Source organism: Eubalaena glacialis, chromosome 4, assembly GCF_028564815.1.
Source record: "Eubalaena glacialis isolate mEubGla1 chromosome 4, mEubGla1.1.hap2.+ XY, whole genome shotgun sequence".
Lineage (NCBI taxonomy): Eukaryota > Metazoa > Chordata > Mammalia > Artiodactyla > Balaenidae > Eubalaena > Eubalaena glacialis.
The window spans coordinates 186,688,850-186,756,080 of record NC_083719.1 but is presented as its reverse complement, the minus strand read 5'-3'; the positions used below and the strand labels follow the sequence as shown (position 1 = coordinate 186,756,080).

The window sequence follows — 67,231 nt, the reverse complement described above, 5'->3', positions numbered from 1 at the left end:
CCTCTGGGCCTTGGTTTGCCCACCTGTATAGTGGGCTGTGTGAACCCTGAGGGGGAGGCCACCCCAGTCTGGGAGCAGGAGAGTGAGTCCTCACCTTCATAGTGCCCCCCAACATGCTGGATGACCCAGTCTCTGCTCTTTCCCCCCATGAGCAGCCCTGCCAGATTCGGAGCTGGGGGCCCATTGGATGGAAGAAGAGACTGAGGTTCAGAGGGGTCCCACAGTCAGCCAAGGGGCAGGTCAGGACAGAGCCCTAGCCCGGGGAACGGAAGCCCCATCCACTGTGTCCCTTCCCCCATAGACTGACCACTGTGCCCAGTGGCCTGACTTTCCCGCAGACACTGGGCTCCCATGGCTCTGGCAGGTCCTCTGCACCTCGACCAAGAATCAGTGAGGACAGCCGAGCACCTGGGACACCCACCACCCTTCTCGAGCCTCCATGCCTCCCTCTGTCAGTGGGGCCCGGGCCCTGCCCATCCCAACGCTTTCTGGCGCCTTTATGTCCTCATTTGGCCCTTCATGTAGAAGTGGGCTGGGGGCATCTCCCAGCCCTGTGATGTCCCATTTCCCAGAGGAGGAAACAGAGGCTCAGAGTGGTTAAGGGGGATTTGAACCCAGGCCCAGCTGAACCCCCCCAGAGACTAGGAAGCTGGGCTGGTCCCAGAAAGGAGCTCTCTGGGGAAATGGCCCGAAAGGGTGGGTTAAGCCAGGTGGCACAGTGGGGGTTTGGACTTGAACCCCCCCCCCGAGAAACAGCAGCTGGTTCGTGGACCAGCCATGTGACCCCGGGCAAGGGACAGCCCCTCTCTGAGCTACACTGAGAGGTGATGGGAAAGCCAGACGGCAGTTGGAAGGTTTCTGGATGAGTTCTGGCTGCAACTTTGTGGGCTGGGGGCCCCTGGGGGCCGAGGGGCTGTGCACCGTGGGCGTGGCGCCTGCCCTCTACTCTGTGGTGTCGTCTTTCTCCTCCTCCTCTGGACTTTGTTTCTTGAGCCCAGGTGGGGCCTGGGAGGAGGGGGTGCACCTGCTTCACGGGGCGGGGCTCTGTCCCCTGGCAACCTGGGGCAGGGCGGGGCTGGGAGGCCCCTGTGCCGTCCACAGAGTCAGAGCCAGGCTTGGAGGCTGCTGGGGCTGAGAGCCGAGAGGTGAGTCTGGGGAAATGGGGGGGCCGGATGGACGCAAGGCTTGGGCGGGCGGGGGTCCTGAGTGGGGTGGGCTCTGCTTTTGGCATGGGGGTTTGTGTGCCAGCGGCACCATCTGCTCACCGGCGGGGCCTTCAGGGTACAGGGAGGGAGCCCCCAGCCCCACCCTCAGCCCCCTCCGGACTCAGTGGGGTCCCAGGGGCTGGCGGGGGCCTCCCCTCGCTCTGTACCCGCTGGCTGGCTCTGAGGCCAGGTCTGTGCCCTTCCCACGCTGCACCCGCCCAGGAGAGCAGAGGCCCATCCCTGAACCTTGCCAGGTCCCCAGTCTCCACCCCGGGCTTCAGGACCCCAAATCCAAGGGGCCTTGAGCCCTGACCCTCTAAGTGAGGGGCCTGATCGGCACCCCCAGGGCCAGAGGCACAGGGCCCCCCACTGGTTCTGAGAATTATGGAGGTTTCTGGGGAGACGCTTAGCACCAGCCAGAGCCCTGCTTGGGGAGGACTTGAGCAGCCTACAACCCTCCTGTGGGATCGGAGGGCTCATAGGAGGGGGCTCATAGGACGGGGGTGGGGCAGTCAGCGTGGGGAGGTGTCCAGCCTCTGAGAGGGCAGCTGGGATCCTGTGGGGCCGGTTCAGAGACTTGGCCCAGTGTCCAGGTGTGTCCAGGGGTTGGGGCTCTGCCAGCCAGGGTCCCGGAGACTGTAGCCCCGAGTGACGGAAGAAGAAGTCCAGGAGCCCATCCCTGCTGTGTGGCCTGCCCTGTCTGAGCCCCAGGCCCCTCCAGCAGGCCTTTGCCCAAGGGCGGGAGGCCAGTTGCGGTAATGAGGAAGCAGGTGTGTGGCACCAGGGACCATAAACCCAGTTTCAGTTTTGGTATCAACAGGGTACAGAGTTGGGGCTGGGGAGGAGCCATCCAGGGGGGCTTCCTGGAGGGAAGTCGGTGGCGACTACCTGACTTCAGAACCTGTTGCTCTGTCACTCCCTGGTGTGACCCCTCTCTGGGCCTCGGTTTCCTCTGCTATATGTTGGGGACAAGAATGGTCCCCTCGTCACAGGCTCTTGTGAGAGGCAAAAAAGCTGCCGGTGTGAGATGCCCAATTACGAGGAGCCCCACCAGGAGCTGGGAGGCTCTGAGCTCTATTACTTCTCATTTGCACAGAGTCCACGAGGCCTCCAAGAGGGCGTTTCTCCCCGAGGGCTTCTCTGCGCCAGGCACCCACTCAGGCCTCCTTGCTCCTCCCCACACCCGGCGGAGGGGTCAGCAACATCCCACTTTACAGACAGGGAGACTGAGGCTTTTTGAGAGGGAATGCCTGCCCCAAGGTCACTTTGAGATCAGTGGTGGATCCAGGGTATAAATAATAACATCAGCCACTGCCGTGAAAGCATTTATCGAGTGCCTACTGTATACCAGGGACAGGGTGCCGAGTCTGCATGGCAGCCCTTCGTGGTGGCAGCTGCGTGCTCTGGACTCTACCTACTGCCCAGGTGTGGACACTGAGGTCGGAAGGGAGACTTGCCCAAGGATGCAGGCGAGGGGGACCCCACCCCACTGACCTCAGTGAATCACCCAGAAGGAATGGGCTGAGGAAGGTGCAGTCCCCCACACTGCCCCACCCACCGGGAGACTTGACACCCTCTGGGCGTGTGGTTCTTTTTCCCGGAATGTGGCTTATAAATCCTACTGGGTCAGCCTCTGGCCACGCACTAGGCAAATGGTTCTGCGTCAGTCCTGCCACATCTGCCCTCCGAGGGGAGCTGCAAGGTGCGGGGACCAGACCTGCTGTCCAGGGTGGGCTGGGGCTGGAGGGGTGGCCTGGAGGGGCAGCCGGGTCTGGGCTAGAATGAGCCCAAACCCTGGGCCCTGAGCACCCAGAGTGAGAGTCAGCCACTGTGTACCTGCTGTGTACCAGACTCCGGGCTGCGGGAGGGGATGCTCACCTCTGGGCACCTCTGGACCACTGGGAGGGAGAGAGGGTCCTGGCTGATGGCTTCAGGTGGGAGGTGACAGGCCTTAAATATAACCTTCTCCCTTCAAAGACATGTGCACCCCCAGCCACTTTCGTCATTGGGACAGAGGCTCAGCCCGCTTGGCTGGGATTTATTACCCAAGCCTGCTTGTTTTTTAATATTGTTTTCTTAATTATAGTTTCAATATTTGAAAGATTGCGTGATACTGCGTTAGGTGTAACATGGTTCCCCAAGATCAATTTTATGTGCTTGATGCCCCTTTTCCAGTTCAGGGAGGGTCTGCATTTTTCTTTTTAAAACCATGTTTAGCTTTTACAAGCAAGTTGGTGTAAAAATGCAGCGATGGACCCAATAGCTCTGGTGGCACCAGGGGGCCAAGGCCAGGGGCCATGGTTGCTTGAGGAGTTGAGGACAGCCTGTCTTCCTTTCCTCAGTTGTAAAAAGGTGGCGCCACACTGTGCCGGGCTGGGTACACAAAGGATGATCAGGCCACAGGTTCTGAGGGTGGGGACAATCTGGGGGGGCTCCCTGGAGGAGGTGTCCTGTAGGCTGTAGCTAAGGAGGCTGTGGAGGAGCAGAAATAAGGGTCCTTCTGGCAGAGGGAGGAGGAAGAGGGTCGACCTTGGGGTCTGGTGCCTGCAGAGTTTGGGGGTTTGGCCTGAGGCCGGATGGCGGTCTTGAGAGCCCTGGGAAGGGTGTGAGGATGCCAGGAGTCACAGAGGTGTGAGAGCAGGTGCCGGGTCTTCACGACGGCTCCTGGAGCTGTGCTCAGAGGGAGCTGGGACTCTTGGGAGGGGGGCTGGGCCCCCTGGAGCACTGGGTCAGGGTGTTGCCCAGCCCAGCAGGACAAGGTCCAAGGCGCTCCTTAGCCCAGCCTGGCTTTATGGTGCTGAGGAGGAGGATTGTCTGGGATGGGACAAGGTGTCCTGCTGGACAGGTGCAGGGGAGAGAACCAAGATGTGGGAGTCTGCCCATCACCACCCCTCTCTGGGTCTCAGTTTCCCCACTTGACATACCCCAGAGAGGGGCAGGCCCACTGGGCTCATCTGTAAATGTCAGATGGAAAAAATCACAGAAGGAACCTCAGGGTGTGTGTGCCCTGGGAGAGAGGCTGTTCAGGGGTGGCCCTGGGTCTGGAAGCGGTGAACTGGGTGGGAGGCTCACCCGGCAGGGTGTGCAGTGTCCGGCAGAGGAGGTGGGAGGGGTGCCTGCAAATGTTAGACACACAGGGGCTGAGTTGTTGGGTCAGTACAGGGGCACCCAGAGATTCAGGTGTGGCTGGATCCAGGAGCTCAATGTTTTTAGGATGCTGTGTTGGGATTGGGGGTGCTCTTAAGCAAGGTGCATACACAAGAGGACACATATGGCCCCCCCACAGCTCTCAGCCTCATCCAACCAGCCTAATAAGCCCAGCAGGAAGAGGGTCCAATTTTCCACATTAATTGCAAAGTCCCAGGATTTCACATCATTGGCCAGGTTGGGTCACATGTCCATCCCTGAAGCAATCACAGAGGCCAAAGGGTGGAATGTTCTGATTGGCAGGGCTGGGTCACCTACCCTTCCCTGAACCAGTCACAGAGGCCACTTGGCCAGGACTTTGCCCTTGAAGGGAGTGGGATTGCACTTCCCCCCAAGTGCTCTGACCTGGTGACTGACATGTCTTTCTCTTCCCTCAGTGAGCCCAGATCGTCTACACCCTGGGATCCTCTGCTGGGCAGAGACCCCCCAGAACATGGACCGAGTGACCAGATACCCCATCTTCAGCATCCCCCACTCACCCCGTGTGGCCGGCATGGCCTTCAAAGGCGACACCAGTTACACGTTTGAGCTGGTGGGCGTGGGGTCCGTGGCCAGCGACTGGGGCCAGGATGAGCCACTGGCATGGCCTGCTGACCACGAGGCCTCTCTGGAAACGGTGCAGACGGGGACATCCCTCAGCCTGCGTGTCTTCCCCGGCCAGCTGGCCCCATGGCTGCCCTGCCCGGAGGACGATGAGGAGGAGGGAGTGAAGGCCTACCATCTGGAGGCCAGGGACACCCCACCCTGGTGGCCACGTGACCTGGAGTGGGAGCGCCGGGCGGTCATTCAGGACCAGGCGGTCAGGAAGAGCGGCACGGTGGCCATGCTCCATGGCACCCCTGACCACGGGGAGCCCAGGAGCCCCGGCCAACCACAGTCCACGCCCCTGGAGGAGAACATGATCGACACAGAGCAGATCGACTTCCTGGCAGCCAGGCGGCAGTTCATGAGCCTGGAGCAGAGAAACCCTCCACCCGGGGTGGTCCACGCCCGTGCGGGGGTTCCTCGGGACCCCTCACCCGGGGTGACCCACGCCCGTGCGGGGGTTCCTCGGGACCCCTCACCCGGGGTGACCCACGCCCGTGCGGGGGTTCCTCGGAACCCCCCACCTGGGGCCAGCCAGGCCTCCAAGGCCCTGAACGGGCCACCCCTGGTCAATGGGTATGTCGTCCCAGTCAAGCCTCAGGCGAAGGAAGTGGTCACGGAAGAGAAGACAGTCCACGGTTTGCCCGCCAGGTCTGGTGCCCGAGCCTTGGACGACCCTGGTTCCTGGTCCCAAGAGGGGTCCCCGGAACCCGCCAAGGAGACACCCATTGAGCGGGAGATCCGGCTAGCCCAGAAGCGGGAGGCAGAGCTCCGGGAGCAGAGGGGGCTGCAACGGGCGGCCAGCTACCAGGAGCTGCTGGAGATCCCAGCCAGGCCGCTGCTGAGCAAGGTGAGCCTGGCCGCAGCCCCGCGGCCGCACAGGGGGCGCCCATCGCTCTATGTGCAGCGGGACATTGCTCAGGAGTCGCAGCGTGAGGAGGACCACCGGCGGGAGTGCCTGCAGGTGGGCCGGGCGTCCACATCCGATTGGTTCTCCGAAGACCCCCAGCCCATTCTCAGGAGAGTCCACAGCTCAGACTCCATCCTCAGCCCGACCCCAGATGCCAGCGCAGCCAGCCCCACACCAGAGGTGAGGAAGGTGAACCGCATCCCACCTGATGCCTACCAGCCATACCTGAGCCCCCGGATGCCCCCGGGAGAATCCCCAGCCTTCCACACCTACCGCAAGCCCAGCGGTCTCTCTGCAGATGAGGCCAGGCCTGTGGGCTCTCCAAAGGCCACAGGGTCTCAGAGGCATCCCTCGGGATCCTCTGCAAAACCTTCAAGCACAAAGCAGGAGCCTCCCCGGGGACCCCTGTGTGCCAACAGGGGTGTCGTGCGATGGGAGTACTTCCGCCTGCGTCCCCTGAGGTTCAGGGTCCCGGAAGAGCCTGAGAAAGCTGAGGCCCCCCGAGTTTGGGGCTGGGAGGTGGCTGGGGCCCCGGCACTGAGGCTACAGAAGTCCCAGTCATCGGAGTTGCTGGAGAGGGAGGTGGAGAGCGTCCTGCGGCGGGAGCGGGAGGTGGCTGAGGAGCGGCGGAGTGCTCTGTACCCTGAGGTCTTCTCCCCGCCTCCGGACGAGTGCTGTGACCAAGATTCCAGGAGCTCCTCCCGCGCATCTGGTGAGGCAGGGTCCTGGGAAGGGCTTGCTTTGCTCAGAGTCTCAAAGGTTAGAGCAGAGGAGGGTGGCATGAGGGGTATGAGGATGCCAGGAGAGGCTAGGGGTGGGGGGACATCTGGGGGACTTTGTCTACTACCCCGGTTGGCTGGTCTGTCTGCTTAAGCAGTAGCTTTTGGAGAAATAACTTTGCCTTGGGTTCTTTGCTTTATGCGTTTGGACACTTTGTTGTTAGGTGCATAAAGGTTTACAGATGTCCTAGCCTCTTGGTCAATTGCTCCTTTTTGTCAATGCAAAATATTCCCCATGTGACTTTTAATGTTTTTCTCCTTGTATGGTCAGCTCATCTGTGGATCCAGTTTCTCCTGACTGGCTATTTTGGTCAATCTGTCTATCAGTTTTTGCAACCTGCTGTCTGCTCTGTCTGTCCATTCACACATCTCCTTAACTGGTCCAGCCTCTTAGCCAGACTCTGTGTCTCTTGGTCTGGGGTCTGACAAATTTTCTGCCCTCAGGAGACTCTGGGATCCTCCCTGATGCCCTTTCCTTCCTCCCCCACCCCAGGCATCACGGGCAGCTACTCGGTGTCTGAGTCACAGTTTTTCACCCCCATCCACCTGCACTCGGGCCTGGTGTGGACAGCAGAGGCCTCAGCTGAGGATGCTCCCAGGCAGAGAAAGAAAAATGAGCAGTGGGTGAGTCTCGAGCCCTGCCATGCACTTGGAGGCCTGGCCAAGGTCTGACACTCCCCATTAGGGCCAGGGAAGGTCAGGCAAGGCTCAGGTGTGACCTGGGTTTGACACCTGCCTCCCTCACTGCCCTGCCAGTGACTGTGCCCCTGTGTCCCCCACACGTGTGGTGCACAATGGGTAAACTGGGCCTCTCTTCATGTCTGGGCCACATAAGCAGGGTCCCCACCATGAGGTTGTCCCCCTGAGCCAAAGGCTGAGAGCCAGCTCTGCTTGGAGGAGGAGAGCTGTGGCAATCTATCAAAATCATCCTTATTATTTTCATGCGTTTATTACCATCATTGTTATTTCTGATTATTATCCACACCTCATGAGGGATGTCTCAGAGCTCTGCACACTCTGTGCTTTTAACACCCTGGAGGGATGTTTTGTGGCCCATTTTTTGGAGAAAGCTGTAGTCGCCTATGCCCAGGGTCATACGGTCTGAGCTCCCAAGCCAGGACTTGAACCCAAGCCTGACTCCAAACCCCACATTCATAACCATGAGGCCCTCTCATCCCTGGGCAGGTATTGTTGACACCATGGAGAATAACACCAACTCCAGCCTCGCCAATCTGGTGCTCACAGACTGGCCTGGAGGTTTGGGGCAGAGTAGAGCCCAGGGACCTGGGTTCAAGTCCCAGCCCTGCTGCTTGCCAGCTGTGTGATGGGCAAGACCCTACTCCTCTCTGACTCTCAGTCTCCTCCTCTGTAAAATGAGCATGGTAATAAGAACAGCCCCCTTCCAACCTCAGAGCAGGGCCTGGCCATGGCAAGAGCTCCATAAATGTCAACTGTCCTTATTACGATGACATTTACAAAGAGAAAACAGTTGCAAATGATGGACCAAGGCTTCACTGAGGAGAACAGCATGAGGGAAAGCATGGTGGATGGCTTTGAGTTTGGGGTGATTGAGGGGCACTTGGGGGGACCACGGTGGGCAGAGAAGACCTTCCCTTCTGCCCCAAGTGGTGACTGAGGGGGCTGTGCATTGAGTCCAGGGGTGCTCTGGGGTGGGCAGAGCTAGAGGGCCCTGGGAGCTGACATATGTTCCTTTCTTGTAGTATGCCGGCATCAACCCCTCGGACCATGTCAACTCGGAGGTGAGTGTGCTCCTGGGGGCGAGGACCTGAGCCTTTCCCTCCCACATTTGTGCCCCCTGCCCTATTGTATCAGGGCCGTCAGAAGCCTTTCTTCTGGGTGTGGGGACTTCCCTGGATATCTTCTTGATCGATAGTGTCTGCCTGAGGTGGATTTTTCTGTGAGCTGCTTTTGATGCCTGTCATGGGCATAGATTGTGGAAAGAGGTTCCATGTGCCGCCTCTTTACCATATGGTTTTGGGGCTGACTTGGCCCGAGACAGGGGCATTTTCTTTGAGGGAGGGGTTCATCTGAGATGTGTAGAAGGCCGGCTACCTCAGTGGATTTGTGGAATACATTTGTGACCCTCTTTGAGCTGAGTCCGAAATGCCAGACCCGGGCATTTCCCTACTGTGGAGCTCAGCATGTGTTAACACATTTCTTGGCACTATTACTAGGAGTAGAGGGTCTGGAACAGAGGAGGGGATGGTCCTGCTTTACCCCTGCTCTAGGCCTCTCCTATGGGTTAGCAGTGAGGGGAGCTGTTTTGGGGGCATTAGGACCCTGATGGGTACTTCGTGCCTCCTCTTGCAGGTCTTGGAGTCCACACGGGTAACCCGCCACAAGAACGCCATGGCGGAGCGCTGGGAGGCCCGGATCTACACCAGCGAGGATGAGGATTGAGCCTGGGGCCAGGCGCCCACCCCCTGCCCTGCCCTGCCATGGCCCCGTGGGAACAGCGGACCGTCCTGAGCCCTCATCTTAGGACATAGGTTCCTGTTTAAATCCAGATCTGAGAACCACAAATCTCATGCTGCCAAGCCCAAGGGTGGATGCACTTTTGGGCTTGAGGGTTTTCTTTTCTGCTTTTATTTTCCTGCAGAAATCGTTGTGCTTTCTGGGTCTAAAGCTGGGGATGTCTCCTTCTGCCCCTATGATGTTGCCAAACGCTCTTGGGTCCAGGGAGGAAGGAGACCAGCTCCCCCACCTCCAGATGTAATTGTTCCCGCTAGTCTGAGAGGGGAGACGCTTGGCTCCTTCCTCTGGGACATCCCAATCTAACAGGGGAGACCTGCCCTGCTCCAGCCCTGGGAAACCTCCAGTCTGAGGGCCAGCCCCGGGCAGAGAAAAGGGCTCGATTTGGGTTCTGAAGGGGGTCCTTCTGTCCCCCCATGAAATAAAGCAGCTGCGGGCCCGTCCTCCGCCTGGTGTGGGCGGCCACCCTGAACCTCTTCCTCCCCCTCTGCCTGCTTCACTTCTCTGGGTGACGTCACTGCCCCCAGGGCTGTTGCTTCCTGCCTCTGCCCCTGCCCCACCCAGGCTGTCCCCCACATCCCTGAGTGTGGCATACAGAAGGTGCTCAAGCAGTGCTTGTTCAGTGAGCGAGTGACCATCTCAGTTCTCCCATGTGGCCCCATCAGTCATGCTCAGAGCACTTATTAAGCTCTTGCTGAGTCCCCAGCCCTTCTGGCTTCAGGGGCAGTTGGAGGGGTCTTTAGTTAGGCTCCGCGTGTGTACCAGGGGCACAACCCCCGCAGAGAAGATCATTCTGGGCAAGGCCATGGGCAGCGGACTCAAACCTGGCTCTGCTGCCCCTCTGTGCGGCCAAGGGGCCCCTACACCTGCCCTGCCTCTGTTTCCACCCATGGGGATGGTGATGGGACCCCTGGCCTTGACCCCAGAATGACCCCGACGGCAGCCCCCTCCTCCCACCAGCCTGGGCCTCCAGAGGCTAGGAGCAACTGGTGACACCCAGCCGGCAGGGCCTGTCCCCTCCTGCTCCCCCGGCCCCTTCCCTCCTTACAGCTCCTTCCCCTGCAGTCGCCGCAGGGAAAACAGCCACAGCTATTCTAAGAGCTGCATCTTGAAAGCGGCCCATGTGGGCCAGGGAGGCTGTGTGGCCTGAAATAGCTGAGGCTGCGGGTCTCCAAGGGCACCCGGGGCAGGGGTAGCTGAGGTCAAGGGGGGCTGCGTCGGGTAGAACAGGCCATCTGAGGAAGGAGGGCATCTGTCCTCAGGGGGAGCGCCTGGGCCCGGCGGCATGCCCCCTCGGTGGCCAAGATCAGCTCTTCTCTGGGGTTCCAGCAGTTCTGTTCCAGCCCCAGGAACCAAATGTGGGCCGCCGCCCTTCAGGAAAGCAGTTTTGGGGCTTTAGATACAACCTGCCTGAGTCTCGCCGGGTCCTCCCCCATGTCCCACCACATCCTCACCCTGGTGTCCATGGGCCGGTCCCCCTGGTCCCCCTGCTCTGAGGATGTGAGTCTCCTGGGGTGGCTGGAACAAGTCATCATGAACAGGGGGCTTAAACCAGCACAGATTGGTTCTCTGACAGTCCTGGAGGTCAGGAGTCCGACTCGGGTCTCACGGGGCTAAGTCCAGGCGTGGGCAGGGCTGGTCCTTCCGGAGGCTCCAGGGGAGCATCGGTTCCCGCCTTTTCCAGCTTCTAGAGGCGCCGCCTCCCTGGCTCACAGCCCCTCCTGCATCCTCACAGCCAGCAGTGCAGCATCTCCCGTCTCTCTCTGCCTCTGACCCTCCCGCCTCCCTCTTATAAGGACCCTGGGATGACACTGGGCCCCTGGGAATCCAGGGTCCTCCCCATCTCAGGGGTCTTAACTCAATCCCACCTGCAAAGTCTCCTCTGCCCCATGACACGTCTGCAGTTCCCGGGACCAGGACGGGGACATCATGGGGCCGTTATTCTGCTGACCAGACACAGAAGGACACACAGTGTGTGGTTCCACTCACAGGGGGGCCCTGGGGGAGTCAAATCCACAGAGACAGGAAGTAGATGGTGGGGGCCAGGGGCCGGGGGAGGGGGTGGGGAGTCAGGGTTTCATGGGGACAGAGCTTCAGTTTGGGAAGATGAGAAAGTTCTGGAGATGATGGTGGGGATGGTTGCCCAACAATGTGAATGTGCTCAATGCCACTGAGCTGTGCGCTTGAAAATGGTTAAGATGGTGAATTTTATGCTCTGTGTATTTTACCACAAGTTTTTGAAAAAAGAGAGAGAAAAATATTCTCTTGCTTGAAGACCTCAAAAGGCCCTTGGGAACAATCCAGGAACTATCCACTTACTGGCTTAAAAACATGAGGAGTGTCCTGAAAAGTGCAGTGTCCTTGAAATTCTTGATTCGATGAGGCTGGTGGGAAGGTCTTGTTTTGATGATTCACTTTTCGTTTAATTCTTCTCACCGGCCTCTGCCCTTAAGGAACGAAGAGAGAATTCTATCCACCTGCCAGGCTGCCGTCCCACAAGGCTCTGGGCAAGAGGTTTAAATGAATTCTTAGCGCAATTCCCAAGGGAGGGAGGGTTTGTCAGGATGGGGGCCGAAGTGGAGACAGAGCCTGGGTCTGCGGGTCCCACGGCCGCTCAGTCTTTCCTGGTTTCCTCCCAGCTTGGGGTATATGATCCGGGGAGGGAGGGAGTTTTCTCGAAGGCCGTTAGAAAGGCTGAAACACAAGCCGAGTTTCCAACTGAAAAGCCAGAACCCTTCCTCGCTCTCAGCGTTTTTCACCTTCTCTGGCAGCATCGCTCTTATTTAATTAACTCCTGCGGGACCACGTGGGGATCAGGATCCAGGAGCCGGGCTGCCACTCCGGGCTCTGGTGCTCACTCCCCGTGCGTATCTGTCAGCTTCTGCTGTGTGACAACCATCCCAGCCCTCACTGCTCCAACAGCAGCTGCTACGAGCTCACGATCCTGTGGTCAGCTATGGAGGTGCTGCCTGGTCTGAGGGAACACGTCTATCGGCCAGGGTGGCAGGGGGAGGGATGGGAGATAACATTCAGACACCCAGTTCCATTTGAAAATCAGGCCAACGATGAATGACTTTTCCAGTATAAGTATATCCCGTGCAATATTTGGGACATATTTATGCGAAATAAAAATCACTCATTGTCTCTTTGAAGGTCAAGTGTAAGTGGACGTCCTGGGTTTGTACTTGCTGAATCTGGCCGCCCTGGACAGGGCGCCATGGCCGGATCTGGGTCAGACTGGCGGGCTCATCCCCAAGGTGCTCACAGGAGCCCCGGGCACAGCAGGAGAGGCAGGTTCCAAAGCACCAGCATTAGCGTGATGCTTGTGTCACACTGGCCGCTGTCCCTCTGGCGACGCCAGGGGTGTGACCAGCCCTGAGTCAGGACAGATGGGGACTGCAAGGCTGGGTGGCAACGGGCACTCCCTCCACCTGGAGGGGCAGGTGGACCTTACGTCAGTCACGCTGCCCCTTGGAGGTGACGGGCTGTATGTACTGGGCTGGAAGATGTGCAGACACCCACTCAGCGGCTACAGGGCCAGCTGTGACGCTTGGGGCCCCACCGGTGCTCCTGGACAAGCAGGCTCGTGTATGAGGGAGAAAGCGGCAGCGCCTCCGTGCCTGACATCCAGAGGAAGTGTCCTCACAGAGTATGGGGCACCCAGTGCCCTCCCGGGAAAGAGGCAGGTCCTGCCCTAGTATAGGGGAAATCCATCTAAGGCCCTGATTGTTGAGGGGACGATGTCCAAGACAAAAGTCAGAGAATCCTACCTACTGTCTTAGGTCACAGATGTGCCCACGTTCATAAAGGCAGGTCAAAAATAGCACACGTGGACTTCTCTGGTGGCACAGTGGTTAAGAATCTGCCTGCCAATGCAGGGGACACGGGTTCGAGCCCTGGTCCGGGAATATCCCACATGCCACGGAGCAACTAAGCCCGTGCGTCACAACTACTGAGCCTGCGCTCTATAGCCTGCGAGCCACAATTACTGAGCCCGCGTGCCACAACTACTGAAGCCCGTGTGCCTAGAGCCCGTGCTCCACAACAAGAGAAGCCACCGCAATGAGAAGCCTGCGCACCGCAACGAAGAGTAGCCCCCGCTCACCGCAACTAGAGAAAGCCTGCGTGCAGCAACGAAGACCCAACGCAGCCAAAAATAAAATAAATTTTTAAAAAAAATAGAACTTAAAAAAAAAAAATAGCACACGTGAGTCAGCACAGCAGTGAGCTGGCATGCAGGGAAGGATGAAGGGGGCTCTTTGGCCTTGCCTGGAAATTTAATTTTCAATCACTAGGATGTGTGAGTGGGTAGCTTAGAGACTGGGTATTGATTACTGCAGAAAAGGAACTTTGGGCAGATTGGCGGTATTACTTAGCATTTGCTGTGGAACAAACGAACCAACTTAGCTGCTTTAAAAACAGTTATGTATTTCCCCACAGTTTCTGAGGGTCAGAAGGCCAGCACAGTGTGGCTGGGTCCTCTGCTCAGGGTCCCACCGGGCTGCAATCAAGGTGTTGGCTGGGTTGCATTCTCGTCTGTAGGCATCTGCTTCCAGGCCCCTTCGGGTGTTGGCAGAATTATTTTCCTACATTTGTAGGACTAAGGTCCAGTTTCTTTGCTGGCCACCCCAGGTCCCTGCCACACGGCCCCCTCCACCAGCAGTTCAGCACATGGCTGTTTGCTGCTCCCCAGACTTTTATGAAAGCCTCACCTGATTAGGCCAGGCCCACCCAGGAAGATCTCTCTTTCAATCAACTCAAATTCAGCTGATTTGGGGACCTTAATTACATCTGAAAAAGCCCTTCACCTTTACCAAATAATGTCTCACCCACACTCAAGGGGGTTACGCACGGTGTGTACACGGGGACAACTCAGAATTCTGGCCATTTTGGGGGGACCTAGCATGGGGTTTAGGGCACGGGCTCTGGTGGGAGAAGTTCGGTCCGAACCTCATCCCCAGCTCCTCATCTTAGCCCTTGACATCTCAGATGGGCAGCAGGGGGCTGGATTCAGAACAGAGGCCTCTCTTGGCCATCAACATTAAAAATTTTTTTTCTCTTTTAAAGAATTTGCGAATATTTAAAAATCAGGAAATTTTAATAAAAATCTGGATTTCTTGCTTTTCTTGAGAAAGCTGTGCATGGCTGTGGATGGGCAGCTACAAGCAGATCCTGTGGGGAGAACCCCTCCCACTGTGTTTCACCACATCTCTCTTCCACAAGAGAAGAAACTATAATTGGAGAAAAATTAGCGAGGGCCTTGCTGAGAGAAGTTTCTTTAAAAATAAATCCTCCTTTACATCTTTTTTAACTTTCCAGTCCCTGCCACGCTCCCCCACTCCATCTGCCTCTCACACAGGGCTATGCCTATACCCAGCGGCAAATTTCCAGGCAGTGCCTTCCAGCGGGACTGAATTTTGGGGTAAAAACGGGGTCTGAGCTCTGAGGCTGTTTGCTGGGCCCCAGCACCCCACAAGGCAGTTGCTGTTGTGGGTTAAATAAGGTCCCCCCCCCCAAAATTCATGTCCAATGAAAGCTCAGAATGTGACCTAACCTGGGGATTGGGTCGATTGACTAAGGGTCTTTGGATTGCAAGAAAAAAAATGCTGAAGCAAAGTCAACTCAAATTGGCTTTGGTAATACTGGGATCTACTGGTTCATGTAACTGAACAGTCAAACAGGACAGCTTCAGGCTCAGTTGGTTCCAGCCCCCAAACAGGGTATTTGGGTCCCTCTTCACTGTTGAGAGCCCCAGATTCAAGTCCCAGCTCTGCTGGCCTCAGTTTCCTCACCTGTAAGGAGAGGTAGTCTCAGTGACCCCAAGGTGGGTGGTTATGAGGGTTACCAGGCTTCTGGCACACAGTCAGGGCTGCATAAATGTTAGCTCTTGTTGCTATTGGCCAAGTAAATAAAGGAATCCTCGCCAGATAATTAGGGACTCAGATGCAACTTCTTGTTATCAAGGCCGAGGGGAGCAAATGCATGCTGCCACCAGAGGGCGGAAAAACACCAACAACGCAGCACCAGCTTTCACCCAGCACGAGAAACCTGCTTCCCACTCCTCTGTAATTGGCTGGCGTTTTCCCAGAACCCCCGAGGGCCCAGACTGGAGAAAACGCAGCCCCCGACCCAGAGAACGCCCTAAGCTGGTGGAGGTAAGAAAGAGGGGCGTGGGCAAAGCAGCACGGAGCCCTATTAGAGGAAAACAGTTGCCTTCTATATGTGTTTCTATGTATTTAAAAATCTTTTATTTATTTTTTTCCTGGAACACTAAAGTAGTTGAAAAAAGTCGAAAAATTGAAAAGTGGGTATATTGAAACGGCGTTATTTTAGGCTTAAATACGTACATTTTATTTATACTCCAAACAGAATTTATGCTTTTGTCCACAGTCCTGTCCCTGCAAACGGTGTTTCCTGCCTTGGTTTCCTGCTTGGGACCAGCTGAGTGTCTGGATAGAAAGTTCATCTGGCAAAGAGCCTCTGGCATCTCGAGAGAATTCTAGAGACGTCGAGGTAATATTTGGGGGGCTCGTTGGCCAGGTCCCCACTATGGGCACGTTGTCAGGTGGGATTCGGAGCGAGGCAGGGTGGGGTGGGGCCCAGGGGCTTCTGAGAGAGACCCCATGCACTCCTCTCTCCCTCCACAACCTGCTGGGGCTCCACGTGGCCGAAGGCCAAAGTCCACAGACAGCACAGTCTCCAAGCCATTCGCTCATTCATTCATTCAAGTCTCCAAGTGCTGGTCAGACCAGCGGCAGGAAATCACAGCAGCCCACCTTTGGATGCACTTAGGGAAACCGTTCTAAATCATTGCGGGCTTTAGGCCTCGGAAACAGAACCCACCCACTGCTCGCCTTCCGGGACCCCCACCCAGGCTGGATTCCAGCACCCTTCCCCCATCCCCCACCGTTTCCCCCACCTTCCCCCCCAAACCTTCCCTCTCCCCATCCCCCATCCCCCCGCCATTCCTCCAACATATACCACACCCCACCCCCCCGCACCCCTCCCGGACCCCCGCAGTCCCCCCCCTTCCCCTCCGTCTCCCGGTGCCGCCCACGGCCTGTTCTCCCCGAAGCCGCCAGAGGGCGCCTGTGAGCAGCGAGCGGGGCGCGTCACTGCTCTGCCCGCGCCCTGGGGGCTCCCGCGTCCCTCCGGGTGAGACCCGAGCCCTCCGCGCCCCAGGGCCCTGCACGGCCTGCCCTGAGCTCCAGCCGCGTGGGCCTCCTTGTGGGTGTGTGCCCAACACACCCGTCCCGGCGCCTTTGCACATGCCGGGACCCCCAGGTACACTCGTCCTCAAATGCCCCTGCACGCGGTTCCTCCCCGCTGCGCGTCTTGCCCCCCGCCACGTGGTATTTGCTCAGTAAATACTGGGTGAACAACTGCGCCCACGGAGGCTGCACCCTGAGCCTGTGAGGCAGGAACAGACGAGGACTCCCAGGTCCAGCGGGAAGCGCCGACAGGACCCGGTCACGCAGCCTGGCTGTCCGAGGCCCCTGGGGGGGCGCCAGGTGGCCACGGGCCGAGGGCTGGGGTGGGGAGGGGAGAGCTCCTCTCTGGGCTCAGGTCCCTTCCTGCGCCGACCTCACGGGGCGAAATGAGGCCACCTGGTCAAATGCCCAGGTCCCGGCACACAGTAGGTGCTGAATAAATGTCTGCTGGCTGATGCCCGGAGGAGGGGGCTCCCTAGGGCTGCCACCTGCCTGGCCTGGGTCTCCCCCTCGTCTGTATACGGGAGTCGGGTTTCCAGCCCGCAGCGGGGGGCTGGGCAGCGGGGGCACCCCAGTGGCGCAGGCCAGCGGTGGCAGGTTCTGATGTGGAGTCCAGGTGACACAACGCTGGTCCCAGGGGCAGACCAAGGGGAGGCCTGGAAGCTGCTGGGAAAGAGAGGCCCTCTCACACCCTGCCCCCAGGCTTGGGTTCCAGCCCAGACGCCCTCCTGCTAAGCTGGTCACTTTGGGCACCTTGCTCACCCCCTCTGTGCCTCAGTCTCCTCATCTGGAAAGTGGGTGGGTGGTCATGAGGTGACAGTGTGCCATAGGCTCCCAGAGCTTTGGTGCTGAAAATGACGCACAGGATGCTGGCAGGTATGGGCCAGCCCTTGGGAAGGACTCACTGTGATCTGGGCACCGTGCTTCTCGGTGTACAAGCCCCAGCTCTCGGTGTCCTCACAATTATCAGCAAAGCGCTTTCACTGTCCCCATTGTTTAAAAATTGAGGTAAAATTCACATAAAACTAACCACTCACCACCTTAAAGTATACAATTCAGTGTTTTTTTAGTGCATTCACAAGGTTGCATAACCACCACCTCTATCTAATTCCAGAACATTCCATCACCCCAAAAGGAGACCCCCGTCCCCATCAGCACTCACCCCAACCCCCTCCGCCAGCCCCTGACAACCCTGAACCCACTCTGTGTCTGTGGATTTGCCTGTTCTGGACGTTTCCCATCAATGGAATCACACACTGTGTCCTTCTCCGTCTGGTTTCTCGCACTGAGCGTCGTGTTCTCAAGGTCCATCCACATTGTAGCGAGTGTCAGTGCTTCTCTCCTTTTCATGGCTGAGTGATGTTCCCGTGTGTGGAGGGACCACATTTGTGTATCCATCATCTGTTGATAGACATTTGGGTTGTTTCCATTCTGACTGTTATGAATCGTTCTCCTGTGAACATGCATGTAGTTCTGTGTGGGTGTGTGTATGTATGTATACATTTGGGCATATACCTAGGAGTGGAATTGCTGGATCATACAGTAATTTTATGTTTAACTTTTTGAGGAACCGCTGCCTATTTTCCACAGCTGTTGCACCATTTTACATCCCACCAGCCATGGACAAGTGTCTGATTTCTCCACTGGGAGCTTCTTCTTCTTCTTTTTTTTAATAGATTTATTCATTTTTGGCCGCGTTGGGTCTTTGTTGTTGCATGTGGGCTTTCTCCAGTTGTGGCGAGCGGGGGCTACCGTTTATTGTGGTGCGTGGGCTTCTCGTTGCCGTGGCTTCTCTTTGTTGCAGAGCACGGGCTTCAGTAGTTGCAGCACACGGGCTCAGTAGTTGTGACGCACGGGCTTAGTTGCTCTGTGACATGTGGGATCTTCCCAGACCAGGGATCGAACCCGTGTCCCCTGCATCGGCTGACAGATTCTTAACCATTGCGCCACCAGGGAAGCCCACTGGGAGCTTCTTATAAAACGAAGCACCCGGCTGGGGAGGTGAGTGGCTCAAGAGGTGGCCTGGAGCTGGTGAGGACTCTTCCTGCCCCACAGGCTGACTGTGGGTCCCCAGGCCTGGTCTCTTCTCTCACCCTCAGGCTCCACATCTGGGCCACGCCATCAGCCTGCCCCATGTCTAGCATCTCGTGGATGAGGCAGGAATTAGTATGGAGAGGAGGAGAGATGGAGAGGGAGGAGTCTGGGGTCCCAGGGTCACCCCGGCTGTGTGGCTTGTAGCTTAGCTTCTCTGAGCTGCAGTTTCCTCATCTGTAAAATGGGACAAGAGGAAAAGAGTCTGGACGTTCTTAAAAAAAATTATCATGTGATCCAGCACTTCCACTCCTGGGTACATGCCCCAAAGAACTGGAACAGGTATGTAGACAAACCCTTGTACACACATGTTCACAGCAGCACGATGCACAACAGAGTGGACACAACTCAGATATCCATCAGCTGATGAATGGATACACACAATGTGGTCCATCTGTACAATGGAATATTATTTGGCCATTGAAAAATTGAAACACTGATTCTTGCTACAGTGTGGGTGAACCTTGAAAACATAACGTTGAGTGAAAGAAACGAGACACAGAAGGACAAATATTATGAGTCAATTTATATGAAGTCCCTAGAAGAGGCAAATTCACAGAGGAAGAAAGTAAATAGCGGTCACCAGGGGCTGCAGGAGGGGGGTGGGGTGACTGCTAATGGGGACGGGGCTTCCTTCTGAGGTGATGAAAGTGCTCAGGACTCAGACCGTGGTGATGGTCGCACAACTCTACAGAATGTACTACACATCCCTGGATGGTCCACTTTAAAATAATGAATTTTATGTTATGTGATTACATCTCAATTAAAAGAAGATGCTTCCAGAGCTTTTTCAAAAGCGGCTGCCCCCTCTCACCTTCCTGTCGGAGGTATCAGGAAGTTCCTATTGCTCTTGGTCCTGGCCAACACTCGGCATTGTCCGTATTTTTGGTTTCAGTGGTTCTCATGGAGTGAGGTGGCCCCTCACTGAGGTCTTACGCTGCAGGCAGGCCACATGGGGTTCAAGCTCATTGGCCATTGGGGTGTCCTTCAGGACCTGACCTTTGAGGTCTTTGGCCCATTTTTCTTCAATTGGGTAGTTTGGTTTTTGTCATTGATTTGCGAGAGTTCTTTACATATTGTAGACCCTAGTTGTTTGCTGGATTATACACTGCAAGCATCTTCCCCCACTCTGCGCTTTGCCTTTTGACTCTCCTAATGGTGTATTTGGACAGACTCACTTGTTTAAAATAAAAGACTAAATGTTTTAATTAGAAATAAATTTTATAGGCAAGGAGGCTCAGCGCATGAGTCACCGGGGAGAGAGTTTACCAACAGTAGCATCAGATTTTCCACGCAGAGGGAAGAGGGAATGAGATTGGCTTCATTCACAGATGAAGAGACGGAGGTTCCCAGAAGCACCCTGACTCGTCCTGGGTCACCTGGGGCAGCAGCCCCAGCTCTCCGCTCCTGCCCTTGCTTTGGGAGGGATGTTTCCAGAAGACACACCTCTTGGCCCACATGAGGGTATTTCTGAGCAGATTTGCAGGTTTGGCATGAAACCCTCAATTTCAAGTTACAAAACCTCATTTCCTGCCAAGGCAAATGGAAAAGGCTGGGGACGGAGGGGCCACTGTTTATGTCTCATCCACTCTGGCTGGCCACCCTCATAGGTCAGTCATGTAACTACATGGTGTGGAGTGAGGACATGGCCACCCGCAGGGGTTGTAGAGGACCTGGGTCACCTGACCTGAGCTGGACGCTGCTGCTGGGGCCCATCCCCCGCATGGGGCCTCCATGTCCACCGCTGGGTCCTCTTTGCTCCTCCCTTGGGGGGGGGGCTGTGCTGGGAGGAGCCAGAGTGGGCAGCCAGGAGCCACTGAGTGATGGGCGCCCTGCCTTTCTGGGCATTAAACATTTGGGGTCTGGAAAGTCTGCTCCTGGATATATATATACCCAAAATAATTGAAAATAGGTATTCAAAGAAAAACTTGTACACATACGTTCACAGCAGCACCATTCACAACAGCCAAAAGGTGGAAACAACCCAAATATCCATCCACAGGTGATGGATAAACACACTGTGGTCCCTCCACACATGGGAACATCACTCAGCCACGAAAAGGTGTGAAGCACTGGCACTCGCTGCCACGTGGGTGGACCTTGAGAACACGATGCTCAGTGAGAGAAGCCGGACACCAAAGGCCACATAGTGTGTGATTCCATTTATGGGAAACGTTCAGAACAGGCAAATCCACAGAGAGAGTGAGAGTGGGTTCATGGTTGTCAGGGGCTGGGGAGGGGGATGGGAAGTGACTGCTGATGAGGATGGGGCTTCTTTTTGGGGTGATGGAATGTTCTGGAATTAGATAGAAGTGACGGTTGTACAACAGTGTGAATGCACTAAATGCCACTGAATAGTACACTTTAAATGTACAATTTTATGTGAATTTTATCTCAATTAGTATTTTTTTAATTTTAATTTTAATTTTATATTGGAGTATAGTTGATTTACAAGGTTGTGTTAATGTCAGGTCAACTCCGCAGGCGTAGAAAGCCTGGGAGGGCAGTCCAGGCCCCACCCCAAGCCTCAGCCTCAGCCCAGGTGCTTCCCAGCCAGACACATCCCCACACCCCCACAGGGCACCGGTTTTTCCTCCTTTTCTTTCCTTTCTTTCTCTCTCTCTTTTTTATTTGGAGTTCTTATATGTATTTTTAAGCTGCTTTGTCGGGTGTGAGTGACTTCAGCTGGGCGCCCACATTGGAAGCGGCCCTGCGATGTTCCCGTGGGCCTGCCCGTGACATCGTGGTCACAATAGCAGAGCAGAATCAGGACTTTTTTTTTTTTTTTTTTGGAAGTTTAGTTGATTGACAATACTGTGTTAGCTTCAGGTGTACAGCAAAGTCATTCAGTTATATATATATATATATTTTTTTTTTTTTTTTCAGATTACTTTGCATTTAGGTTATTACAAGGTATTGAGTATAGGTCCCTGTGCTTAGAATCGGGATTTTGCAATGCGTCATAGGATAAAACTGCCACACACATGGCTTAACCAGCCCAGAATCTGCAGTGTCTCCCACCCTCCCGCCCGCCTCGGGGCCCTCATCCCCAGGACCCACCGCGGACCTCGGGATCCTTCGAGAAGTAATTACGCATCGTACACACGCGAGGGTTTGGATGGATGTAACTATGGATGTGCAGCTATGACCTGCTTTGGTTCTGGTGGCTCCGCTGGCTGCCTTGGGGCTCAGAGCCCTGCTGAAACCGGACCTCCACGTGCCCTTCCCGGGGACGCGCCGGGGAAACCGAGGAGGGGGAGCGGGTGCCTTAGGGCGCTGAAGCCTCAAGAGACTGTCCATGTAGGGAGGTGGGTGACAGTCTGGCCCCTTGGACGGTGGTAGAGTCACCGGTGGGCAAGAGTCGCCGCAGGGCCTCGGTCCCCCTGGCCAGCGGCCGCCGAGCGTTCAATAGGTCCCTGCGAGCGCCCCCGGCCTCGTGGCCTCAATGCCGCCCCCCCACCCCCGAGCACGGGGCATCCACTCCGCATCCCTGCCCTCTTCCCCAGGACTGCCCAGTCGCCCCACAGACCCCGTGGCTGCTGCCTAAGAGTGTTGTGGAAAGGCCAGTCTCTCCGGGGTGGGGGGCGTCCCCCAGTCTGCCTGACCCCTCCCCGCAGACGCAGCCCCCCAGGAGCATCCCGCCCCAACCACCTCCCCGCCCCCACCCCCCCGTGGCCTCAGTGTGTCTGCCTGTGAAATGGACGGGGCGGAGCTGAGCTGAGGTCCCACCTCCGCTGCTGTGAGGAGCCAGGAGGGAAGGGACCAGGTGGGCACAGGGGAATGGAGGTAGCGTCTGACCTGAGAGAACAGACACTCTGACCGTGGTGGTGACCATCATGTTTGTGGGGGAGGGGGGTCTCACCGTGGGCTCTGGTCTTTATAAACCTCCCTGGAAGGCAGACAGGACAGGTTCCCCCAGGCCGGGAGGAGACCCAGGGGGACCCGGATGCCCGCAGCCCCCAGGGGGTCGGGGCTGGGAGGGACAGGGCTGTGCTGGGGGCTCCGGTGAGGGACGCCCTGCCAGGATGGAGGCCCCGCCCTGAGCTTGGGGACGGACGGTTCAGGACAAGGAAAGAGGGAAGAGCAGGACGGAGAGGGGCCTGAAGGGGCGTGGGGGGGTGGGAGCAGGTGGGCAGCATCCCACAGGGCATCTGTCCAGAGGCCGGTGGCTGACCCCGGCCCCTCAGAGGGACTGGTGCTGGGGAGGCTGGGGGCTGGGGACCAAAGTGGCCCTGACCACACCCAGGCAGCTGGTCTGAGCGGGATGCCCGGTTCTGAGCCTCGGGAGAGGGTGGCCGGCTGGCACACCAGCCCTATTTATAATGGGAACCCATGGAAAGTTCTCCTGGCTTCACCGAGCTGCTCTCATCAATAAGTCGTTGCCAGGATGAAGATTGCACCCCAGGGAGCAGCCAGGAGGTGCCGCCTCACCCCCTCCAAGCCCTGAACGGGCCTTGGACGTTAAAACTGCTGGCCAGCTCTTCCTCAAAAGGTCAAATGTGGAATTTCCATGTGACCCGGAAGTCTCCCTCCTGGGTGGAAATAAAGTGAAAACATGAGTCCACACAAATTCACCCACATCCAGAGCAACATCATTCACTACAGGAAGAGGTGGACGCACCCAGATGCCCATCCACCAACGACAGGTGATTGCGACGTGGTCCCTCCACACACGGGAGCATCACTCAGCCATGAAAAGGAGAGAAACACTGACACTCGCTGCAACGTGGATGGACCCTGAGAACACGATGCTCAGTGAGAGAAGCCAGACACAGAAGGACACACAGCGTGTGACTCCATCGATGGGAAACGTCCAGAACAGGCAGATCCACAGACAGAGAGTGGGTTCCTGGTTGTCAGGGGCTGGGGAGGGGGATGGGGTGACTGCTGATGGGTATGGGGCTTCCTTTTAGGGTGATGGAATGTTCTGGAATTGGGTAGAGGTGATGGTCACACAACTCTGAATATACAAGAAAGCATTGAATTGTATAATTAATTTTTCTCTGCATAATTTAAAAATATCTTTACTAGTTTTTTGCACAAATTAATTTATACAATGCAGCAGGGTATAATTTTTTCTAAAAGCCTGTCCCAACTTATCATTTCACGTAATTCCATCAAGCCATTTCTCTAGGAGCAAACACTTTTTTCCCTCAGCTTCACTGAGGTATGATTGGCAAATAAAAACTGTGTACATTTAAGGTGCAGCATGTGATGGTTTGATATATGTTTACATTGTGAAATGATGACCCCAATCAAGCTAATTAACACAGCCATCGCCTCAAGTGGTTACCTATGCTTTTGTGATGAGAACATTTTTACGATCTACTTTCTTAGCAACTGTCAAGTACACAATGCAATATTATTAACTATAATCACCGTGCTGCACTTTAGACCCCCAGGACCTATTCATCTTATAACTGAAAGCTTCTTCCCTTTGACGAGCATCTCCCCACTTCCCACCACCCACACCCCCCAGCCCCTGATAACCACCGTTCTGCTCTCTGCTTCTATGAGCTTGATTTTTTTTAGAGTACACATTTAAGTGAGATCACGCAGTATGTCTTTCCCCATCTGACCTCTGTCTCCTAGTATAATGGCCTCTGTGTCCATCCACGTTGTCACAAATGGCAGGATTTCCTTCTTTTTTAAGGTTGAATAATATTTCATTGTATATATAGGTACCACATCTTCTTTATGCATTCAACCTAAGTGTCGATGGACACTTAGGTTGTTTCCATGTCTTGGCTATTGTAAATAATGCTGCAATGAACATGGGGGTGCAGATATCTTTTTGAATTAGTGTTTTTGTTTTCTTCAGATAAATACCCAGCAGTAGAATTGCAGGATGATATGATAATTCTATTTTTAATTTTTTGAGGAAACTCCATGCTGTTTTCCACAGTAGCTGCACCAGTTTACATTCCCACTGAGAGTGCACAAGGGCTCCCTTTTTTCACATCCTCACCAACACTTATTATTTGTTGTCTTTTTCATGATGGCCATTCTGAGTGGTGTGAAGTGATATCTCACTGTGGTTCTGGTTTGCATTTATCTGATGATTAGCGATGTTGAGCATCTTTTCATGTACCTGTTGGAAAAATGTCTATTCAGATCCTCTGCCCATTTTTAAAAAAAAACAGGTTGTTTATTATTTTGTTGTCGCATCTGGACCTCCCTTGCCCTGCCCTTACAAGCATCCACCCCTTTTTAAAAAATAGATTTCAGTTTTTGAGCAGGTTTAGGTTTACAGAAAAATTGAGCAGAAATTGCAGAGAGTTCCTGCGTACACACCCTCACCCTCGTTTCCCTGCTGTTTCCTCCCTGGCCATGAACGTCTGGTGTTGGTGTGCTACAAGAGTTTCAATCCATGAGCAATATCAATACTTTATTATTAATTAAAGGCCGTAGTGACACTCAGGTTCACTCTTGGTGTTGGATGTTCTGTGGGTTTGGCCAAATGTACACTGACCCGTATCCACCGTTACAGCATCACACAGCGTAGTTTCACTGCCCTAAACCCCTCTGGTCCCCTCCTATCCATCCCTCTTCCCCCCAAGCCCCGTACCACTGATCCTTCTCCCGGCTCCAGAGTCTTGTCTTTTCCAGAATGTCCCAGAGTTGGAATCACAGTGTGTGTGTAGCCTTTTCAGACTGGCTTCTTCCACTTAGTCGTGTGCATTTAAGGTTCCTCCGAGTCTTTTCGTGGCTTCATAGCTCATTTCTTCTTAGCGCCAAGTCACATTCCATTGTCTGGACGTCCAGCGTTTATCCATCCATCCACCTGCTGGACGGCATGTTGGTTGCTTTCTGTCTGGGCAGTTATGGATGAAGCTGCTATAAACACCGGTATGCAAGTTTCTGTGTGGATGGCATCACCTGCTTTTACCTCTTCAGAGCTCAGGCCACGCGATGCTACGGTCTCGTTGAATTCTGGAGCTCTGGACCGATGTCCACCGCCACCAGCAACCGCGTGAGGGCAGGGACGATGGCCTACTGCTCCTGCTGGCCCCGGAGCTGAGCCTGGGGGCGGCTGGAGGCCGGGGCTAGGCAGACTCCGCTCCAAGTCCCGCCAAGCTGAGTGACCTCAGAGGCTGCCCTGAGCCTCAGTCGCCCCAGCTTCATGAGGCCTGGAGGGAGGTCGCCAAGGGGGTTGCCGGCACGGGCCTCCCCTCCCCTCTCCCCTCCCTCTCCCTTCTCCCCCTTCATCTTCCCTGCTCCAGGCAGAAAATACTAGGGAGCAGCCAGCGGGGCAGCCACGGTGGACAGCCAGTGCCCCCCGAATCCTTGCTTCTCGGGGACAGGAGCCTCCAGACTCGGGAAAGTGGGGCACCAAACGTCCCCAGCAGGTTTTTCTGGCCCACGGAGTCCAAGGTGGTAACTCACCGTCGGGCTGCCTGAACTTGTCCAAATTTCCCAATTTCCCTCCTGTGCACACAGCCCTCAAATGATGGAAACACCCATGTGGTCTGACACGTACCTTCCCATGTCCTGACGCCACCCCAGCGCAGCCTCGGAGGCCACTGGGAGAAGCCAGAGTCTGCTGTTTTGAGCCCCAGGGCTCATGTTCTGTCCACAAGATGAAGAATCCTGCTCACTGGTGGGAATGAAGTAAAGCGGGGCAGCCGCTGTGGAAAACAGCACTTCCTCAAGAAGTCAGACAGAGTTACCATCCATTCCAGTAATGCCAGTCCTAGGCCTTTACCCCAAATAACTGAAAACAGGTGTTCCAACAAAGATGTGTTCACAGCAGCCCCAAAGTGGAAACAACCCAAGTGTCCATTGATGGATGAACAGGTACACAAATGTGGTCCCTCCACACACGGGAGCGTCCCTCAGCCATGTAAAGGGGTGAAGCCCTGACACCCCTTACCACGTGGATGGACCTTGAGAACACGATGCTCAGTGAGAGAAGCCAGAGACAGGACACACAGGGTGTGATTCCATTGATGGGAAACGTCCAGAACAGGCCAATCCACAGAGAGTGGGTTGGTGGTTGTCAGGGGCTGGGGAGGGGGTAGAGAGAGACTGCTGATGGGGACCAGGTTCCTTTTGGGGTGATGGAATGTTTTGGAATTAAATAGAGGTAATGATTGTACAGCATTGCAAATGTACTGCCACTGAATTGTGCACTTAAAAATGGTCAATTCTGGGAATTCCCTGGCGGTCCAGTGGTTAGGTTAGCTTTCACTCTCACGGCCTGGGTTTGATCCCTGGTCAGGGAACTAGGATCCTACAAGAAGCACGGAGTGGCAAAAAAAAAGACTAAAAATGCTCAAAACAACTTTACTCCCAGATGGGATCTCCCTGATCATAAACTTGACCTTAAATCTAAAACAACCAGATATCTTAACAGCAAAACGGGTTTATTCGGGAACTGCAAACAGGTACAATTCTGGATACCCGATCCAGGAAGCCACAGGCAAGTCTGGAGAACAAAGCTGAGGAAACTTTTATAGAGAATAGGGAGTTGGGCGGGGCTGTTGTAAACAAAGAGCCCATTGGAGGAAACTCGGAGCTGGGAGTGTGGTGGCTTTTCATTGGCTGAGCTCTGATGGTCTCTCATTGGCTGGGCCGTGAAGTCTCTCATTGGCTGAGCTGTGGTGGTCTCTCATTGGCTGAGTTGTGATGGTCTCTCATTGGCTGGGGTGTGAAGTTTCTGGCTGGCTGGGCTGGGCTGTTGCCGTGCAGGGAGAAACGCTTCCTTCTGCTGGTGAGAAGCAATAACCTTCCTCATGTTTGGAGTCTGCAGGGGTGGGGGTGAGGGGCAGGGGTGGGGGTGAGGGGCAGGGGTGGGGGTGAGGGGCAGGGGTGGGGGTGAGGGGCAGGGGTAGGGAAACCTCCACTGTAAATGAGGTTTCCTTTGTTCAGTGTCAGGGTTCCGTTGGCTGTGTGCCCGTCCTGTGCTGGGCAGAGGTGATAGGCTCGGGGCAATAATAAAGGCCCCAAGCATGGGCACCTGCTGTGCGCGTGAACCTGCCCAGAATTCTCCAATTTCCTGGAAACAATCCCATTTCTACAACAGCAGTCGCTGACTCTGCTGGTGTCCCACTTGAGTGCCGGAGCCCCCTGAGGCCTGACAGGTGTTATCCGGTTTGGTCTTACTGTTCCTTCCAAGAGGAGGTCAAGGTCACACAGGCGGGGCTTCTGCTCACTGCACGGGCCGGGGTCTGCAGACAAGAGCACCGCAGCTCCACGAGGGGCGAACCTTGCCCCCGTTTTAGAGGTGACACCACTGAGGCTCAGGGCAGTGAAACAGCTTCCCAAAGCGTCCGCCGGCCCCACGGCCCCACCGCCGTCAGCCTGGCCCTCTTTAGGTGCCCACTGGGTGCTGGGGACAGAGCCTGGACTCAGTGGAGGGGCTGCAGGGGCCGCCGGACTGAGGGTGGTAACCCCTGCTTCGGTTTTCTCGCAGGCAAGCTGGATGCCAGCTGACTACCTGGCGTCTGAAATTCTGCCCCCTCCCTGTGTCCAGGCCTCGGTGTCCTCCGTGACCCAGCCTGCTCTGCAAGCGGCAGAATCTCCTTGCCACCCTCCTCCCGCCCACGGCCACGTGGGGGGCGCAAGGTGGGGGGGGCGGCAGAGCAGTCCAGGCTGGAGGGCGGAGGTCCTGACGGGGAGGTCGGGGCGGGCGGGGGGGGGGAGGCCGCTTGCTCCGTGGGCCTGAGGTCCTGCGGGCCCCCGCACACACTGAGATGCAGAATAACCCACAGCGTGGGTGTCTCTAGGGGGTGGGCCTGGGAGGGTGCTGGAAGGTTCTGTGGCTCGGCCAGGCGGTGGTTCTAGGACAGCAGAATCCAAAAGGCAAAAGGAGTTCCTGGCGGCGTCTGATTTAAAACAAACAAACAAACAATGTGGGAAGGAGAGAAGGAATGCTAGGAATGCGGCCATTCCCGCTCGCGGGTGGGGCCCTGGGCCTGCAGCCTTCAGTCCAGGACCCGCTGAGGGATAGAGGCCAGCCCCGGCCCACCCCGGCTCCCCCCAGCCTCTGCGCTCCACGAGGCAACAAATACAATTATTAACAACCTTGGAAAAGCAATTAAAACTGCCCCAAACCCTCCCCCTGGTTTTCTTTCATTCTTTGGCTTAATACCTCATTCCTCAGCCGGAAGTAAAAAGGGGAAAATTATCAAAGACAGTGCTGGGGAACCAAAGGACTTTTCCTTCCTTGTCTGGGGTCAAGATCTCTGTGATCCTGCCGGCCTCCCTGTAAAGGGACCTGGGGGTCTGGGCGGGGAGTCCTTGGTGGTTTGAATTCTTCAAGGTCTGGGGCGTAGGAGAACCCCCGTGGAAGGTTCCAGAGACAAATTTTCACAGGGAGAAATAACCGTGAACTTCGCAGGTTGTCAGTGGCATACAGGGATTTGAAAGCTGTGTTTCTATTAGAGCCTTGGCCTGGTCTGTCCCGGCTGTGTCCCCGTGTCTCTGCCGGAACCCTATACAATATCTGGAAATGACACAAGAACATTCCGGAGCCCAGAGGCCGTGCTTTGGAGATAAATACAAGCCTCTCGGTACGTTTGTTTTTATTATTGGGACCTATTTTATCTTCAGCAAAAAGGAAATCGCCAAGAAAACAGGGGTGATGGAAGCTGGTGGGGCTTTCCTTGGCCCAACTGCTTCTAGAATGTTCCTCCAGGATAATGGGCGGGAATTTAAACCCTGTTGGCTCCACAGAGAAGCTTGGGGTGGGGGTGGGTTGCAAAATGTGAATTTCTTTAAAAAAAAAAAAAAAAGCTAAGAATGTTGGATGGTAGGGAAGGAAAGGTGATCACCCCAGGCTTTCTGGGTTTTTCTGGTTGTTTGTCCAGCTCTGATGCTCTGATAGGAAGGCCCAGGGGCAGCGGGCTGGCTGCAGGGTCCTGCTGAGGACCCCGGGGGAGGCAGCAGGTCCCAGGTCAGCAGGGCTGGGGCGGGGCTCCCGGACATCCGGCTGGGGGACTGGGGGGCACAGGGCCAGAGTGTGCAGACCTGGGCGCACCCACAAGTCCCGAGTGAGTTCAGGGTAACCAGCTCAGCCACCCACGTGAAGGGGCCAGGGAAGGACGTGAGGGACGTGGCCTCGGCAGGGGCTCCCACATCGACGGCTGGCCAAGGTCGTGGGGCATCTCAACCATGATCCAGCTCTAGTTAAAGATGATGTTTCCAGGGAATTCCCTGGCAGCCTAGTGGTTAGGATTCGGCACTTTCAGTGCCATGGCCTGGGTTCAATCCCCCGTCGGGGAACTGAGATCCTGCAAGCCACAGGGTGCGGCAAAAAAAAAAAAAAATGATGTTTCCGGAAAGTTCTGGGGATGGATGGTGGGGATGGCTCCCCGACAATGTGAATATGCTTAGTGCCACTGAACTGTGCGCTTAACGATGGTTAAGATGGTGAATTTCATGTTCTGTCTCTTTTACCACCATTAAAACAACAACAAAAACGATGTTTCAGAAGAAATGTTAGTATCATCCGGAAAGTTTCAGGATATCAAATAAGTGGAAAGGAAAACGAAGGGGAACCATCTTAACAAGGAGACATATCTCTCTCCTTGGTTAACAGAATAAAACTACAAAGTAAGAATTTAAAAACCTGCACCATGTAACAACAGTTAACAGTTTTACCTCCGGATTCCTGGGATACTTGTTTCCCTCTCCGCATCAACTCTATTTTTAAATGTTTTCCTGCCTAAGCTTGGGAGACCCCCTCCCCGAGCTGGTTTTTAAATGTATCAATGAAAAATGGATACAAAAGACTTGAGGACCATTTAAAGACCACAGGAGAGAAACTGCCTAACAGCCAGGAACATGGTGCCACCTTATAAAATAGAAAAATGATCGTATGATTCCCCCAGATTCTGGGATGTGGAAAATGCCTGGAAGTGAACAGCGTGAGCTTGGAGCAGCAGGAATCTGCCAGGACCAGGAGAGAAGAAGAGCTTTGCACGCTTATTTTTTATTCTTCCAGGGTTGTGTGAACTTGCTACAATGACACTTATAATTTTTAGGCAAGCTTTGGAAAATATTAGCGTGATCCCAATTTTATATATATATATATATATGCATATACATAAAAATATGTATACAGTGTATATGTATTATATATATACATACATACGTACAGATATGTAAATATATGCACATCTATGTTTACATACGTACACGTTTCCCGTACAGCATAAATAGATCCAGGAAGTATTCTGAAGGGAAAACCTCTGATGTTAAAGGCGATTATTGCTGACTTGGGGGGCGGCGGGTATTACAGACGATTTTTAGTTTTCTTCTGTTTGGTTGTCTAATTCTGTAGAATGAGTATTTAACATACATAAATTTTAAAGTCAGTAAGAAAAAATACATACAAAATGCTCAGGAACAAAAAGAAGCCCCGTGCCCATCAGCAGTCACCACATCCCCTCGCCAGCCCCTGACAACCACTAACTCTTTGTCTCTGTGGACTTGCCTGTTCTGGATGTTTCCCATCAATGGAATCACACCCTGTGTGTCCTTCTGTGTCCGGCTTCTCTCACTGAGCATCGTGTTCTCAGGGTCCATCCACATGGTAGGGAGTGTCAGAGCTTCACCCCTTTTCGTGCATGGCTGAGTGATGCTCCCGTGTGTGGAGGGACACATCTGTCCCATGATGGACACTCGGGTTGGGTCCACCTTTTGTCTGCCGTTCATCTCGTTCCCGTGAACATTTGTGTACGGTATTTATGTGGACTTGTTTTCATTTTCCTGGAGTGGAATTCCTACGATGGGATTGCTGGCCATACAGTAACTCTATTTTTACCCTTTGGAGGAACGGCCACTGTCATCCACAGCAGCTGCACCGTTTCACCTCCCACCAGCTGTGGACAAGGGTTCCAGCCTCCCCACACCCTGGCCCACACTTGTAACTGCCGTGGGGACATAGGCCACCCTCGTGGGCCGGAGGTGACCGCCGTGTGGACAGTGGTCATCCTCGTGGGTGGGTGGTGATTGCCGTGTGGGTGGTGGCCACCCTCGTGGACGGGAGGTGCCGTGTCACTGTGGTCTGACTTGCGTTTCCCTCATGATGTTGAGCATCTTTTCATGTGCTTGTTGGTTGGTTGTCCGTCTTCTTTGCAGAAATGTCCATGCAGAGATGCAGAGGAATTTGGAGCCAGTGCTTTTGCTCCAACCCCTTTGGGTGAGCACCAAGCAGCCCCCACCCCGTGGCCTGTCAAAACGAGAACAAATTGGTGACATAACGTCTCCACTCCAGGAAGGGGAGACTTCTTTGAAAACCATGGCACCAAACGCCAGCTAGTGTGTTCAGACTGAGAAGAGGCCCATCCTGTCCCCCGGGTGGGTCATCAGGGGCCTCCCCGGCAGGCGGCCCTGAGGCACCTGAGCCAGCTGGCCACAACACGGGATCAAGTGTCCGTTTCCCACTATAAACTATTGATGCCAGTGATGTCACTCCCGCGAGGTTCACAGGTCTCATGTGTTACCTACCGTGAAACCCGAGGGCTGCTGCTCCTCTGTCCTGGAGTCCCACGGCCTGCCTGGGGGGGCACAGTCCTTCCCCCCTCCTGGATCCTTCCAGAATTAACTTCTTACCAGAATACCCCCTGCCCCCAGGGAGCAGGACTGCAGAGACCCCAGAGCATTTCGTTTATCTGAGCTGACATCCCTCTGCAGGTCCCCGTTGTCCCAGAAAACATACAAAAGCACCAAAGGGTCTGGGCCAGTCTCCTCGGCTCCGAGCATCCTATGTGGGGTGTCCCAGGCTCTGTGGGGTGTGGAGCAGCCTCCCTGCCCCCACCCACGCGATGCCGGGAGCCCCCCATGGTGATGACCACAGATGTCCCAAAGATGTGGCCCAGTGTCCCCTGGGGCAGAAACTCCCCAGGTGAGAGCGGCTGCTTTCCTGTAGTTAATTCTGGACTTCAACTTGGTTTGGCCTTTTGAGCTGCCTCACACCTGCCCAGGGTCAGAGGCCAAGGTCTGGACAAGGCGGGGACGGACTTTCCCAGAACAGGCTCCGGACGAGGCAGCCCCAGGGGTTGCCAGGCTGGGTCTGGGGTCTCTGGTCCTGGGTGAGCAAGGAGGTGGGTCTGCAGCTCCCCCTGTGCCCGCACCTGGCTGGGACCCCCCGGGCAGCCCTGACCCAACCGGTGCCTGCGGCTCCATGACCCCGAGGACAGGCGGGTAGCGGGTGAAGAGGTGGCCTCGGGATCGCTTACAGCCCGGCTCACGTTCCCTCCGTATCGAGACATCGTCCTTGTCATGAATTTTGCAAGCCTGTGGAAGCCAGCCGCCCTCCCTGCCCGCCCGGCCCCCACCTCCCTGAGGCAGAGTGAGTTTCCTGTGGCTGCCGCCACCAAGAGCCACAGCGGGTGACCTAAAACAGCACACATTTCTTCTCTCGCAGTTTGGGGGCCGGAAGTCTGAGGTCACGGTGCCGGCGGGCCGGCCCCTTCTGCAGGCTCTGACGGACCATCTTCCTGCGGCAGCTGGCCACCTCGGTGACCACGTCACCCCATCTCTGCCCCCATGTCACATGGCCTCGCCCCGTGTCTCTGTGTCCCCTCTTCTTAGAAGGGCACCAGCCCTTGCACGAGGGCCGCCCTACTCTGGGGTGACTCAGCAAATGACATCCGCAAAGACCCTGGTTCCAAATAAGGTCGTGTTCACGGGTGCTGGCGGTCAGGATGTAGACAGCTTTTGGGGACCACGATTCAGCCTCTGATGGGGTCTCTGTGGGTCCCTCCTCCACACTTGGGCCCAGCCCTCATAGTGCCGCCCGCCCTCCCTCCCCCCCCCGGGGTTAGATGTGGCCCCTGAGTGAAGTCCCAGCCCCTTCCTGCCGGCCCCACCCCACCCCCCCCAGTTTCCTGCTGCTGCCCTCAGTCATGGGTTTGTCGTTCACCTTCCCGGAGGCCCAGGCTTTCGGCACACCTGGTGCCCAGCAGTGGTCCTCGGGCCTTTTGGGCTGTGGCTTGTGTCTCCACCACCAATCACTTGATAGAGAGACCCCGGGCCCACCCTGTGTGAGGGCTGCACACAGAGACACTTCCCAGGAGGACAGCATACAGGGGAAAGAACCCCCCCTCCCCTCCATAGAGCAGCCAGGAGGTCAGGTCAAGGTCGGCAGAAGGGACCCCTGGGGTGATGGGTGAGAAGGGCAGCTCCCTTCCGACATCTCCCCCCGGGAACCCCTGGCCCCGGTGCAACCACAAGAAAACACTGAACAAACCCAGACTGGGGACATCCTGCAGGACTCCCAGCCCGGGCTCCCCACGACTGCCCAGGGCCCCCCTCCAGGAGAGCTGGTGAGACCGGCACAGCCCGGGGGGGCCTGGTACCGCGAGGGTCCTGGGCAGAGACGACGTGGAGACAAACTGAGGAAATTCACCGATAAAGACAGACATGGCGAGAACGTGGGAAATCAGAGCCCTGGACACGTAGGCTGGGGCAGCCACTCTGGACAGTCTGATGCTTCCTCCAAAGGTTAAGTTCAGAATCATCATACATACGACCCAGCAACTCCACTCCGGGGGGTCTATAGTTGGCTGATTGTGTCATGCTCTCCACCCCCTCCCCAAAATAAGATATCCTGGAGCCCTAACTTCCAGTACCTGTAAATGAGATCTTATTGGAAATAGGGTCTTTACAGAGGTGATTGAATTAAAATGAGATCATTAGGTTGGGTCCTAATCCAACATGATACCTAATTCCTGGTGTCCTTATAAAAAGGAGAGATTAGGGACGACCACATGAGGACACAGGGAGAGGATGGCCATTGACAGACCCAGGAGAGAGGCCTGGGGAACCAGCCCTGCTGACTCCTTGATCTTGGACTTCTGGCCTCCAGAACTGCAGGGGGATAAACTTTGGTGGTTTCAGGCCCCCATTTGCATCATTCATTACGGCAGCTGCTGGAAACTAGTACAGATTTATCCAAGAGAAACGAAAACGTACGTCCATGCAAAAACCTGTACACACACGCTCACAACTGCAGAAAAGTGGGGGGAAAAACGACTCTCCATTGATGTATGAATAATAAATGTGGTATACACACATATGCACACACAGGAATATTACTCAGCCGTGAAAAGGGGTGAAGCACTGACACTTGCTGCAACGTGGATAGATCTTGAGAACACGATGCTCAGTGAGAGAAGCCAGACACAGAAGGACACACAGGGTGTGATTCCATTGATGGAAAACATCCAGAACAGGCAAGTCCGAAGAGAACAGACAGTGGGCTCCTCGTTGTCAGGGGCTGGAGGAGGGGGTGGGGGTGACTGCTGATGGGGATGGGATTCTTTTTGGGGTGATGGAATGTTCTGGAATTAGAGGTGATGGTTAGACAACAATGGCCATTCAGTGGCCACTCAATGCCACTGAATTGGACTCTTCAAATGTACAGTTTTATAGTATGAATTTTATCTCAATTAAAAAATTGTTTTAATGTTTGCGGTTTTCCTGGCTGCTCCGCAGAGGTAGAGAGCCTGGGAGGGTGGTCCAGGCCCCATCCCCACCTGTTACTGCACTGGGGCAGTTTCAGTGCCTGGCGACCCCCAGGGACACTCCCTCGGTCAGGGGTGCACGGCAGGGACACAGGGTGGCTCCAGAGTTTTACTGTCTGTTGCCAAGTTGTAAATTCGTGTCTGGGTGCTTCACCCCTGCTGCGTGGCTGCCCACCCCGAATCCATGTGCAGCCCAGCCAGCCCCCGCCTCACCCTAAGACCCTCTACTCCCTCAGTGCCATTCCCTCTGCTCACCACATCTGACACACCTCCCCCAGGAAGCCCTCCCGGATCCCCCTCCGGTCCCTGCAGGGCCCTGCTCCGTCCTCCACCACCTCTCCCGACAGTCACATCCAGAAGCGGGGAGATGACCCGCAGTGTGGCTGGATCTCAGCTCTGTGCCCAGCGCCGGCCACAGCATGTGTGGGGCTCGAGAAGCAGCGAGGGGCATTTGGGAAGGGGGGGCTCTGGCCCTGCAAAGAGGTGCAGCAGAAAGAAGTGCCCAGAGACAGCTGTCCCCCAGGCTGGCCCACTGGCCCCTCCTGTGACCACAGCGATGTCCTCCGGCCGGTGAGAAGGTGGGCACTAAAAGTTTTTACATTTAGTGCTTTTTGTGGGTGATTTTGGCCCCCAAGTGTCCCTGAGCACAAGAAGCCTGTGATGTGCCTTTTGGATAAAATACGAGTATTTGCCATAAGTTGTTCTACAGCCCTGCTGCCTACTGAATCAATATATGTTAAATAAGGAGTCTGCAAACAGAAACTCGCGGGACACAAGATACATGTGACGGGTTGGTGACACTGTTGTGACCAAAGGCTGGCAGGACTCTCACCCGCATTTCCCCCAGGAGCCAGGGTTCCGTGCTCCCCAACCCAGCGTTTGCTGTGACTTCACAGACCCTGAGTGTGAGAATGATGAGAATCAACAGGATTTTCTAAGCAGACTTTCTACTGAGCTGCAATTTACATGCAGGAAAGCACCCCAATCACAAAGCATTTTGCGAACTGAACTCCCGTGAGTCCCTAGGTCCCCCCACCTGCCCTTCTCAGCCACTGACCCCCAAGAGCGCCCTATCCCAATTTCCGGCACTGTCGGTGCATTTTGCCTGCTGTTAGACTTCATTTGTATACTTGGAACAGAGGTCTACCCGGCTGGTCTCTGTGCTTCTCCATTGCCGCGTGGATTCCCCTGTGCCGGAGACCCTCCACACAGCACGTCTCCATCCTTTGCGCAGTGCTCACTTCCGTTCTTTCCAGTGTTTGTCTGTTCCGTACTTTTTAAAAAGCTGCTATGGAGATTCTTGTCCAGGCTTTTGTTGACTATTTCTACACATTTCTCTTGTGTAAACACGCAGGAGCGTGAGTGCCTGGCCTTAGGGGAGGCATACAGGCAACTTTTTAAGAAAGTGCCAAGCTGTTTTGCAAAGCGGCTGCACGGCTTCCCCCTCCCCAGCGGCGTTTAGAGTTCCCCCTGCCCCATCCTTGCCAAAGCTGGCATTTCCGGTCTTCATCCTAATGATTTCTTAAAAACAGCTTTATTAGATATAATTCACATAACCACACTGCCCATCCATTTTTTAAGTGCACAATTCAGTGGTTTTTCAGTTTATTCACAGAGTTGTGCAACCATCATCACGATCAATTTTAGAACATTTCATCACGGGGGTAGAAACGCCAGCCGTTGGCAACCACTTCCCAGCCCCTGACAACCAGGAATCCACTCTCTGTCCCTGTGGATCTGCCTGTTCTGGACGTTTCCCATCAATGGAATCACGCACTGTGTGTCCTTCTGTGTCTGGCTTCTCTCACTGAGCATCGTGTTCTCAGGGTCCGTCCACGTTGCAGCGAGTGTCAGTGTTTCACCCCTTTGCGTGGCTGAGTGACTTTTCCATGTGTGGAGGGACACGTGGTGTTTATCCTTCATCTGTCGATGGTCACCTGGGTTGTTTCCACTTTTGGGCTGTTGTGAATCGTGCTGCTGCGGATGTGCACGTTCAGGTTTTGTGTGGACGTGTGTTTTCATTTCTGCTGGGCAGATACCAAGGAGGAGAATTGCTGGGTCAGGTGTTAACTCTACATTGACCATTTGAGGACCGGCCAGACTGTTGCCCACCCTCCTTGGTGCCCCCGTAAAGGCGGAGCAGCCTGGGTAAAGCACAGGGGGGCCTCTTCCTGGCTGAGAGGCCCAGGCAGCTCACCCAGCCTCTCTGGGCTCTCTGGGAAAAGGAGACATAGTATTTCCTACTCAGAGGATCCAAGAGTTAAAACAGGAGCCTGGAGGGAGGTACCCAGCCCAGGCTGAGCCCCCAAGGGTGTGGACGGGCAGGGGGTGTGGAGGCGCTTAGGGCAGAGAGACGGCTCCCTCTCCGGGCTTGCTGGTTTGGGCAGGTAAGGTTTGCACCTTGGCCTGAGGGCCTGGGGCTGGGGAGTCAGCTGTTGCCCAAGGACCCCGTCAAGGGGCGGGAGACTGATTCCCACGTGAATATTCCCAGGCCTGAGCCAACCGTTTCCGTTCTGTCCCTCAGCTGGGGACTGGGGTGGGCGGCTCCAGCTTGGAGGGGCTGCGGGGTAGCCTCTTTGGCACCCCCTACCCCCAGCTCAGTCCCACAGAAATCTGGAAAATGGGTCAGAGAGGCTAGGAGGCCTCTGAGGGGAGGGGAGATGTGGAACCCAGGCCCCCACCCGCCCTGGACCCAGGCCCTACGGCTGTTGTAATCAAGGCAATGAATAAACAAACACAGGGAACAAATATTCCGAAACTATTAAGCCATTTTCATTTGAAACACTAGGGAAAGCCCATGGGAAGGAAGGGGGCACTGGCCTAACCTTGCCCCTTATTTTGACAAAGGGGTAAACTGAGGCAGCCCCATCAGATCTGTAAAGAGAAATAAGACCCAGCGGCCTTCCCCCTCACCCTCCCCTGCCAGGGCCTGGGATGCTGGCCCTCCACCCCCATCTGGCTGCCACCCACCTCCCTTGCCCCTGCCACAGAAGATATCCTTTTCAAAATTCTCAATTGCAAGGGGATCACACACCCACGTTCACCCTAAATCATTGATGAGGGAGCCAGCTGGCTGGCAGGCAGAAGAGTTGAGCAGGGAGCAGACAGACAGGGGAGCCGGGTTGCTCCAATAAACCAGGGCATCCATCCAACTGAGATGCAGGGCCTGGGGGCTCCCTGGACCCCCCTCCCCCCCCCCCCCCCGCAGACATGGAAGGCCTGCCAGCAGTCTTTCATGGCTGGTCCAGGGTCCAGGTGGGGTCCTGGGCTGACGAGCAGCTCCCAAAACGGTGTGTCCACATCCTAATCCCCTAACCCGTGAGCATGACTTTGTTTGGGAAAAGGGTGTTTGCAGGTGAGATTAAGGGCCTTGAGATGAGATTATCCCGGTGGTCTCTAAATCCAAGGACAAGGGTCCTTTTTAGAGACACACACAGGAGAGACAGAGCAACAGGGAGAAGAGAACCATGTGACAATAGAGGCAGGGACTGGAGGGACTTGTCTGCAAGCCAAGGACACCTGGGCCGCCAGAGCCGGAAGAGGCAGGAAGGACCCTCCCCCGGAGCCTCTGGAGGGAGCTCGGCCTTGCTGACACCTCAATTTCTGACTTCTGGCCTCCACAACCGAGCGAGAATAAATCTGTGTTGTTTCACGCCGCCTGGTTTGTGGCCCTTGTAAGGGTGGTAACAGCGTGGATTCCAATCCGGGCAGGGGCTGTCTTCTCTCCCTCGTGTTCCAGTGGAAGGCGAGAAAGAAATCCTCAACCGTTTTAAGGGAGAGGTCGGGGAGACTGTTCTGATGAGGGGGCCTCTGCGCGAAGGCCCCAGGGCAGGGAGTAAAGGAGGGAGTGGGTTTAGGGAGAAACCGTCCAGAAGGGAACAGCCTCGTAAAGGAGGCCTGTGTAAATGCGGCCAGAAACCAGAAAGGCGGCTGAGAGTGTGAGGTCTGTGGGGCCACGAGGTCGACTTGGGCTTTGACTCTGAGCAAAGCCCGGAGGGCGGTGAGCAGAAATGGCTTTTAATAGATTGCGACCATTTAGATCCGTGCTAGGAACCTGGTGGAGGGTCCACCAACGTCGCTGCCCCATCCTCTCCCTCTGGGCTGCGACACTCCCATGTCTCCAACCATCCTCCCTGCTGTCAAGGGAGCCCATCCCTGGCACCAGTAACCGAGGCAACAAAGATGAGCAACTGCCCCTGGTGGTACCCAGAGCGGAGCGCGACGGGAGTCCTGGAGGGAGCAAATCCACAGGAATGCGCTGGGGATTCTCCTAAATCCACCAGGACACTCCTGATTAGCCATTCCTGGGCTTCAGATGGCCTTCGGCGAAAGAGAGGGCCAAGGACCGCAGGGCGGAGGCCTCCGTGAAAATCGGCAGCCGCCCCTAATCCGAGAAAGCCCTCTGGCTCGGGAGCCCCGGTCTCTGGGCCCCGTCCAGGCCCGCGCGGCCCTAAAATGGACGCTGTTGCCATGACTCCGCCCAAGCTAAAACCGACCGGAGAGGCGGGAGCAAAGGCCTGACCTCGACTTAGGGAAACGGCAAGTGTCATTCTCCCTCTCTAGGCTTGTGCCAATTAAAAATCCTTTTTTCTGCACGAGACGTATAGCAAACAATATTCAGGATAATTTCTTCTATTTATTGAACGTCTGCTCCACGCTGGGAACTGCGCAAGCCCGGGATGCCCATCATCTCCTGGATGCTTCCAAAAGCCTGGGGTACCGGACTGCCGCGGCCTCCCTGACTCCGCCTGCCCCTACCCCCACTCGCCCCACCCAGCTGGCCCTGTTTTCCGGCACCTTTCCCGGGGTTCCCCTATCACCCACAACCCTGTTTAACTGTCTTTGGAATCAGCATTCTCCGGGATAAGTTTGGGGTGTTCTGCTGCTGGGATGGAGGCCCGTCCAGTCCTGAACGTCCTTTGACGGCGAAGTCCGCTCTGTGCGCCCCCGGGCCTCAGTTCCCCCACGTTGCAGGCAGGCACGGCGGGGTTGTCCGTGCGCCCCCGGCCTCATTTTCCCCCCATTGCAGGCAGGCAGGGCGGCGTCAGCCGTGCCCCCCGGGCTTCAGTTTTCCCATTCCTGCAGTCAGGCAAGGAGACCGTGGTCGGGCTTCGCTGCTCTGGGGGCAAACAAAGGACAGTCAGGGGCGACCCGTGGCCACATCGTGCCACAGGCTTGGTGGCCAGCAGTGGAAAACAGCCCCGGCGCCTCTGGGACGCGTTAGGCCGCCGCCACTTGTCCGCGTGCTAACCTAAGCGTAACGTCTGAGTTCGAAATGGACTTCGGCCAGGTGCCCACAAGCAAGGTGGCGCCCTGGAGGTTTCCTGCCCTACTTCAAGATGGCGACGCGCCTCCCTTTGCTCTCACGCCCGAGGTGGAGGTGGACTCTGCCCGTTTGCAAGATGGCGACAGTCTGGGGGAAGCACGCTTCCCACCGCCTGACCCGCCACGTACCCACTCCTAAGATGGCTTCTCCAGCAAAGCCCCACGCAGGAGGGCAGCTCGCTCACTGGCTCTGGCGCAATCACGTGGCCTCACCTCTTCGCCCCTTCCCCGACTCCACCGGCCGTTTCCGCCTCGAGCCCTGAAGGACGGCCAACTTCCCCAATGGCCGCCTGTCACTGTTTTTGGCCCCACCCCTCGAGCGACTTCCTATCCATTGGGAGGTGCTGGCGGGGTCCCGCGGTGCTCGCCCCGCCCATCTGCGCGGCAGGAGCCAATGGGCAGAGCGCGCGGGGGACGTGTTCGGGCGTCTCCGCCATTTTGTGAGTCTATAACTCAGAGCCGTTGGGTCGGTTCCTGCTATTCCGGCGCCTCCACTCCGTCCCCCGCGGGTCTCCTGTGTGTGCAATGGACGGGTGAGTAGTACTCGTTCGCTCTATCCCCTGTCCTTCTCGCGCTCCAGTCTCTTTCTCGTCGCCGCCCCGGCCTCCTCAGGGCGACGGTCTTGGCGCGCCGCTCCGCCTCCACCCCGGGCCCCGGGGCGCCGCCCGGTTCCCTCCCTTCCCCCCGGCCTGGGGCGCGGGTGCGGCCCTGGAGGGGGCCGCCGGGGGCGCGAGGCGGCGGGGGTCTGGGGGAGGGGGCGGCCGGGCCGAGCCCTGCCCGTTTCCGGTGCCCACGAGGCCTGTCCCTTGCGCACGCGGCGGCCGCGCGGCCCTTCTCGCTTCCCGTCCGGGTTTTGCGCGCACGCGCCGCCCTTGGAGAGTCTTCTGGCCCTTCCGGCGCCCCGTACGGTCTCCGCGCGCCCTGTAAGGTCTCCGCGCGCGTGCGCGGCCTCGCGCGCTCCCGGCAGCTTTGGCGCGCGTGCGCGGGCTTTCCCGCCGCGCGGACTGCCCCGGCCTGCCCCGCCCGCCGCGGGCCCGGGCGCGGCCGGAGACGCCGCCCTCCCGCCCGGAAGGGCGCGGGCCCTCCGCCGCCCCCTTTGTTCCAGCCCGGCGTCCCGGGGTGGCGCCCCTGGCGCGGTGGGGGCGGGGCGGCTCGGGACCCGAGCCCGCTCCCCGCGTGCCGAGGTGTCGGGGTGGGGGGGACCGGGCCTCGCGGTGGCGGGGCCTAGGTTCTCGGGAAGCGGTGGAAGCCGGTGGAGCTGCGCTCTCCCGTCTGGCACCCCGTGGGAAGCGTTCAGGGGCAGTTGCGGGAATATTGTGGTGGGGAGCTTCGAACCAGCTCTCCTTTTTCTCTTGGCTTGACCGAGCGGGGCGGGCGGTTAAAAGTGCCTGGAGGGTCACGTGCCTTTGGTGTCTCGGGCTTGAAATGATAGGTTTCAACCTGAATTGAGGCCAACCTTTTAGAAAAATTGCTGCAGCAAGAGGAACTTGATCTCCTCGTGGTCTGCCTTCCGCTTTGGCTGGGGTGGACTTGCCCAGAGAACCCCTTCCCGAGCCAGCGGGCCGTGTGCTCGGTTTTCTTGGCCGTCTGGTCAAGTTCTCGAGTTTTGTCTCCTCCATTGTCCCCCGTAATGTGGTTTGGGGGCGCATCTGCAGCTTCTCGTCGGTGCTGTGGTTACCTAGGCAGCCGGGCCTGGCCTCCGTGTGCAGCTCCTGTTTGGCCTGCCGTCTTTTTGGAAGGTTGGAAAACCTTTCCCAGAAAGGCCATTTTACGTAAAACATTTCCTGTGTCCGAAGCCCTCTCTGAGAGTAGGAAGCCGCCAGGCGGCCTGGGTTAGCAGTTGGGAAACTGCGTGCTTTTCATTATTTGTTTTTCTGGGAAGTTTTTTCTTGACTCATTAAGATTTTTAAAAGTCGTTGTCGCTGGCCCGTGAGGTTTTTGCGGGGAAGAGGTGGGGGTTCCGCCGCAGAGGCGGTGGGTGAGGATGGGGCAGGGCCCGAGCCGAGGCTGTGGTGGGAGCCACCTCCCTGAGAGCCCGAGGGGGATCCTGCAGGCGGCGGCCCCGGTGCCCTATGCCGGGCTCGAGGCTGGGCCGGGGGACATGTTGTGTGACATCATGAGAGGCTCTTGTCACGGGACTGCCAGGCCTTGGCGGCCAGGTGACCTTGTGAGGGGCGTTGCTGGCTAAGTTGTCTCCTGAACAGATATTTCGGGAGTCCTTAGTTTGTTGCCGGTTTCTGTTTACTACATAGATGCTCTCGGAGGGTTCTGTTTTCCCGGGGGGCTTGGGCTGCAGGACCCAGGAGTCCCGGGCAGCTGTGCTCTCCCCCGGCCCCGCCTTTCCTAGCGGGGCCTGCTCTGCGGGGGGGGAGGGGGAGAAAGTCCGCTCACGTGGAGCCCGGTTGATGAGTAACTCGTGTCAGCTCTATCTGATCCTTTCCACCGAGCTGCCCCCTTCTCGGCCCCGTAGGGCCGGAGCTCTAATCTCGGGCCCTTGAGTTGCCTTTTTACCGGCCTGCCTTCTGCTGGAAACGTCCCCCAAGCACTACCAGTTTCTAGAAAGCAAACAGCAGCACCTGAACCTTAACCAGCATCAAGTGTCTCTCCCAGGGCCTGTGGAGAGGGTGTCTTTGTCTTTGGACGGGTCGGGAGGTGGGGCCGGGGTCCTGCCGGGAGGGAGCCGGAGGACAATGATGGCTCCTTTTCAAGTGGCGATTAAAGGGCGGACGGCTTGCTTCCCTGCCCCAACCTTCTAGCTGACGAAGGCCTCGAGCGGGGGCTCGTGCGCCGGGATGTGGCGGGCGCCCTGGCTGACGTCTCCTTTTTTTTTTTCCGCAGCATCGTCCCAGACATAGCAGTTGGTACAAAGGTAGGCGCTTGTGACGTTGCTTTCTCCTTCCGCCCGCTCCCACCATGGGCTGCCCGGCTCGGTGCTCCTGGCGTGGACAGCCTGCCTCGGGCGGGGGGTGGGTGGCCCCTCAGCAGTCTGATTTCGGGACCCCCTGCCCTGCCCTCGAGCTCAAAACGGCTTGCGGTTGGAGGTGGGATGCATGGCCGGGTGACGGGATTTCTGTCCTCGGTTTCGTGTGGGTAAAGTTGAAGTTTGTTTGCAACTTAAGCAGCTTGTTGGGTGGGGGCGGGACCAGAGAATCCCGTGGGGCTCTGGGGTGGTTCCAGGCTGCTCCTGAGGCTGTCCTCGTTCAGATAATTTTTGCTCAGAGAAACGGGACGTCGGGGGCAGAGTGTCCCCCCTCGGGCCGTGTGTCCTGAGCCCTGCAGGTGGCCGGGTGTCCTGAGGAGCAGGCAGCAGCTGGTTTCTGGTCTGGTGGCTGGTTTCGGTTTTCCCAGGTGGACTCGTCTTCGCACACCGCCTGTCCCGATCTTCCTGCAGATAAAACCTGTTTGTTTGGTGGCGGGAGGAGGGAGAGGGACTTCATCCGGAGTGCTGTGACTGGCACGGGGACCCTCCCCCTGCTTCTCTGGGGGCCACTTCAGCCGGAGCACCTCTTCCAGGGGCTGTCTCCTCTGTCCCGTGCCCGGGGGGTCTTGGCTGTTAGAATCAGCTGCACAGGATGGAGGCCCTGAGCCTGTAGGGGGCGTGCACCGGGGGGCCCACCGGGAGGGCAGCCTGGTCCTCTCTCTCAGATTCAGGATAAGCTGGGCCCCAAGTGAGGCGTCAGGAGTGTTGGTGCGTAAGCTGTCGATGAAGAAGCAAGGGGGGCTCTAGGCACTGTTTCTGGCAGCGAGCGCGCTTAGGTGGTCGTTTGCTGTCGGTGCTGAGTTGACTTCAGGGCAGGGGCCTGCGGCAGCAGCTGGGAAGAGCTCCCCCGCGGCGTGGACTGGCCCACGTCCCCCCAGGCTTCTACCCCACAGAGTGGCTGTGCCCCAGTGGGCTGTCTCTGTGGAAACACTGGTCACCACGTGCACCTGGGCCCCCCCCCCCCGTGCTGGGGGAGGGGGCGGTGTCCGGGAGGGAGGCCTGGGGGAGATGGGCGGCCAAGTGGGCAGGGCTTGCCCCACAGACCCCACAGATGTAGGCGTGCCAGGCCGTCTGCTGTGAGAACATGGTTGGGGCCAAGAACGCCCCATTCCTGAGGGAATCCCGGCCCTGCTTGTCACCTGTCAAAGATGGGAGGCGAGATGCTCTTTTTAAGGTTGTGCAGCCGGTGTGTGGGAGCCGCCTGGGTGCCCCGTTTCTGTCCAGCTCTGGACGGGGGGCCTTTGTGTGCCGGGGGTGCGGGTCAGGGCTCCAAGTCCACATTCCTACCACTTAGGCGGGGTGGGGGGGGGACTCCATCCTCGGTGGCTCAGGGGCATTATGCCTGGGTTCTCATGTGGCCCTTCGTTCACGGCTGGGGCTGGTCTACTGCTCTGAGCCTTGAAGCGCCCAGGTCCACTTGGGGAAAGTGAGCTGGGGCGTGACGGGTCAGGTCAGCCTGGAGTGCTTGGGGTTTTTAACATTTTGCTTCATTATAACAAATTTCAGCCCGTAAGCGGTCTGCGGTTCTGGGTCCTTTTCTGGACTCTAAGACCAGGCAGGGGTCTGAGCCTTTGTAGCTTCTTCACGGGCTCAGGTGCTGGCTCTCTGCGCATCCATCTCAGCCCTGAGCCCTGGGGAGCCAGGGGGTGGGCAGGCCCCTGCAGATGCCCGCCTGGCGTGGGGTCTGGGTTCAGGGTCATGCCCATAGCAGGTGGCCTAGCAGCCAGGGCGGCCCAGAGCATCCTGTTTGCGCCTAGCAGTGTTGGCATGTGCCTGATTGCTGTCCTGAGGGGCAGACCTTGAACCTCCTTGGCTTCCTTCGGCTTGTCTCAAGGGGCAGGGTGGGGTGTGAGTGTCCCGAAGGGGCTCTAGGGCACCTAGAGCTCTAGGGCTAGACCGCCGGAAGGTGGGGAGGCCCCTGGGTGTCCGGCGTGCTTGTTTGTGTAAGTGGCAGTTAAGTTGGCTTGAGGGAAGGGCAGAGATAAGGTGTCCTTGAGGAGGGACGAGCTGGCGAAAATGGCAGTTGGAGGGTCTGGCCCTGAGAACAGCTGGTTTTTGCTGTTCCTGCCGGGAGGCCACGGGGCACCTAGGGCAGGGAAGCTCTTCTCAGGCCACCGGTTTCGTGTCCGGAAGTTGTTAGAGGGTAGCCTTCTGGTCCCAGTGGGGTCTCCCTGCTCCTCGGGTGGGGTTTTATCCTCGCCCGGCAGGAGGGCTCCCTGTCTGCTTCTTCACCCTGGGCTCAATCTTACCTGGTTTTGGGAGTTGATTCAATTAGATTGAGATTAATGAGTCAACTAGTCGTTTCTGGAAAGAGAATGGGCTGGGCACTTCGGGAGCTTCTTGCTTGTTTGTCACCAAGGTGCCCGCTGCCTGGAGAGGTGGCCTTTCTGGTCATCGGGCTCCGGTTTCCTCAGACTGGAAAGTAGGACAGACTCCTGCGGCTGAGCGGGTGGCTGCAGTGTGTGTGACAAGGGGGCTTTGTCCTCGTGGGCCTTGAGTGGTTCTGCCGTGATTGAGAGCACGACGGCCGAGCCTCGGGGTAGCCAGCCTGAGCCCGTGCAGACCCCAGACGGGGGGGGGGACATGCAGAGCCCCTGTAGAGGACAAGACGCTGGCCCTGCCTGGGGAAAGACCCCCAGGGGCTCCGCAGGTGGGGAAAGGAGCTGTGTCTTGGGTGCAGAACCACTGGGCCCCCCTAGGGAGGGTTGGGGGGCGCTGCAGCATAGACGCTGCTTGGTTCCAATCCTCCCCTCTCTTCCAGCGGGGATCTGACGAGCTCTTCTCTGCCTGTGTCACTAACGGACCCTTTATCATGAGTAGCAACTCGGCCTCCACAGGTAACCCTAACCGCGGCCCTACCTGGGAGCACTTTCTCTGTGGCTCTGAGGAGCGCACTTGGGGTTGGTTGGTCCTGGCCTTGGTGATCTTGAGCCTCACTTCCCTGGGAGCCAGGTGTGGAGACCTCCCCGTCCCAGCAGCCTCCCAGAGCTGGGAGGAAGCCAATGCCAGGAGAGGGATCCCTTGCTGTAGGGGAGCCGGGAAGTGCTCTGTGCCACGCACACCATCCTTTTGCAGCAAATGGAAACGACAGCAAGAAATTCAAGGGGGACAACAGGAGCACAGGCGTGCCCTCCAGGGTGATCCACATCCGAAAGCTGCCCAGTGACGTCACTGAGGGGGAGGTCATCTCCTTGGGGCTGCCCTTCGGGAAGGTCACCAATCTCCTGATGCTGAAAGGGAAGAACCAGGTATAAGGCCTAGGCCTTCTCTAGGGTGGTCACCGGGCCTCCTGGGTCCGGGCCTGGCTCACACGCGACCCCCGCCCCCAGGCCTTCATCGAGATGAACACAGAGGAGGCTGCCAACACCATGGTGAACTATTATACGTCGGTGACGCCCGTACTGCGTGGCCAGCCCATCTACATCCAGTTCTCCAACCACAAGGAGCTCAAGACGGACAGCTCGCCCAACCAGGCGGTGTGTGTCCTGGGGTGCGGGGGGGGGGGGCGCGGGTGGTGGCCTTGGGGCCTGTGGGACTCACGGCTCTGCCCCCACAGCGGGCCCAGGCGGCCCTGCAGGCGGTGAACTCAGTCCAGTCGGGAAACCTGGCCCTGGCCGCCTCAGCCGCGGCGGTGGACGCGGGGATGGCGATGGCCGGCCAGAGCCCGGTGCTCAGGATCATTGTGGAGAACCTCTTCTACCCGGTGACCCTGGACGTGCTTCACCAGGTGAGGCGGGGTGCGGCGGGGCAGTGCTGGCCTGCGGGTGGGGGCCGGTTCCCGGGCTGAGGCCAACCCCACCCGGCCGCCCTCCTCCTGTAGATCTTTTCCAAGTTCGGCACCGTCCTGAAGATCATCACTTTCACCAAGAACAATCAGTTCCAGGCGCTGCTGCAGTACGCCGACCCCGTGAGCGCCCAGCACGCCAAGCTGGTGAGTGGTCCCCGGGGCAGCTGCGCCGCCAGCCACCAGGCCCCCACTCACAGCCCTCTCGCTGTCCCCGCAGTCGCTGGACGGCCAGAACATCTACAACGCCTGCTGCACCCTGCGCATCGACTTCTCCAAGCTCACCAGCCTCAACGTCAAGTACAACAACGACAAGAGCCGCGACTACACGCGCCCCGATCTGCCCTCCGGCGACAGCCAGCCCTCGCTGGACCAGACCATGGCTGCAGCCTTCGGTAAGATGCCCGGTGGCAGGACAGCAGCGGCGGGGCGGGGCGGGGCGGGGTGGGGTGGGGGGCAGGACACGTAGCTCAGTCCCAGGCGCCCGGCTCTGCACCCGGGGAGGTCAGCACCCATCTCCCGGATGCCCACACAGCACCAGCCCAGAACCCGCCGGGTGGGGCACTGGTAGCCGGCTCGCACCCATGGGTGCGATGATTAGTGTCTCATTTGTTTCTAGGTGCGCCTGGTATAATGTCAGCCTCTCCGTATGCAGGAGCTGGTTTCCCTCCCACCTTTGCAATTCCTCAAGCCGCAGGTATTCAAACACTCGTCCCTACCACCAACTCTGCATGCCCACACCTCTCCCGTAGCTCTGCTTCCACGGCAGCTGACGTGGCGCAGTCACGGGGGGAGCCCACCTTCCTGGGCGCAGGCCTCCAGGTTCCCCACGGAGCTTGGACAGGGCAGTCGTAGGGCAGGGCCGTGCAGAGAGCCCGCTAACCCCACAGTCTCTGGTCTGGTTCCCTTCAAGCGCCCGGTGAGGACCAGCGCACAGTGGTTGGAGGGATGTGCCCCTAGTAGATGCATTTAAGTGGCCTGGTAAGCGGAGCGGCGTGAGCTGGGCGGGCACACCTGAGCATCCCTCCCGGGGGCCAGGCGCCCACCTACGTGACAGTCCTGAGCCTGTTGTCCTGCCCGGCGTGCCATTTGCATGGTGACGGGCACCTGCATGCAAGCACGGCCGAGGCCGCTGGGCTCGATCCTGCATCCGAGGAGCCGGAGCTTTCTGTGCTGTTTGGCGCATGTAGATGGTCAAGCCAGCACGGTCTGTGCAACGAGAAGCGTAGAGGAGCCGCAGGCGTGCTGCTGGGCCAGCCGCTCCCCCCACCCCCCCCGACCCCACGTGTCTCCGTTTGCATGAGGATGGGCAGGACCCACGTTTCTGTCTCAGTGGAGAAGGTGGGCGCCGCTGCTTATCTGACCGCCTCTTCCCTCCAGGCCTCTCCGTCCCTAACGTGCACGGGGCCCTGGCTCCTCTGGCCATCCCGTCGGCAGCGGCGGCAGCGGCAGCGGCGGGCCGGATCGCCATACCGGGCCTGGCAGGGGCAGGAAACGCTGTCCTGCTGGTCAGCAACCTCAACCCCGAGGTACGTGGCTCTTCCAGGCTGTCCTTCTGCAAGTAGGAGTCGGGAGTTTGCTCTCAGGTCCTAGTGCAGACTGAGCCCCTCCCCCAGGCACTGGGGCCCCTGGAGCCGGGTCCCCTGGCCCGGTCAGTGCCTGCAGGTGTCACGCTGTCCTCCTCTCTGCACTGACGTCACTCACTGCTGCGTCCTTTCCGCAGCGCTTGGAGTCCTCCTGTTTTCCTTAACATCTCAATGTACGTTCCTAATTCCATGATGCTGAGAGTTGAAGTATTGTGTCCACGAGAGCAGTCTTGCAATTTCGAGCCCAACCAACCTCGGTCTGCAGGGGCCTGCGGGGCGCCTCTGGGGAGGGGGTGCAAGCCAAGGCCACCAGCCACGGTCCCTGAGGTGGCAGCCGGGCCTGTGCTTGTCTCGGTGGCCAAGTTCAGCTCAGGGAGCTGGGATGAAATGATAAAGGCTCGAGACATTTTGATTCTTGAGAGACGGGGTTCCTATTTATTTTAACGAGCTGCTCTCTTGCCTGTCTGAGCACGTGTGACTCGCGGCCTCTCAAGCCCTGTCCCAGCTCCTCTAGCCAAGCTCTCCGCTAACAGCCACCCCAGCGAGCCTGACTGGAGGCCCTGGTGTGGGCCCCCGGGGAGACAGTTCCTGGAGGGCCTGGTTGGGGGAGTGAGGGGTGGGGGCGGGCGCCGTCTCCTCCCCGCGGGGGGCGCTCCTGCTGTCCGCCCGGTGCGTGGCTCGTAGTGTGTGTGGTCTTGACTGATGGGACGCCGCGTGTTTTCTTATGTATTTACTGACCTGTGTTTTTGCTACTTTTTTTCTTTTCTCCCCTTCCCCTTTCCCAATTTTTTTTCTTGCCCTGATCCGGAATTTCTTTGCCAACTGACTGCACGGTACTTCTGCTTCCTGTTGTTGCTTGAAACAAAACAAAACCATAAATAAATAAAAACAAAATTTCCCCTCAAACCCTGCTCTCCGGAAACCAACCTGCCCTTGAATATTAACATCCTGACAACTTCATCATCCATCAACCTGCACGCCTGCGGGGCTGCCTCCTCGTGGTGGACGATTCCAACTCGCCCCCTGACCTCTCCCTTTCCCTGTCCCTCGCTGCCTTGCTCTGCTGTCCTCTAAAGAGAGTCACACCCCAAAGCCTCTTTATTCTTTTCGGTATGTTATCGTTCCCACTTTTATTATCTTGTTTTCGTGTAATTGAGGTGGTTGTCACGCTCTGAGATGTCCGAGCGTGCGGTCCGGGCTGCGCTTTGCGTACTGATTTGGACTCCAGAGCATGGTTTACGGCCCCGCATGCTATTGGCAGAGTAGATGTGTCGGTAGCAGCCGCAGGATGGTTCTTGGCAATTGGCCTTTCCTGGATTTCAGGGCTTCTTTGCTGAAGGCAGCCCTCCCGGTAACACTCCCTGTGACTAGACAGCTTCTCAGAGGCAGAATAAGCAGAGCTGCGGGGAGAGCCAGCCCTGTGCGGGAGTGCGGGTCGCGGGGCCGGCGGGGAGGCGGCCGCGGGGCCCGGGCGGCTCAGCAGTCTGTCCCTGTGCCCTTGAAGGCGTGTACGGCGACGTGCAGCGGGTGAAGATCCTGTTCAACAAGAAGGAGAACGCCCTGGTGCAGATGGCCGACGGGAGCCAGGCCCAGCTGGGTAGGGGCCGCGGGGCCGCGGGGGCTGCGGGGGCGCGGGGCCGGTGCCCAGGGGCCTTGGGTCACGTGGGTCCTGTGTTGTCGTGTCTTCCCCCCAGCCATGAGCCACCTCAACGGGCACAAGCTGCACGGGAAGCCGGTGCGCATCACTCTCTCCAAGCACCAGAACGTGCAGCTGCCCCGTGAGGGCCAGGAGGACCAGGGCCTGACCAAGGACTACGGCAACTCGCCCCTGCACCGCTTCAAGAAGCCCGGCTCCAAGAACTTCCAGAACATCTTCCCGCCCTCGGCCACCCTGCACCTCTCCAACATCCCGTGAGTGCCTGTAAAGGTCTCCTGTGACGCTCCCACCTCCAGGGGCTTCCCCAGGCCCTAGGGAGGCCTTGCCGGAGGCCCAGCGGAGTGAGTTCTCTGCTTCCAGCGCACCTTGCAGATGCTCACGGTCATTTTCTGATAACCTATTTCTGGGGCCCCTAAAAAGCTCCTGGAGATCCCACCCTTCCCTGGACACACAGCTGCTGTTTTGAGGGAATGGCCTTGACCTTCCACAGACTAGCTCAGGTCCTTTTCTCCCCTTGCAGGCCCTCCATCTCCGAGGATGACCTCAAGATTCTCTTCTCCAGCAACGGCGGGATCGTGAAAGGGTTCAAGTTCTTCCAGTGAGCCCAGCCCCACCCCTTCGCCCCGCTGCCCCTGGGCCTGCCCTGCCCCACCCGGCCCTTCACGGCTCCTTGTGTCCCTCCCGTTTTCCCTGCAGGAAGGACCGCAAAATGGCGCTGATCCAGATGGGCTCCGTGGAAGAGGCCATCCAGGCGCTCATCGACCTGCACAACCATGACCTGGGTGAGAACCACCACCTGCGGGTGTCCTTCTCCAAGTCCACCATCTAGGCCGCCACCAAGGACCAGCCTGCCGGGCACCCGGCGACAACTTCCATCATTCCAGAAAAAAAAGCCACTTTAAAAAGCAGCTGAAGTGACCTTAAAAAAAGACCAGAGATTTTATTTTTTTAAAGAGAAATCAGTTTACCTGTTTTTAAAAGAAATTAAATCGAATTCACTTGCTCACCTGGGGGAGGTGGGGTGCCAACCTCAGGCTCTTGGTGACCGTGGAGGCCCAGCCCGGCCCCTCGCCCGTGCCTTCTGCAATCTGCGTGGCGGGCGCTCCCAAACCTCCACTCGGCTTTCTTGTGCCTTAAACCCGCTGCTCTGGCAGGGCCTTCTTGGGGTAGCAGACGTGTAGGGGTTTGGGGGCCTGGGGGGGGGGTCAGCCTCCCATGGGATCGTGTGCCTGCTGCGGTGGGAGACCGTGGGCGGCCGGGTGTGGCCGCCCCCCAATCCTTGTATCATGTGTATGATTTGCCCCCCAGCCCCAGGGCCCCTCCCCGTCGCTTCTTCAGCTTTGTTTCCACCGTAATCTCTGTATTATGCTTCGATGCAGCTGCAGACACCTGTGCCTAGCAATATTTCCAGTTGACCAAATATTCTAATCTTTTTCATTTATATGCAAAAAATAGTTTTAAGTAACTTTTTATATAGCAAGATGATAAAAATGGTATGAGTGTAACCTAAATTTTCTCCTCGTGGTATGACTTTGTATACTGTACTTTTATTTTATTCCTTGTCGTTGAGTCGCAGGGCAGGATCTAGTTTCCAGGGCAGACACAATGGGGCCGGCGCGTCTGCGACCTGCCGATGCCTTACTCACAACTGTCCTCTGTCCCGGAGGACAAGTGCTCTTAAACTTTCAGGGTTTCTTTTTTCCTGCAAATTTTGGACCAAAGTTTTGTTTCTGTTTTTTGTCTGCCTCTAATGCTGGGACCCCAGGAGGTGGGACAGCAGCCCTACCTTCTGGTCTTCACCGCCTTGTCCTGCACTCACGGGTCCAAGGGGCTCCCCGCGCAGGCCCTGTGCTGGCCGGCCCTCCTTAGGGCCTGGGCCTCAAGTTTCCATGTCGGGGTGGAACAAGGGTGTAAATATTTATAATTTTTTATACCTGTTGTAAGACGTGAGGGGCAGCAATTGCGGTTTTTTTATGGTGACACAGATGTATATTTTGATAACAGCAATTACAGGCTCAGTATTGTAAGGAGCATGGCAGGCCACTGCCCGCTGCCGGCTTGTAATGCGGAGAGAACTGAATTAAAGCAATTTTATAACAACTCCTACCTTTTCTGTAGGCTCTTTTTTCCTGTCCACATGTAGGAGGTGGTCTGGCCAGTCTGTACTGGACTCTGAATAAATTCTCTGTATCCTGCACTTGATTTCCCTCTTTATTGGGCCTGTTTGTTTCACTGCTGTTTCCTCCTCTGTGTAAACTCAGCCGTGTTGTTCCCCTCACTTCTGGCTTGGGGGTTTCAGGGAGCCTGGAGATGGGGACCCACATCTGCATTCCACCAGACAGACCCCCACCCTCAGGCGCGCACGCATGGTCCCTGGAGGCTGGGTCCTCTGACCGAAATGACTCACTCCAAAAAGCCGCACCCTGCTCCACGATTGCCTTTTATTGTCTGATGGCGGCCCCACGTCTGCGTTCGGCCAGACCCCCCCCCCCTTCCCGGGCCCCCCCCTGCCGCGTGGCCCCGCCCCCGCCCTCAGTCCTTGAACCTGCGGGCTGCCTGCATCTTGCGGTAGTAGCTCTCCGCCTCCGCCTCCGCAGCCTCCCGCTCACCCAGCACCAGGCCGCCCGCTTTGCGCCGCAGCGTCGACTCCCGACTGGCCGGCCCCAGGGCCCCGTCGGCCGCACCCAGTGGGGGCAGCCCCTCGCCTGTGGCCAGGTTGACGGTGGCCACGGCCCCGAACCGCGGCTCCTCCTGGTCCACGTCACTAACAGAGGAGCCTGGGGACATAGCCGGGGGCTTCGGTCCCCCACGGAAGCCGCGAGCCAGGTCCCCCAGCTCGTAGCCGCCCTCCCCTTCGGCCCCCTTGGCCCCACCGCCCGCCGCCTTCCACTCCCAGGGCCCGTTACCCGCAGACAGGTGGACCACGGGGTGGTGGGGCGCATGCGCGTCAATGGTGACGATGCTGGCTGAGTCACGGTCTGACGGCGACCTGTACTGGGAAGAGTCGGAGCTGGCGCTGGAGGATGAGGCCGTCTCAGCCGCCTTGGGGCCCGGCCCCCCTGGGGCCTTGGACATGGCGATGACCTGCAGCAGCCGTGGCGGGTTGGCCACGCGGGGCTGCGTGGAGGCCGCGGCCACCACGGCGCCGCTCTTCTCTGCCATCATGAGCCACTTGGCCCGCACAGCCGCACTGCTCTTGGGGGACAGGCCTGCCGCCGCCTGGACCCCCTCCTCGGGGATGTGCACCAGCGGCTGTGGGCCAGCCCGCGGTGGGAGGATGACCCGTGGCCCGAGCCCCGGCCGCGCCTGGACTGTGGGGTACAGTGAAGGCGGGGCTGGACACCCTTCCTCCCCCTCCTCCTCCTCCTCCTCTTCGTCCTCCTCCTCCTCCTCCTCGTCCTCCTCTTCCTCCTCGGCCATGGGCTCCGCTGGCGCCCGCAGGTGCGCAGGGCTGGCCTCGTCCGGCAGCCCCAGGCCGCGGCCCTCCAGCGACTTCTGCTTCCACTCGCTGATGAGCTGCTTGGATCGCGAGGCATCGAGGGGCACGTGGATGGTCATGTGGCGGCGGGCGGGGTCATCCAGCGAGGGCGTGCTGACGCGGGGCAGCGTGTGGCTGAAGGTCACCATGTTCTCCTTGCCCATGGGGCTGCGTGGGGCCAGCAGGTCCACGTCCACGCTGGCCCGCTTCAGGCTGCCCAGTGAGGTCTTGTCGCGGGCCACAGGCCGGGGCACACCCTCCAGCCGCCCGGGGGGGCCCAGCTCGTCGGTGCTTACGGACTTATTCTGCTGGTACACCGAGTCGTGGCCCCGCTGGGTCAGCGCCCGCAGCGCATCTTTGGCAGGTGCCGGGGCCGCTGGTCTCTCTGCCGGCGGGGCCTGGAAGTTGCCCACAGCGTGGCAGGCCTACGGATGAGACATGGGCTGGGCGTGGGGCTGGCAGCCAGAGACCAGGGTCCCCACCAAGCCACAGACTTGCCATGGGGGTCCGAGAGGGGAAGTCCGCCTTTCTCCCAATGGGACAAATTCTGGCCTCAGGTCGCTCACTCAGCACATTTGGCAGGTCTGGGCCCATGAGATTCTGCCTCTAGCTACCAAGGGACAAAACTCAGCAGAGTCCCCCAGGGTGGGGCTGGCCTCCCCCCTCAGACCTCCCCCTGGGCTCCCGGGCCTCTCCCCTCAGCCCCTCACCAGGTAGGCAGCGATGCCAGCACCAATGAGGAAGCCGGCGTAGACGTCCACGGGGTGGCTGCGGTACTGCGTGATCTGGGTGAGGCCACAGACGCCCGCCGCGATGGCAAAGGAGAACACCAGAATGGGCTTCAGCAGCTTGGTGGCGTCCGAGATGACCGAGTTGAAGTACATCTGCAGCGGGGCAGGCCGGGCGGTCAGGGCAGCCGGTCCCGGTGGGGTGTCCAGGGCATGGGGCTGGGCCGGCCGGGACTCACCGACACGTAGACAGCAGCGAAGGCGGACAGAGTGGCGTGCTGGGATGGGAAGGTCTTCCTGCAAGAGGCACCCGGGTGAGCCCCGCCAGCTCTGGGCCCCTGCCTCAGTTTCCCTGCATGCTCCATGGGACGGGGACTGGACACGCTCACCGTGCAGACAGGATGGCATGGGTGTCGCGGCCGGAGCAGATGTCCTGCGTGATGTAGGGGTTGGCCTCACACGACGTGCCCAGCAGGGTGTAGTTGGGTTTGCAGACCGTCAGGAAGAAGGGTGCGTGGTAGCCCGTGGCCAGCTGGATGACGTCGGTCACCAGGGCTGTGGCACACAGGCCGAACACGTGGACGCCTGCGGGGTGGGAGGGTGAGGGCCGGGCGCGGGAGCTGGGGCCAGACCCGCCACCCTCAGCGTGCGGACGCCGTGGGGGACTCACCTACAAAGCGCACCGTCCGCCGAAGGAAGGAGTTGAAGTTGCAGCCGCCGGCGTGGATGCTGCCCTCGGGCCCGCCCGGGCCCCCGCTGCGGCCCCACAGCCGGGACTGCAAGCAGTACAGCAGGCCCTCGCCCACCATGATCTGCCAGACAGGGAGGTGCTCAGTCGGGCTCCCGGCCGCGGTGCCCACAGCCGGCCCCGCCCCGCACCAGGACTCACCGAGGCCGCAGGCGCAGCGAAGGCCAAGCTGAGGAGCATGAGTAGCGGGATGAGCTCCTCACTGGTCTCCACGTAGGGCATGGAGAGCGTGCGGTCGTAGCACTGGAAGCCCACCTTGGCCGGCTTGAAGAGGTCGGTCAGCTCCAGGAAGTACAGAGACACGACGGAGGACGCCACTATGGGCAGCTGCAGAAACGGGACTGGCCAGGGTCATGCCACACTCGTTGACGGAGTCATCCGCCCATGAATTCAGTCCCTTCACTGATTCATCCAGCTATCCACATGTCCGTGCTGCCGTTCACCCACGGATCAGCTCATTCAGCAATCCAGTGACCCACCACCCATCTGTGTAACATCCACAGATCCATCCATCCAACAGAGCCACTCTTGCACCCATAACTCACTCATCAATCCACTAATCACCCCATCCGTCAACATTCCTTCCATCCATCCATCCGTCATCCATCTGTTCACGCGGGCTTCCTTCCTTCTTTCCATCTATCCATCCATCCACTTATCCATCCATCAATCAACCCACACACCCATCCACCCACCCATCTATTCATCCATCAGTCCATCATCCGACCATCAACCCTACCCACCCACCCATCCATCCATCCATCATCTTCCATCATCCAGTCATCAATCCACCATCCATTCATCCACTTATGCTTCCTTCCTTCCATGTACCTATCCATCCATTTACTCACCCATCCATACATCTACCCACCCACCCATCCATCCATCTATCCATCCATTCATCAGCCCACCCATTCCCTCATCCATCCATCATTCATTTATCCAAACACCCATCCATCCATCCAACATCCATTCATCCATTTATTATCCATCCATCTGACCACCCACCCACCCACCATCCATCCACTCACCCACTCATGCTTCCTTCCTTCCTTCCATTCATCCATCCATCCACCCACCCACCCATCCATCCACAGGTATGTCCATCCACCTACATTTCCATCCTTCCCTCCTTCTTCCCTTCCACTCACCTACCCACCCATCCATCCATCATCCATCCATCAATCCAACCACCCATCTACCCATCCACCCACTCATCTATCCATCATCCAACCATCCACCCATGCTTCCTTCTGTCCATCCACCCACCCATCCATCCACCCATCTATTCATCATCCATCCATCAACCCATGCTTGCTTCCTTTTTTCCTTTCACCCATCCATCAACACACCTATCCGTCAGCCATCCATCCATCAACCCAACCACCCAACCATCTATCCATCATCCACCCCCCCATTCATCCATCATCCACTCATGCTTCCACCCAACCACTCACCCATCCACCCACACATTGATCCACCCTTCCACCCTTCCTTCCTTCCAGCCAGCCATCCTACCCACCCACCAATCCATCCTCCCATCCATCCATCCATCCATCAACCCACCCATCCACTCATCCATCAATCATCCATTCATCCAAACACCCATCCCTCCATCCATCAACTTCCAACATCCATCTATCCATTTATTCAGTTTCAATCCATCTGGCCACCCACCCACCTACCCACCCATCCTTCCATCCATCCACCAATCCTCCCATCCATCAATCCATCATCTTCAATTATCCATCCATCAATCCACCATCCATTCATCCATCCATTCATGCTTGCTTCACTCACCACCCATCCACCCACCCACCCATCTATCCATCCATAATCCATCCACCCATTCATCCATCCATTATCCATCCATTCATCATCCATTCTTCAATTATCTTCCATCATCCATCCATCAATCCACCTCCATTTATCCATCCATTCACTCATGTTTCCTTCCATCCATCCACCCACCCATCCATGCATCATCCATCCATCCACCCACACTTACTACCCTCCACTTACCAACCCACCCACCCCATCCATCCACTTACCCATCCATTCATCCACCCACATACCCATCCATCCTTCACCCCCATCCATCATTCATCCATCCATCCCTCCCATCCATCATTCATCCATCCATCCATCATGTAGCCATGAATTCACCATCCACTTATCCTTCCTTCCTTCTTCCATCTATCCATTAACCAATTCATCCATCCATCAATCCACCATCCACTCATCCATCTACTCATGCTTGTTTGCTTGCTTTCCTCCTTCCTTTCATCCATCTATTCACACATCCATCAACCAACCCACCCATCCATCAACCACCCATCATCTTCCATCAATCCACCAACCATCCATCAACTCATCCTTCCGTCCATTCATCCATCCACCCATCATCCATACATCCAGCATCCACCCATCCATCCATTCATCATCTTCCATCACCTACTCCTAACCTAAATCCACCATCCATCCATCCATCCACTCATCCTTCCATCTAGCCATCCATCCATCAATTTACCATCCATACATCTACCATTCATGCTTGCTTGCTTCCTTTCTTCCTTCCATCCATTTATTCATACATCCATCCACCTACTCACCCATCCATCCATCATCTTCCATCATCCATACATCAATCCACCATCCATACACCCACTCATTCTTCCTTCCATCCATCCATCATCTTCCAACATCAATTCATCAATCAACCATCCATTCATTCATCCACTTATGCTTCCTTCCTTCCTTCCATCCATCTATCCATCCATTTACTCACCCATCCATACATCTACCCACCAGTCCACCCAACCATCTATTCATCAACCCACTCATCCATCCATCAATCCACCCACCCACCCACCCATCCATCATCCATCCACCCACCTCTATCCATCTATCCATCCACTCATGCTTCCTTCCTTTGATCCGCCCATCCATCCCTTCATCCTTCCTTCCATCCATCAATCTACCCACCCACACACCCATCAACCCATCCACCCATCCATCCATTCATCCACCCATCATCCATTCATCCACAAACACCCATCCATCAGCTTCCAACATCTATCCATTCATTTATTCATTATCCATCTATCTGAACACCCATCCACCCACCCATTCAGCCTCCCATCCATCATCCATCCGTCTACCCATCCATCATCCATCCATCCATCTACACTTCCTTCCTTCCTTTCTTCCACCCACCTATCCATCCATTCAGCAACCCACCCACCCATCATCCCTCCATTCACCCATCATCTTCCAATATCAATCCACCATCCATCCATCCACTTGTCCTTCCTTTCTCCCATCCATCCATCCATCCATCCATGCACATCCATCCATCAATCCACCATCCATTCATCCATGTACTCATGCTTGCTTCCTTCCTTCCATCGACCCATCCATCTATCCGTATATCCATCCACTTACTCACCCATTCATCCATCAGTCCACCCTCCCACTCATCCATCCAACCACCACCTATCTACCCATTCAACAATCATCCTTTCATCCAAACACCCATCCCTCTGTCCATCAACTTCCAACATCTATCCATCCATTTATTCATTATACATCTGACCACCCATCTTTCCTCCCATCAATCATCCATCCACCCACTTACTCATCCATATGCCATCCACCCATCCAACCACACACCCACCCACCCTTCTACCCACCCATCCACCCACCCATCCATCCATCATCTTCCATCATCCATCCATCAATCCACCATCCATCCACTCATCCTTCCTTCCTTCCATCCATCCATCATCCCACTCATCCATCAATCATCCATTCATCCAAACACCTATCCCGTCCATCAACTTCCAACATCCATCTATCCAGTTATTCATTTTCCATCAGACCACCCTCCTACCCATCTGTCCATCCATCCACCCATCCTCCCTTCCTTCCATCCATCCATCATACATCTATCCTGCCATCAATCCACCCACCCACACACCCATCCATCCACCCACCCACACACCCATCAAACCATCCACCCATCCCTCCATCAGCCCACCCATCCATTTATCCATCCATCCACGCATCCATCCTCCCATCCATCATGCATCAATCCTACATCCATTTACCCACCCATTCATGCTGCTTGATTCCTTCCTTCCATCCATCCATACACTACCCATCCATCCACCTGTTCATCCATCTATTCATTTGTCATTCATCCGTCCTCTCCCATCATCCACCCATCAATCCACCATCCATCTACTCATTCTTCCTCCAACCCACCCATCCACCTATGCATCCACCCACTCACCCATCTACCTATCCTTCCCTCCACCTACCCATCCATCATCTGTCCACCCACCTACACTTCCTTCCACCCTTCTCTTCTTCCTTTCTTCCACCTACCAATCTTTCCACCCATGCTTGCTTGCTTGCTTCCTTCCATCTATCTACCCACGCATCTATCATCTGTCCATCATCTTCCATCATCATTCATACATCAAACCACCATCCATCCATCCACTCATCCTTCCTTCCATCCATCCATTCATCCCTCAATCATCTTCCATCATTCATTCATCAATCCACTGTCCATTCATTCACCTACTTATGCTTCCTTCCTTCCATCCATCCATCCACCCACTCATCCTTCCTTCCTTTTCCATCCATCATTCCATCCTACCACCCACCCATCCATAGATACATCCATCCACCTACACCTCCTTCCTTCACTCCTTCTTTCCTTCCTTTCACTCATTACCCAACCATTCATCTGTCATCCATCAATCCATCATCTTCCATCATCCATACATGAATCCACAATCTATCCACCCATCCATCCATCCATCTACCCAATTTTCTATCCAACATCCAACCATCCACCTATGCTTGCTTCTTTTTTCCCCTTCATCCATCCATCAACCCATCCACAGATTCACCCACCCATCCATCGACTGACCCACCCACCCATCTGTCCATCACTCACCCACCCATTCAGCCATCCATCATCCATCCATCATCCATCCATTCATCATCCACCCTTCCATCATTTTCCATCAGCTATCAATCCACCTCCATCCACTCACCCAACCATCCATCATCCATCCATCCATCCATCCACACTTCCTACTTCCACTCACCCACCCACCCATCCACTTACCCATCCATCAATACACCCACCCATCCACCCACCCATTCATATATCAACCATCCAACTATCATCTTCCATCATCCATCCATCAAACTACCATCAACTCATCCATCCTTCCTTCTATCCATTTGCCCACCCACCCATCTATTCATCCATCCACCCACCTACCCAACCATCCATCCACCTACACTTCCTTCCTCCCTTCCCTTCTTCCTTTCTTTCACCCACCCATCCATGAACCCTTGTTTGCTTGCTTCCGTCCTTCTTTCCATCCATCTACCCACCCACCTGTCATCTATCCATCATCTTCCATCATCCCTCCATCAATCCACCATCCATCCACCTCTCCTTCCTTCCTTCCATTTCATAATTCACCCATCCATCCATCATTTTCCATCATCCATCCATCAATCCACCATCCATTCATCTATCCACTCCTGCTTGCTTGCTTCCTTCCATCTATCTACCCATAAATCCATTCACTTACTCACTCATCCATCCATCAGCCCACCCACCCACCCATCCACTCATCTATCTGTGCATCCATCTATCAACCTACCCATTCATCCATCCATTCATCAGCCCACCCATCCTCTCATACATCCGTCATCCATTCATCAACCCACTCATCCATTATCCATCCATAAGTCCACCATCCATCCACTTACTCGTCCGTCTATCCAGCCATCCACTCATCGATCAATCATCCATTCATCCAAACACCCATCCATCATCAACTTCAATATCCATCTATCCATTTATTCTTTTTCCATCCATCCAACCAACCACCCATCTGTCCACCCATCCACCCATCCTCCCATCATCCATCCATCCACCCACCCACCCATCCATTCTCCCATCCATCTATCACCCATTGATCCATCATCTTCCATCATCCATCCATCAACCCACCCATCCATCAATCAACATCCATCCATCTATTCACCTATCCTTCCTTTCATCCATTAATCCACCCACCCACACACCCATCGACCCATCCATCACCTATTCATCCAACCATCCATCCACTTATTCATCCATCCATCCATCTACACTTCCTTCTTTTCCCCCTTCCTTTCTTCCACCCACTTATCCATCCATCAATCCACCATTCATGCATCCACTCATCCATCCTTCCTCCCAACCATCATCCATCCATAAATCCACCATCCATCCATCACCTATTCATCCACTCATCCATCAATCATCCATGCATCCAAATACCCATCCCTCTGTCCATCAACTTCCAACATCTATGTAACCATTTATTCATTTTACATCCATCTGACCACTCTCCCACCCACCCATCTGTTCATCCATCATCCAACCCTCCATTAATTTCCATCATCCATCCATCAATCCACCTCTATCCATCCATCATCTTCCATCATCCATCCATCTATCCACCCATTCGTGCTTCCTTCCTTCCTTCCTTCCTTCTATCCACTCACCCACCCATGCATCCATTCATCTTTCCACCCAACCACTCATCCACCCACCCATCCATCCATCCATAAATCAACTATCCATCCACTTACCCATCTAACAACCCAACCATCCACTCATCCATCAATCATCCATTCATTCAAACACCCATCCCTCTGTCCATCAACTTCCAATATGCTTCTATCCATTTATTCATTTCCCATCCAGCCGACCACCCAGCCAGCCAGCCAGCCATCATCCATCCATAAATCCACCATCCATCCATCCACTTACTCATCCATCCATTAACCCACCCATCCACTCATCCATCAAGCATCCACTCATCCAATATCCACCCATCCATCCGTTCATCCACCCACCCTTCCTTCCATTCATCCAGCCATCCACCTATCCATCCTCCCATCCATCTATCATCCATCCATCATCTGCCATCATCCATCCACTCATACTTGCTTCACTTACCCATCCATCCATCAACCCACCCACCCTTCCACTCATCCATCAATCAATCCATCCATCAGTGCACCCACCCACCCACCCATCCATCTATCTACCCACCCATCATCCATCCATCCACCTATACTTCCTTCCTTCCTTTCTTCCACCCACCCATCCATCCATCAACCCACCCATTTCCCCCATCCAACTATCATCCATCTATCCATCCTCCCTTCCTTCCATCCATCCATCCATCCGAGCACCCATCCTCCATCCATCTTCCATACATCATCTTCCATCATCCATCTACCAAGCCACCATCCATTCATCCACCCACTCATGCTTGCCTTCTTCCATCCATCCATCCATCCATCCATCCACCCATCATTCCACCCACCCATCCATCAGTCCATCCATCCACCCACTCACCACTTCATTCATCTCTCTCCTCCAGCTACCCTTGCTGTCTTGAACAACCTAGAAACAACAGACAGGTTCCTGCCTCTGGGCCTTTCCTCTCAGGGATAGAAGGATGCACTTAGACACTCCTCTGGGGTGTCTGGCCCTGCTCAGAGACCCCCTTCCTGGCACCAGTCTCTCCATCCCTTGCGCTTTATTTCCTCTGCACCCTGTACCTCTATGTGCCAACTTCACACTCAGCCCTGAGAAGATGGGCATCTGGTCCATGGCAGGTGCTGAATAAATGAATGAATTCTTTGAGTCACTCATTTGTGCAACTGTCCTTCTGCACACCCTGATCACGCGTCCTCAGGTGACAGGCACACAGCACACATGACGCTCCTCGTGCTCACAGCAGCCGTGATGAACGGGCAGGAGGCTGAGGTTCAGGAAAACTGAGCTGCGTTTGACCAAGTCGCAGACATGGCGCCCGAGGAGGGCAGGGGGCAGGATCTACACCTCACTCACCCACCCACTCGTGCTGCAAAGCTATTGAGCAGATTCCAGTGGAACCTTCTTATGGAAGCAGAACCTCCCGGTGTCCTCTGCCTCCCCTTCTGGTCCAAGGATCTCAAACTCAAACCCCCACCAGGGCCAGGTGGGGCTGGCACATCTGGGGACCAGAGAGTAGGCGGGCCCCTAATGGCGCCCAGCTGCCTTGGGAAGCCCCCACCTCCAGTCGATTTGTACGGCGCCCTGAGAGGGGCCTCGGCCCTCCCTGCAGCCCTGGCCGGGGGCTCCCAGAGGGGAAGTGCCAAAGGTGGGATTGCAGGAGCTGGGCTGGTGTGCAAGGAGCGTTTATTGAGTGCCTGCTGCATGCAGGCATGAGGCCCAAGGCAGTTAAATGAAGCCACCTGCCTGGGCTTGCATCCTGGCTCCACCTCTTCCCGGTGTCTCAGTTTCCCCAGCTGAAAACAGGACCAATAAAGTGGCCACCACCCAGGGCTTCAATACAGGACTGGATAAGCAAATACACTGAAAGCGCTTAGAGTCTGACGCACGTGGAGCCTGTAGCGGTATTAGCAGCAGTTAGCGGCTGCCTCCGTGATCACACGGTCAGTGTCATCTGGCTCGGCGGGCAGACAGCGTCAGGCCACAAAGAGGGTTTAGGTGGGGACTGGGAAGCACCTTAAAATCACCAAATCTTTCCGCGACAGGGTCGTGCTGAAGACCCCCCACGACTTTCCAAGCCCCAGGCGGTGTGGCTATAACGCTTGGCCGGCTCCCCTGCTTCTCCTCCAGCCTCTGCCCGCATCTGCCCGCCGGACCAGACTGGAGGGAGAACCGGCGGCCCCTGGTGGCAGGTTGGAGGTCCCCCGTCGGAGCCCGCCACCACCTGAGGGTCTGTAAGTGCCTCCGGAATCCCACCATCGGCCTCTCACCGCTTCCTGAGACCCTCGGCTGAAAACCAGGAACCCCTCAGTGCATATCTCCGCACCAAAGGAAGATCACTCACACACACCCACGATGTCGAGCCAACTTGCTTGCTTTGGGGGCGTGTGCGTTTAAAAAAAAAGAAAAAAAAAATGAATGGAACACTGGCTGTAAAGGAAATGCAGACCGGGTCTGGGATATGGTTTTGTGCCCCCTGGGTGGGTCAAAATCCAGACGCCGCTAACGCTCGGGGCAGACGCAGCTGCGGGAAAACAGGCACGCACGTGGGGGCCTCCGTGGGAGGACTTTGGGGTCTTTCCCGAGTGACCACACCCTGCTCCCCAGGGAGGTACCCTGCAGATAAGCTCTGCACACTTGTGCGGGGTGACACAGGCCAAAGGGCTTAAAGAGTCTCTGTGAGTCTGTGAGACACAAAGGCTAGGAAGCACCCGAGTGCCCAGCTCCCTGGGGCTGGGGCCCAGCGCTGGAGTACTACGTGGCAGTGAAAAAGGATGGGGCACCATTTCCTGGGACGATGGTAAGCAACGATCTCCGCTAGAAAAAAGCCAAGGGCAGGAACTTGTGCTTGCAAAGGTGGTGGGGGGAGGCTGCATATCTGGTGGACTTAAATGGGTGTGAAAGGTTTTCTGGGAGGGGACACAGAGGAGAGTAGTGGGAAGTGGAGGGGGGAAGGCGCCTGGGGAGGGGGGGAGTGCTGCCTCCGTGAGGCCTGGAGAACACTGAGAAGGTACAACCTACTGTAATGAGGATTCAAATGCAAATCTGAAGAATCATCAGATTTCCTGCCCGTTGGGGAGGTACCCATGACCCTGCACAGAGTGGTGGGGGATGCTGTTTGCTCAGGTCTGGTGGCTCCCCCTCTCCACCCACACCTTGTCTGGGCCCCTCGCTGGAGCTGGGTTTCCCAGCACGGCAAGCAGGGTGCACTGTGGGTAACCCAGGTGCTAACCATCTAAGTGTGGCTACACGTTGTCTGCACGTCATTAGCGCTTAGTATGTGCCCGGTGGCTGCATTTACCATCTTTTACTTCTTAAACACTGACGAGGCCTTCACTATGTACCCAGCCTGTTCTATCAGAGCTTGGCGAAGTGCAGGAGCCTCCACCATTAGCAGAGGAGGGATTTCAATTCAGACCTTCAGGCCTCCGGCCCTCACGCTGGAGGAAGACACCGCATCCATACCCCGCGCACCCCCACCCATGGCCCCCAGCACCTTGCTCCAGCCCCTTCATCTGAGCTGCTGACCCGTACCCCAGACTGAAGGTCCCGCCTCCCAGCATTTGCCCAGCTCCTGCAGAACATCCTTCTGCGTCTCTGCAACTCCTACTCGTCCTGCAGAGCCCAAGTGTTCTGACCCACCCCCACCCCCAGGCACCCTAGCTGTGCCTGGACCCGAGGCTGACGCGACCTGTGCCCGTCCCTCGGCGTGGGGGTCCCCGAGGGCCGGCGGAACTGAGGCCTCTGCCCCGCCCCCACCAGCGCGACCCCCCCCCCCCCCACTCACCTCTACGAAGTAGAAGCAGGGCAGAAGCGTCATGCTGTCCTTCGGGCTTTTATTCTTCTCCTTGGTCGAGATCATGGTGCCGGGGGCGCCACAGGCCGTGATGGGAGGGGACAAAGCCGCGCTGGAGGAGGGAGGGGCGCAGACTGAGCCCTGGGGGAACGCGGTGCCCAGCGCCCGCGGAGGAGGGGCGGGCCAGGATGCGCAGGAACCGCCCAGGGAAACTGAGGCCGGGGAGAGGGGAGCCCGCGGCCTCCCCCCGCGCACTGCGGCCCTGCCCAACGCTCGGGCTGCCAATCCGGATGGGGGCCGGGAGGGGGCTCGGCAGAGAGGGCGGGGACGGCCTGACCGAGGGCCCTCCGGGCCGGGGTCCGTCCCGCGCGTCAGGGCGGGGGCCTTCGGGACCGGAGGAGCGGTGGGGTCCTCGCTCAGCCCGCAGGCCCCTCACCTGGCGCGCCGGCGCTCTGAGGGCGGAGCTGGCGGCGGCGGGGGCTGCGGCGCGGCGAGCACAAAGCCAGCCCCTCCCCCGCGGGGGCGGAGGGGAGGCGGGGAGGGAGGGGCCCCGCCCGGCCCGAGACCCCGCGCCCGGCGGCCTAGAGGCGGCGCTAGGGGCGGGGGCTCTTTGTCTCGGCGCGTCGGGGCGCCGCGCGCGTCCGTCGCCGTCCCCGCCCCCGCTGCTCCTGCGCCCTCCGTCTCTGGGTCTCCGGGGTTTCGGTCTCCCGCGGGGGCGGGCATGGGCCAGTGTTTGCGGGCTCCTCCCCTCCCGGACCTCTCGGATGGGCCCGGGGAGCCCCATCGAGGCCGGGCGCGGGGAGAGTGTCCTGGTCTCCGGGTTTCTCGCGTCTCTGCCCCCCTCCCCGGCGGGCGTTTCCATGGCGAGCTCCCGGGCGCCCGGGCCTTCGGGAGACAAAAGAAGCTGGGGGGGGGGCCGCCCTCATTCCCGGGCCCCCGCACCGCGCACCGCCCACCTGCCCCCTGCGCCCCGCCGGGGTCCTCCCTCCGCTCGTCCAAACCCGGCCCCTCGCCGGGCCCACAGCATCCAGGACGCACGGCCCTGGATGCCCCGGGATGCGCGGGCGGCGGTAGGGCCCTCGTGGTGAATTCACGTGAGGCTCACTTAGGCAGCGCTTGCTCTTTGCAGGTGTTTCTTCTTTTCCACACACAGCCATGTGGGGTGGGGACCAGCTGACCGTCATTTGACAAGTGGGGAAACTGAGGGCCCCGGGAACTTAAATCTCTGTCCACGGTCTCCAGGCCCCAAACGGCAGGATTTTATTCGGTTCATTTTTTTCACCGTCTCCTGAGCACCTCCTGTATACCTGGCCCTGTACGGTCACGGAGGAGCCGCTGACAACTGGGACAGACCCCAAAAATCAATCCCGCAGTTAAGCGTCCAGTTAAGGTCGGGGGTGAGGGCTGCACGAATGGATAACCCGGTTTGTGCAGCCACTGGGCTTTATTCGCACGCAGCCGTTCACACTCCAACCTGGTCCTGGCCGTGGCCCTTCTTGTTTTAAGAGACTCAGCTGCATGTGTCTTCAAAGATGACTGTATGTGCGGTTAAGGGTGGGGCCCAGAGGGTTTGAATCCCACCGGGGCCTCCATTTGCTCACCTG

At 57.0% G+C, this 67,231-nt stretch overlaps 3 protein-coding genes across 4 annotated transcripts; 2 read left to right on the top strand and 1 right to left on the bottom strand.

The window, feature by feature from the left end:
• Window positions 1-4,830: 4,830 nt before the first annotated feature.
• Window positions 4,831-9,657, top strand: MISP (mitotic spindle positioning). Its single transcript, XM_061188915.1, has 4 exons — window positions 4,831-6,619; window positions 7,180-7,310; window positions 8,408-8,446; window positions 9,018-9,657. Exons 1-4 carry the CDS (start codon window positions 4,846-4,848, stop codon window positions 9,105-9,107), a joined length of 2,034 nt encoding a protein of 677 aa, XP_061044898.1. The 5' UTR covers window positions 4,831-4,845; the 3' UTR covers window positions 9,108-9,657.
• A 31,051-nt stretch (window positions 9,658-40,708) lies between these two features.
• PTBP1 (polypyrimidine tract binding protein 1) lies at window positions 40,709-52,388 on the top strand. Of its 2 annotated transcripts, XM_061190953.1 has the most exons (15): window positions 40,709-40,814; window positions 43,120-43,150; window positions 46,023-46,098; window positions 46,337-46,509; window positions 46,591-46,737; window positions 46,818-46,988; window positions 47,082-47,192; window positions 47,266-47,440; window positions 47,665-47,742; window positions 48,426-48,574; window positions 49,708-49,741; window positions 50,136-50,228; window positions 50,326-50,542; window positions 50,809-50,886; window positions 50,985-52,388. In XM_061190953.1, exons 1-15 carry the CDS (start codon window positions 40,807-40,809, stop codon window positions 51,115-51,117), a joined length of 1,674 nt encoding a protein of 557 aa, XP_061046936.1. In that variant the 5' UTR covers window positions 40,709-40,806; the 3' UTR covers window positions 51,118-52,388. The 2 variants fall into 2 exon arrangements, with proteins under 2 accessions (XP_061046936.1, XP_061046937.1); XM_061190954.1 differs by lacking the exon at window positions 47,665-47,742.
• A 432-nt stretch (window positions 52,389-52,820) lies between these two features.
• PLPPR3 (phospholipid phosphatase related 3) lies at window positions 52,821-66,091 on the bottom strand. The gene is made up of 8 exons (XM_061190952.1): window positions 66,064-66,091; window positions 65,619-65,739; window positions 55,384-55,569; window positions 55,165-55,306; window positions 54,884-55,079; window positions 54,734-54,791; window positions 54,477-54,650; window positions 52,821-54,191 (listed from the first exon to the last, which is right to left on the bottom strand). The coding sequence occupies exons 2-8, from the start codon at window positions 65,691-65,693 to the stop codon at window positions 52,821-52,823; spliced, it is 2,202 nt and encodes a 733-aa protein (XP_061046935.1). The 5' UTR covers window positions 65,694-65,739; window positions 66,064-66,091.
• Between the last annotated feature and the right edge of the window lie 1,140 nt (window positions 66,092-67,231).

Bases quoted from the DNA above. Each gene is read 5' to 3' on its own strand.
- MISP (XM_061188915.1), top strand. From the start codon at position 4,846: ATGGACCGAGTGACCAGATACCCCATCTTCAGCATCCCCCACTCACCC. The intron at 6,620-7,179 runs GTGAGGCAGGGT...CCCCCACCCCAG, and splicing joins GAGCTCCTCCCGCGCATCTG to GCATCACGGGCAGCTACTCG. The intron at 7,311-8,407 runs GTGAGTCTCGAG...CCTTTCTTGTAG, and splicing joins GAAAGAAAAATGAGCAGTGG to TATGCCGGCATCAACCCCTC.
- PLPPR3 (XM_061190952.1), bottom strand. From the start codon at position 65,693: ATGATCTCGACCAAGGAGAAGAATAAAAGCCCGAAGGACAGCATGACG. The intron at 55,080-55,164 runs GTGAGTCCCCCA...CCCACCCCGCAG, and splicing joins GCGGACGGTGCGCTTTGTAG to GCGTCCACGTGTTCGGCCTG. The intron at 54,651-54,733 runs GTGAGTCCCGGC...GCCCCGCTGCAG, and splicing joins TCGCTGCTGTCTACGTGTCG to ATGTACTTCAACTCGGTCAT.
- PTBP1 (XM_061190953.1), top strand. The intron at 46,738-46,817 runs GTGTGTGTCCTG...CTGCCCCCACAG, and splicing joins ACAGCTCGCCCAACCAGGCG to CGGGCCCAGGCGGCCCTGCA. The intron at 46,989-47,081 runs GTGAGGCGGGGT...CTCCTCCTGTAG, and splicing joins CCCTGGACGTGCTTCACCAG to ATCTTTTCCAAGTTCGGCAC.